We start from the raw sequence: 72,089 nt of genomic DNA on the forward strand, positions 1-72,089 counted from the left end.
TTTCAAATGGATGTAAAATGCGCCTTCCTGAATGGAGAACTAGAAGAAACGATGTATGTTGAGCAACCACCTGGATTTGTGAATGAGAAATATCGTGATCATTGCTATGTTCTAGGTAAAGCAGTATATGGTCTGAAGCAAGCACCGAGAGCCTGGTATGAAACTATAACTCGCTTTCTCAAAATGTCGAAATTTAAGCAAGGTTCGGTTGAACCAACCTTCTTTCGCAAGAAAGAAGACGAACATTTAATGCTAGTTCAAATTTATGTCGATGACATCATCTTCGGCACCACGAAACCTAATCTAACAGCTGAATTCAGGACGTTGATGGAGACTAGATTTGAAATGAGCGCAATTGGTTCAATTAACTTTTTCCTTGGACTGAATATTAGACAGGGACCAGAAGGCATATTTATTAACCAGGAAGCTTACACCAAGACCCTATTGGCAAAGTTTGGTATGATGGGAGACTCTAAGGTGAAAGTTCTCATGGCGTTTGGCACAAAGCTTACACCTTCTCTGGATAAACGAATGTCGATATGACCCTCTATCGTCAAATGATAGGATCGCTTATGTATCTAACAGCTAGTAGACCATATATTATGTTCTCTGTGTGTTATTATGCCAGGTTTCACGCTAATCCAAGAGAACCTCATATGATTGTTGTGAAGAATATTTTTCCGGTATCTGAAGCGAACCTCGTCTGTTAGTCTCTGGTATCCAGCAAAATCCGAATTCTTCGTTCAAGCCTTTTTTGATGCAGACCTTGGTGGATGTGGTCTGGACCGAAAGAGCACAACTGGTGGATGCCAATTTCTTGATGGCAAACTTGTAAGTTGGCAGTCAAAGAAGCAAACCTGTGTGTCTCTCTCAACAACCGAAGCTGAGTACATCGCAACAGCCTCCTGTACGTCACAAGTCATTTGGATTCAAAGCCAGCTTAGAGATTATGGATTGAATATGAAGAAAATTCCTCTTTACTGTGACTCAGAAAGTGTGATAAGAATATGTCACAATCCAATGCAACACTCTAAGACCAAACATATTGCACTGAGATACCATTTCATCAAAGACCATGTTGAAGATGGTAATGTGGGAGTTCATTTCGTTCGGTCCTCTGATCAACTGGCTGATATTTTCACTAAGGCATTACCAAAAGCAAGTTTTAATAGAATATTACAAGGTTTGGGAATGATGGAAGCTGAGTCGATACCGAAACCCCTTTCATCTCTCTGAAAATTAGACAAACAAAATATGGCGTCTGCTCGGTCTATTTCGGGTCCGTAATTTTTGGGAACCGAAATGAACTGAACGCTCGGTCTATTTCGGCTCCGAAATTTTAGGGAACCGAAATGAACCGAACGCTCGGTCTATTTCGCTTCCTATTCCAAGGTTAGGTTTCGGTTGTCAATCTTATATATTTTGTTCAGTATTTTTACTCATCTTTCCTTTATCTTTCTCTTTAACTGCAATATTTTATTTTCTGTTTTTATTCTTTTTGAGAAACTTCAAAAATACAAAAATATCTTTTATTTTCTGTTTTTATTCTTTTTCAGAAGATTCAACAATACAAAAATATCTTTTATTTTCTATTTTTATTCTTTTTCAGAAACTTCAAAAATACAAAAATATCTTTTATTTTTTGTTTTTATTCTTTTTCAGAAACTTTAAAAATTCAAAAATATCTTTTATTTTCTATTTTTATTCTTTTTCAGAAACTTCAAAAATACAAAAATATCTCTTATTCCTTTATTCTCGTATGGTTTCTTTTCTTTCTTAAGATCACCAACACCACATGCAAGGGAAGGTACAACTTCTATTATCCATGAACTAATTAGGTGTCCCTAGAAGCATGCTGATGTATGTAGACCGAAGCCTCCAAGACTCTGAGTGAAGCCTTAATGATTCAATTCATACTAATCGTTTCTTCCCAATCAGGCTGCTAAATTTACTCAAGTCATGAGCTACCTTACTCTTCTCATATGAGTTAAGAGTTTTCTGCTTTGTCATCCTTTTATAGTAGAGGTACTTTCGGTTCTTTCACCATCTCTTCTTATTTCTCCATCACGTTTCATTTCACCAATGTAATCCCTGAGACTCTCAGTTATTACCACTGAGGTTTATGGTCACACAAAATTTGAGTTTATGATCTTAGATGCGTTCACCACGTGCTGAGTGAAACCCAAAATCCAGCACCAACAATGAATTGACAGTGAATAATTTCTATTCAAGCTATTACTTGTTACCTTATGAAGTCTCTTTTTATTTTTAAGTGATCTTTATGAAATTGTCTGACACCAAGGCATTTCTCCCACAAGATCCAACTTAGTTTTTGTTTTTGAGACTTCTATTAAGTCTTGCAGGTTGGTTGAAGATAAGCCACCTTTTAGCCCAATAGTTGAAAAGAAGCCTTTCGATGTTTATTTACAGACACTTGATCATATTTTCTCGGGAAACCACACAAGCACTTCAAGTCTCTCTTGACTTCAAAGGAAGCGATTCGTGCCCGGAATCATCCGCTTTATGTCTTAAGACATCACTCACGTCCCATATACTCTTTGCTTTATTTCTTTATCTTTGACACACTCTTGCACGAAAACTGTTTTTATGATTTTGCATAACTCAAGGTGTTAGTCCTACTGGTTCGTTTACATTTTATGTTTGAGGAACTAACCGTACTGCTGTCTCTTTGATGTATGGAGCAAAAGTGGTCATGTTGCAACGAAAGAATGCTCTATGCTTAACAATGCCTGTGTTAGAAGTTGAAGCTTATTTTGAAAAGAGGATATGTGGATAAGAATTTGAACCGAGTCATTAGATAAGCATTAAATTGGGCGCGTGAAAATGGTTCCTAAACACACACGTGATGACGTCTATTTGGGGAAACCAAGCTGTCAAATCGCACTTTTTCAGGCGATGTTTCAGAAATCATATCATCATTACGGACAATTTTTTCTCTTTCCTGGCAATGGTATATAAAGGGTTTCTCACACCTCTTGTACCTCCCTATCTTCTTTGCTCTCTCTTGAATACAACAGGCGCTTCTTTGTTCTTCATCTTCCTTACCTCAACAATGGCGGAATCATCTTCTTTGCAAGAACAGACAGCTTCTTCAAACTTGCTTCCTATCAAACCGAACCAGAATCTGGTCATCCAACTTAATCCTTTTCTGTAAGATCACTACATGCTACATGTGGCAGAGGTGATCAAGTATTCACCATTGGTGATAGCCCTTACTCAAATCGAAACAGTGCCAATGTCCCTGTTATCACAAGTTTATACTACTGCTTCCTATGACAAGAACAAGCAACGCATCTACTTCGAGATCTTTAATCACAAGACCTCCATCTTTAAAGCTCGCTTCAGTTCTTTACTGGGGCTTGCTATCGATGCATCTGTTATTTCTCCTGAATTCATAACTACGAATCAGTTATTCTCGATGTTCAATGATATGGGTTATACTGATGTCCTCACTACCGTGACTAAATTCAAAAAGTCCTGCTTGTCACTGCAGTGGAATGGATTGCTAACTCTAATCAACAAGGGTTTGGCGGAATGCGTAGCTGGGTCGGATGGTACTAGCAAAGGTTTTATGACCATTCTCTATGGTCTTCATCATTGTATTAACCTGGACTATGGTTCTCTTATCTGGTCGCAACTCATGCAAAGTTTCAACTCCTCTACCAGACATTCAAAGATTTCATGTGGTCGATTCTGGACATAGTGACTCGACGGGCTATTGAGCATTTTCAAATTCTGGTTATGACTTATGTTATGCTTTCCTCTGTGGCCACTTTTCACACCAAGAAGATCATCTTCTCTGATGCAACCAAGTTTTACTTCAATGGTTTGATACCTGAAACTATGTACAGATGTGTGACAAGCGAAAGTAAGGTAATGGCTGAGTACTGGAAGCTACCTCCAACGGGTCCAAGACAACTAACTCCTGAAATGCAAAAAGCATTAGATGCTGTTGAGAAGCCTGCCAAACGAGGGAAAAAGGCAGATTCTAAGAACGTGGGAACCGAAGGTCCATCTGCTAAGTCGGTCAAATTTAGGAAGCGAAAAGTTGAAAAAGTTGCAGCTTCGGCTACAAAGAAAATTAAGAAGATGGCAAACCGTTGCAGGAATCCTTCTCCTTCTAACTCTGATCATGATGATGAGCAGTCAGTTGATGAAGAAGCAGAAGTTCAACATGACGATACTACAATAGGTAACACCCCTCCTCGTTCTCCAACTCCCACTAAACACAATAAAGACAAGGTTCCAACTCCTCCTCCATCTCCACCAAAGTCTACTGCTCCAGTTTCGGTTGCTCCTACACCTCCACCAGTTAGCATCATACTGATATCTACAACTCCACTCCCACCACCAATTATTTCTCAAGTCACTTCTACTTCTACCCCAATCACTACCACTTCACCTACCTCTCCGGTAATAGTCAACGTATCTAATACGGGGGCTAATACTGAGACTGAAACCCCTGTTACAGCCAAATCTCTTTCACCCTCACCCTCAAGTGATCCTGCTCCTACTCTTGGTGGTGATAATTTTGAGTTTGACTCAACATACTACAGTCCTTACCGACTTCCCTCTGATGATGATCATGAAGCTTCTATTCCAAAGCAACAACTGTAGGGTATTCACGATACGCTTGATCAACTGATTGCTTCTTCGGCGAAAACTAATGATGTGGTTATGAAGGCTTTTTTGGACACCGCTCTTGAGCAGTACACAAATTCTATTGATAAATCCGCCAAAGCGGTTGATGACTCCACGTCTCTCTGTAAGAAAGCAACAACCGATGTAGAAGAGCTTATTCAAGATTCTAGGGTCTTTCTTGATTCCCTAAAGGGTCATGCTGATTCGAATGCCGTCAAGGTGAATCTCACGGTTGGTTCCTTCTCCCACTCTCTTCAAGCAGAGACTGCAAAATTTGATTCAGTTAGGTCTGACATTCAAACTGAGAACCATTCTTTTATTAGCTTAGTTAATTCTCGCTTAGAGAATCTTCAGGCTAACTTGGAAATGGAACACAAATTAATGGATGATATGGCTCGCAAAAATACACAGATTGAAGTTCAACAAGTTCAGCTTTCTCAAGCAGATAATGAAATTGTTTCCTTAAGAACCGAGTGTGTCGTTCTAAAAAGTTGTGCCTCTGATGTTCTTAATCTTTTGAGTAAGTTTATTCATGCTCATGATCCAATTCTTACACTCACAATCAGGAATCATTTGACATCCAAACTTCTTCCGGCAGTTGAAATCCTAAGTCAGATGAAGGGTGTTACGGAGCCAATCGTTACTCTGCAACAATGGGGAGATGGTGTTGTGAAAATTGTAAAAACTCTTCCGATCCCTCCCAAACTTGTTGTCAAAACTGGACTAGGGATGGACTGATCAAAGAAGCAATTGAGTTTCCTAGCATGTATTGGCTGGAACCTGTTGTCTCTTTTGATTGTGACAACACGAGGGACTCTCAATTCAATATGCCTATAACCAGAAAGGCATTTGTATGTCACTGTTTTGATTCAACAATTGAAGTTCCCTCTCCTCATCCTCAGGTTGATCGTGATCTTATTGACTACTATCTTAAGTTCGGTCAACCTCAATATCTGACATGGAGTGCTCAGAAGATAACCACTGTCAAGGTGATGAAACCCTCACCTGCTGGAAAATTTTTCAAAATTCAGTTTCGAATAACCAAAGGATCGGGCAACTTAGTTCATACAATTTCTTTGGCGGATCTTCCTAACCTAAATCCTCACAATTGGATTTTACTGTTTAATATTTTGCTCACAAATTCGAAGGAGTATGAGCCAATCCTTGGTCATCTTAAGAGGATGCTAGCCTCTTATATTCTTGAAGTTGCAAAAATGGATCAAGAGGTGGCTCATGTTATGAGGAAGAGACCGACAATTAAGCCTACTGGAAAGCCTGGAGATGTTAACAAAATGAAGTTGGGTCAAATTGACCTACTAATCTTACTGTCATGTTCACGAGAGCCGGAGGTGAAAGGTTTTTGTTCGCTCTTGTTGATAAACACTTGTTCTCTACAGACTGCTTGGAGCATATTCTTGATATTATTCACCAGTGTAAGCAGAACAGAGAGTCAGACAAGAAGAATTTCACGGACATGCTTCGGTGGTATATTACTTTTCATCAAACTCTGCTGGCCATAATACCGAACGTGTTCAAGACTATCAAGAAATCTTGTGTTGCTCAACCGAACTAAGCTCTCGCCTCAATTACGCAAAGGGGAGATTGTTGAGTATTAAAGTTGCATCATTGGGCTTAATGTTTGGTTTATTTTGTATATCCGGTTTGGGCCTGTCCAACCGTGATTATTTTATTAGGGTTTAGTATTTAAGGTGCATGCATGCATCCTTCGAAGATAACACTTTTGATAATTGTTCTCATTGATTGTATTGAAAACCCTAACTCGCCTCTACAATGGAAGTTCTTGATCGAGCTCTGCTGAGGCATGACTACTCTGAATCATTAAGCAATATTTGATTCTATCTTGTGTTATTTTGTTTGCTTGTTAGTTTGTTAATTTGTTTTAATGATTAACATGTTGAAGATGTAATCGATCTAAGAGTTTCAACATTCATCACGGCCGCACACCCGTGTACGGTCGTACACCCGTTCACGGCTGGTGCTAGGTGGACCCCACCACCGACCAAACCCCCAGCCTATAAATACAGGACCCCCACCCTCATTTGAACACTCTTGGCTGAAAGCTCTCTCATTCTCTCTCTAGAACTTCTAACCGTACACCCTTCAAATCTTCAAAGGCCATACACCCTTCAAATCTTCAAAGGCCATACACCCTTCAAAAAGGAGTTCACGGTCGTACACCCCTGTCCAGCTGTACACCCCTGTTCACGGCCGTACACTCCTTCTAAGTGGTGAAAAACCTGTTCCTCGATTCAACCAAGTCCCGGTAACATTCCTTAACCGAAAGCAAGTGTTTTTCTAACACTTTATCTAACGAAATCGCTATCATCCCGGTGGGTACATGGAGGTTGTCATGAACGAAGCTCACAAGAGTAGATACTTCGTCCAACCAGGTTTAGATAATATGTATCTAGATCTCAAACAACTCTATTGGTGGCCAAACATGAAAGTAGAAATCGCTACCTTCGTGGGCAAGTGCCTGACTTGCACCAAGGTGAAGGTGGAATATCAGAAGCCATCAGGTTTACTTTAGAAGCCAAAAATACCTGAGTGGAAGTGGGAGAGGATTACTATGGATTTTATCACTAAATTACCCAAATCTCCCAGTGGGTGCGATACCATATGGGTAATTGTTGACCGATTGACCAAATTCGCCCACTTCCTGCCAATCAAAGAAACTTTCAAAATGGAAAGACATACATGAATCTACATCCAAGAGATAGTTCGTCTGCACGGTGTGCCTGTGTCCATTATCTCCGATCGGGATAGTAGATTCACCTCGAGATTTTGGCAGTCACTGTAGAAAGCTCTTGGAAGACATGTTGAGAGCATGTTGAGAGCATGTGTAATCGATTTTCGTAAGTCGTGGGACGTCCATTTACCCTTGGTTGAGTTCTCCTACAACAACAGTTATCATACCAATATCAAGGCTACTCCTTTTGAAGCCCTTTTATAGTCGTAAGTGCAGATCCCCTATGTGCTGGGCTGAGGTGGGTGACACACAGCTAGCCAAGGGACAAGTCCCAGACAACATTTTCACTGGTCTAGAAATCATCTGAGAGACTATCGAAAAGATCGTACAAATCCGGAAACGACTAAAAGCTTCACGTGACAGACAAAAGAGCTACGCCGATAGGAGACAAAAACTCTTGGAGTTCCAGGTTAGTGACCGTGTTCTATTGAATGTCTCACTTTGGAAGGGCATGATACACTTCGGAAAGCATGGAAAGCTAAATCCAAGATTCATTGGACCATTCGAGATCCTTGCTAGGATTGGTCCTGTAGCATACAAACTTCGTTTACCTCGAGAACTTAGCAACGTACATCCTGTCTTCCACGTCTCGATCATTAAAAAGTGTTTATCCGACGAAATTCTGTTATCCAAATTCCGTTAATAAAATTTGAATTTTTTATTAAGTTTCCGTCAAAACTTCATGGTTTAGGAAATCATCTAGTTTTATATAATTAAATTTATATAAGCGACTCGGAACCAAATCACGCGAAAACCAGAAGTCCTTGAAAAACAAACCCGTTTTCGGCCTAAGTGAGTATATGGCCGCACACCCGTGTACCGCTGCACACTCGTGTACGGCCGTACACCAATTCACAGTTGGTGCCAAGTGGACCCAACACCAACCATACCCCCAGCATATAAATACAGGACCCCCACCCTCATTTGAACACTTTTGGCTGAAAACTCTCTCATTCTCTCTCTAGAACTTCTGACCAAAAACCCTTCAAATCTTCAAAGGTCGTACACCCTTCAAAAAGGAGTTCACGACCGTACACCCCTGTCCGTCCGTACACCCCTGTTCACGGCCGTACACACCTTCTAAGTGGTGAAAAACCCGTTCCTCGATTCAACAAAGTCCCAGTAACATTCCTTAACCAAAAGCAAGTGTTTTTCTAGCACTTTATCTAACGAAATCGCTAATTTAAATACATATATGTGTTTATTTGATATTAGGATTCCGTTAAGTGCCACGTACAACAACCCGAGGAATCTTTGTTTCCAGCTTCACACAACAAAAATAAACTGTGAGTTCATACCCCTACGCTTTTATGTTTTTTTTAAACGTTTTCAAGGGGAATACAAGCCAAGCACAAAAGATTTTTGTGAACTAAAATAAAAAGGTTTTCAACGAGTTAAAACTTATGCAATTGATACAAGCCAACGTTTTCCATAAAGCATATGTAACGCCACGATTCTCAGGTATTGTTAATATGCGTTTTTGGATTAGGGCCTACTCGACGAGTTGATTTACCTACTCGTCGAGTAGCAGCGAGAAGGATCGCAGGTTAAGTGATCTAATCGACGAGTCTATATTGGGACTCGGCAAGTAGGAGCTGGCAAGTGAAACCCTAATTCCCGGCGTTTGCACCCCAAAGAACCCTTGAGAGCCTTATTCATGTGTGTGTGCCTTGTGTGTCTGTGTGTTTGAAGCTTGAAAGAGAGTCCTTGGAGGGAGAAGACTTGGAGGAGAAGGAGATTGAAGCAATTGGAGTGTGGGAATCAACACTCATCTCAGATATCAACTTCAAAAGGTACCCAAACTGTCATTCTCCTTATAGATCTCCTATATTGGGTGAGTTTTAGGGTTTTCATGGAATATTAAGTTGGTATGATGAGCTATGGGCTAGATCTGAAGTTATAACTTCAGATCTGGACTCTCTTTGGATTCTAGAAGCATAAAGTTGCAGCTTTAGTTGTGATTGAGGTCCCCTTTGTGCATAAAAACCCATCAATAGCTTAGATTTGCCATTTTGAGCCTCTAAAGCCATGCATGCAAGTAAAGTTTGCAACTTTACATGATAAGCATGCCCTAGAAGCTTGGATCTGTATGGAAAGAGGACTGAATGGACTTGGCGAGTGGCATGAAGATGGCCATTGAACTCGACGAGTTGGTTGAACAACTTGGCGAGTCCGTTGAAGATTGTCATGAGACTCGACGAGTTGAAGAACAACTCGGCGAGTCGAATGAGTTTTAACCAAGAATATGTTCGCGAGTATATCTGTCGAAGTCACAGGAAGGGAACTCGACGGGTGACCTTAAGGTCTGATTGGGATTCGAAGGAACTCGACGAGTCACCTCGATGACTCGGCGAGTTGTATTGTGCTTCAAGGGACTCGGCGAGTAGCTGGGTGTACTAGACGAGTTGAGGTCAACATGGACTGTTGACCTTGACTGAGGACTTTGACCTTGATCAGGGGTTGACTATTGGGTTATGGAGTACCTTATAAGGTTAAAGACTTATGCGTATATGGAACTATGGTTATAGGTGGTGGGGCCTGTGTCGAATGTTCCGAGAGTTGGAGTTTACCTTCCAAGTCGACATCTGCGAGGTGAGTTATCCTCACTATATCGATAGGGTCTACGGCACCAAGCCCGAACCTTTAGTTGTTATTGTTATGGTATGTTGCATGTGGTTATGATTTGTTAGTTTGGAATCGAGATAGACAGTATGTTATGCTTTTATGATCTGTAGGGATTGGTGTGTTAGTGACCTGCTAGGTCAGTACTCTCGTTACAGGAGAATTCTATGATTGTGATCAGTGAGATAGATATGTTTGATGTTTGTATATGCCAGTATATGATAGCTATGCACACATGGTTATTTGCTTGTTGGTTGGGTTGAGGCGGTCCTACTTTGTGCTGAAGGCCAACATACCTTACGAGCGGTTCGGGGAGACTGTAGGCCCACGTGGCGGACCAGTCATGCCGAAGGCTCAGGATAGATCCAGACAGACTGTAGGTCCGGTAGGGCAGTCCAGTCAGGCTGTTGGCCCAGTATGCAAGTTGATTGATTGATTATTACTATTATGGTATTGTCAGTGTGGTGTTGGTATTTTAGGAGTAGCTCACTAAGCCCTCGGGCTTACAGTTTTCAGTTTACTGTTTCAGGTACTTTAGGAGATGGTGGAAAGGTGAAGGTGTGACCGTATCGCTCCTCATCCTTATGTTATGATTTTTGGGACACTATAATGGAAAATGATTTGAAAACATTTTTTAAACAATCCTATGTGGTTTTTTATTTATGATTGAAAAAGTTTAAATTTTGTGTGAATTTTATGGATGTTACAAGTTGGTATCAGAGCCTTGGTTTGAGTGAATTGGAGGAACACTCATGTGAATCCAGTCTCAAATCAAGGATACTTTCGGAAATAAGTTTTAAAATGGTTTTCAAAATAAAGGATGGAGGATGCAGAGGGTACGATCAGCTGGAGCCTGTAAGCAAACCCCAAAATACCATGCAGTTATTTGATATTCTGATATGTTAGAACAACATGCTAGTGCTAGGCTAGGGATCTTCAGGAATCACATGATAGATTTGTCTAATTGCATGATGCATAATACGATAGGGTTTCTTGTATGTGGAATTGACATCATAACTGTAGATGTTTAGTGTATGCATCACGGTTGTGCATAATAAAGACCTTATAGCCTGAGAATGTTGATTCGGCCTTCGGGTAGGATCAGATATTCGAAAGTCTATTGGGTCCAGCGTTATGTGTAGCTAGCGTGCATTAGCACTGCAGGGGATGATGGAAGTTTCATGGATGTGAGAGTCGTGTTAAATGGTGAGTTTAGATGCAAGGTATTTGGTACTCCCCTAGAATGAGGGTTGAGCACTTTTCCTATGTTGATGAATTTGTTAGGGCATTGTGGTGATACTTGAGACAAATATGGGTAGGTGTGGAAGGTAGTATGGGCCCGTACTACTGAAAGCACAGGACCCATACGTGTGGCAAGGAGGTCACAACCCCTAGGGTTTTTGGGTTTTGGTCTCCCGACATTATGTTATTTATCTGATGACTCGTATATATTTCAGTATGGTGGTGACGAGACGTGTTGCTTCGGGATTCGGATCAGGATTAGGATCGGGGTCGGGAGACGAAGGGTTGGAGGTGCCGGTAGCACCCGAGCCCGTGGTTCAGATAGGGACAGAGGAGTTGGATGTCAGGATCTGGGATATCATGCACGATGAGCTTGCTGCTGCGTTCCGACCGCAACTGCCAGAGATGTTTGGGTCGATTAAGACCGCGATGATTGAGTATTTTGATGAGTGATATGCAGCTCTAGCAGAGACAGCTGCCGCTGCAGCCACTTCGGCTGTAACTGCGGCAGGGGTTGGAGGAGGAGCCGACAAGGCTTTCCAGTACCGGGACTTTGATAATATGAAGCCCCCGACGTTTGATGGTACACAGGATGCGATTAGGGCTATGAGGTGGTTATCTGATGTGGAGGGCTGTTTCTTCACATGCTCATGTCCTGCTGACCAAAAGGTCAGGTGTGCCCTGAACCTGCTGAGGCTTAGGGCAAAGGACTGGTGGAGGCTGACGATTGGGTCGTATACTGATGATCAGCGGGCTGCTGCTAATTGGGAGCAGTTCATAGATATGTTCTGCACCCGCTACGTTCCACGCGTTGAGCAGGAGCGACTTGCGCAGGAGTTTCTGACCTTGAGACAAGATGGGGAGTCTGTGATGGAGATTACCCATATGTTCACGGAGAGGGCTATGTTTTTCCCGGAGTTTGCTTCAGAGCAGTCTCAGATGACTCGTTATCTAAGTATGCTCAAGACTGATATTCGACAGTTCGTGTCTACACAATGATGTGATACACTCCTGGAGCTTCAGGAAGTCGCGAGGCGGCGTGAGTTGGAGATAGAGCTGCAGCTAAAGGAGCAGCGTCAGGAACCAACACAGTCTCAGCCGGCGCCTAAGCGGTCTAAGACCATTGATACACGGTCTGGGGGTCAGCAGAGCCGCACTTGTGGAAAGTGTGGCAGGGTTCATTCGAGAGTTTGTAGAGCAGGAGGTGCCACAAATATGGCAAGGAGGGGCACTATGCTAGGGAATGTCGTCAGTCCGCCCCTCCCGCAGATATGAGGATTTGTTACCATTGTCATCAGGTTGGTCATGTGAAGCCCAATTGTCTGCAGCTCGCCGCCAAGCCGGCGCAGGGTTCCACGCCAGCTGCTGCGAGGATTGGAGATGGGAGGCCAGTCAAGGTGGAGCCTCCGAAGGCTCAGGGTCGTGCCTTCCAGCACACGACCGAGGAGGCCAAGTCAGCACCAGATGTGGTTGTTGGTACGTTTCTATTCTTTGTCTCAGTTATTGTATTTGTGTTATGCTTATTCATTGTACCTGTGATTAGGTACGTTTTTAGTAAATTCTTTGCCCGCTTTGGTATTATTTGACTCGGGGGCAAGTCGGTCGTTTGTATCTCAGTCCTTCTTTAGAGGGTTCAGTGTGCCGATAGATGATCTTGAGTATCCGTTGCGAGTTTCGATCGCCAGCGAGCATGGGTTTTCTGTTTCTACGGTCTACCGGGGATGTGAGTTAGAGATTTTCAGGGTGTCCTTCCCTATAGATTTGATTCCTATCCCCATGGGTGATGTATGCGTGATTGTAGGGATGGATTGGCTTAGCCGTTTTGGCGCCATGATCGACTGTGAGGGACAACGGGTGGTGGTTCGAACCCCAAGTGGGGGAGAACTTGTAGTATATGGTGAGGGCACCGGGTTGGGATCAGGGTTTTGTTCAGCAGCCAGGGCTCGACAGTATATTCAGCACCGGTGTGCCGGTTATTTGGCGTATATGGTAGATATGTGGGTTAGAGAGCAGCTCTCGGTTTCTGAGGTCCCGGTGGTGAGGGAATTTGCTGATGTGTTTCCGGAGGAGTTACCCGGAGTGCCTCCGGAGAGACAGGTTGAGTTCAGGATCGACTTAGTGCCAGGTGCGGCCCCTATCGCCAAGGTGCCGTACCGACTGGCACCCCCTGAGATGCAGGAGCTATCATCTAAGTTGTAGGAGCTGTTGGGCAAGCAGTTTATTCGTCTGAGTAGTTCACCCTGGGGAGCACCGATCCTTTTCATCAAGAAGAAGGACAGTTTGTACAGGATGTGCATTGACTATAGGGAGCTGAACAAGTTAACGATGAAGAACCATTATCCACTCCCGAGGATAGATGATCTTTTTGATCAGCTGTAGGGTGCGTCTTGGTTTTCCAAGATTGATTTGAGATCAGGATATCACCAGGTCAGGGTGAGGGAGGAGGACGTGGAAAAGACTGCGTTTCAGACTCGTTATGGTCATTACTAGTTCGTGGTGATGCCGTTTGGGCTCACCAACGCGCCAGCGGTGTTCATGGATCTGATGAACCGAGTCTGCAGACCGATGCTCGATCGCTTGGTCATTGTGTTCATAGATGATATCTTGGTGTATTCCAAGACTCAAGAGCAACATGAGGAGCATCTTAGGGAGCTGCTAGGGGTTCTGAGGCGAGAACGGATATATGCTAAGTTCTCAAAATGCGAGTTTTGGATACGAGAGGTCCAATTCCTCGGACATCTCGTTAACCAGGACGGGATTTTGGTCGATCCGGCCAAGGTGGAGGCGGTAATGTAGTGGGAGACTCTGAAATCTCCCTCAGACATCAGGAGTTTCTTGGGTTTAGCAGGGTACTATCGGAGATTCATTCGTGATTTCTCCAAGATTGTCGTACCCCTCACTCGTCTAACGAGGAAGGGGGTGGATTTCAGGTGGGGCCCTGAGCAGCAGAGGGCATTTGAGACCCTCCGGTAGTGTTTATGCAAGGCGCCAGTGTTGACACTCCCCGAGGGAGTGGAGGATTTTGTGGTATTTTTTGATGCATCCATCATAGGCTTGGGGGCAGTCCTCATGCAGAGGGGACAAGTGGTAGCCTACGCGTCGCGGCAGCTGAAGCCGCATGAGACGAGATACCCTACTCACGATCTTGAGTTGGGAGCGGTGGTTTTCGCTCTCAAGATTTGGAGGCACTATCTGTACGGGGTCCGTCGTACTATATACACGGATCACAAGAGTTTGACACACATCATGGATCAGTCGACCCTGAACATGAGGCAGCGCAGGTGGCTGGATGTGGTTAAGGACTATGATTGCGAGAACCTTTACCATCCTGGTAAAGCGAATGTGGTTGCGGATGCTCTAAGCCGCAAGTCAGCAGGGTCCTCGACCCCAGCCAGGTGTATGAGGATAACAGTGGATTCCTCACTGGTGGGTTTGATCAGAGATGCTCAGATTGAGGGCAAGAGGCCAGAGAATCAGAAGTTGGAGAGGATTAAGGGTGAAAGCACCCGGTTTGTTCAGGATAGCCACAGATTGTTGACCCGTTACGGTCAGGTTTGGGTTCCGATGTCTGGAGGGGTCCGGCAGACAGTGATGGAGGAGGCTCATAAGTCTCGTTTTTCGATTCACTCGGGAGCCACCAAGATGTACCATGATTTGAGTTCGAGTTATTGGTGGCCTGGTATGTAGCGAGATATCGCTTGGTTTGTTGAGAGGTGCTTGACTTGTAGGATGGTCAAGGCCGAGCATTAGAGGCCGCATGGTAAGTTACAACCTCTGGAGATTCCCATGTGGAAATGGGAAAGGATCGCAATGGATTTCATCACGAAGTTGCCGAAGACGGCAAGGGGGTTCGATGCTATATGGGTCATCGTGGATCGATTGACCAAGAGTGCCCATTTCCTAGCCATACGGGAGAGTTCGTCAGCAGAAAAGTTGGCCGACCTGTACGTCAGAGAGATTGTCTCTCGCCATGGGGTTCCAGCTTCTATCGTTTCCGATCGAGATGTCAGGTTTACTTCCCGTTTTTGGCAGAAGTTCCATGAGGAACTGGGTACACGACTACATTTTAGTACGGCATTCCATTCGCAGACTAATGGGTAGAGTGAGCGGACCATTCAGACCCTCGAGGATATCTTGAGGGCGTGCGTTACTGATTTCGGTGGGAGTTGGGATTCCTAACTACCGCTTGTAGAGTTCGCCTACAACAACAACTATCATTCTAGTATTGACGCCCCGCCTTTCGAGCTGTTGTATGGGCGGAAGTGTAGAACCCCAGTCTGTTGGGTCGAGGTTGGGCACAGAGTGATGGGTCGGACAGAGGTAGTTCTGCAAACTACCGAAATGATACAGCAGATTAGACTGCGACTGCAGACCGCTCAGAGCCGGCAGAAAAGTTATGCCGACCGACACCGATCTGAGCTGGAATTTCAAGTGGTGACATGGTTCTTCTGAAGGTCTCACCCTGGAAGTGTGTGATCCGCTTCAGGAAGATGGGAAAATTGGGTCCCCGTTACATTGGGCCGTTCAGGATTATCGACAGGGTTGGCAGGGTGGCTTATAGGCTAGAGCTTCCAGAGGAGCTTAGCCGGATCCACAGCACATTTCATGTTTCGCAATTGCGAAAATGCATTATGGACCAGGAGGCAGTGGTATCGTTAGATGACATTCAGGTCAATGAGCGCCTGAACTATGTGGAAAGGCCTGTGGAAATTTTGGAAAGGAAGAAGAAGATTCTGCGGAAAAAGGAAATACCTTTGGTAAAGGTACAATGGGAACATCGGAAGGCATCCGAGTGCACATGGGAGCCGGAGGTGGAGATGCGCGAGCATTACCCTACATTGTTTATTCCAGCGGACTTCGAGGGCGAAGTCTAGTTCAAGTGGGGGAGAGTTGTAACGCCCCGATTCTCAGGTATTATTAATATGAGTTTTTGGATTAGGCCCTACTCGACGAGTTGGTTTACCCACTCGTCGAGTAGCAGCGAGAAGGATCGCGGGTTAAGTGACCTACTCGACGAGTCCATATTGGGATTCGGCGAGTAGGAGCTGGCAAGTGAAACCCTAATTCCCAGGGTTTGCACCCCTATTTACAGGGACCTTAGCCTCCCTTGGACCTCCTTACAGTTCCAAAGAACCCTTGAGAGCCTTATTCGTGTCTATGCCTTGTGTGTGTGTTTGAAGCTTGAAAGAGAGTCCTTGGAGGGAGAAGACTTGGAGGAGAAGGAGATTGAAGCAATTGGAGTGTGGGAATCAACACTCATCTCAGATATCAACTTCAAAAGGTACCCAAACTATCATTCTCCTTATAGATCTCCTTTATTGGGTGAGTTTTAGGGTTTTCATGGAATATCAAGTTGGTATGATGAGCTATGGGCTAGATCTGAAGTTGTAACTTCAGATCTGGACTCTCTTTGGATTCTAGAAGCATAATGTTGCAGCTTTAGTTGTGATTGAGGTCCCCTTTGTGCATAAAGACCCATCAATAGCTTAGATTTGCCATTTTGAGCCTTTAAAGCCATGCATGCAAGTAAAGTTTGCAACTTTACGTGATAAGCATGCCCTAGAAGCTTGGATCTGTGATTTGGAGCCGCTGCATGGCTCAAAATGGATCTGTATGGAAAGAGGACTAAATGGACTCGGCAAGTCACAGGGTCGACTCGGCGAGTCGTATGAAGATGGCCATTGAACTCGACGAGTTGGTTAAACAACTCGGCGAGTCCGATGAAGATTGTCATGAGACTCGACGAGTTGAAGAACAACTCAGCGAGTCGGATAAGTTTTAACCAAGAATATGTTCGCGAGTATATCCATCGAAGTCGCAGGAAGGGAACTCGACGGGTGACCTTAAGGTCTGATCGGGATTCGAAGGAACTCAACGAGTCACCTCAATGACTCGGCGAGTTGGATTGTGCTTCAAGGGACTCGGCGAGTAGCTGGGTGTACTAGGCGAGTTAAGGTCAACATGGACTGTTGACCTTGACTGAGGACATTGACCTTGATCAGGGGTTGACTATTGGGTTATGGAGTACCTTGTAAGGTTAAAGACTTATGCGTATATGGAACTATGGTTATAGGTGGTGGGGCCTGTGTCGAGTGATCCGAGAGTTGGAGTATACCTTCCAAGTCGTCATCTACGAGGTGAGTTATCCTCACTATATCGATAGGGTCTACGGCACCAAGCCCGACCCTTTAGTTGTTATTGTTATGGTATGTTGCATGTGGTTATGATTTGTTAGTTCGGAATCGAGATAGACAGTATGTTATGCTTTTATGATCTGTAGGGATTGGTGTGTTAGTGACCTGCTAGGTCGGTACTCTAGTTATAGGAGAATTCTATGATTGTGATCAGTAAGATAGATATGTTTGATGTTTGTATATGACAGTATATGATAGCTATGCACACATGGTTATTTGCTTGTTGGTTGGGTTGAGGCAGGCCTGCTTTGTGTTGAAGGCCAACATACCCTACGAGCGGTCCGGGGAGACTGTAGGCCCACGTGGCGGACCAGTCATGCCGAAGGCTCAGGATAGATCCAGACAGACTGTAGGTCCGGTAGGGCGGTCCAATCAGGCCGTTGGCCCAGTATGCAAGTTGATTGATTGATTATTACTGTTATGGTATTGTCAGTGTGGTGTTGGTATTTTGGGAGTAGCTCACTAAGCCCTCGGGCTTACAGTTTTCAGTTTACTGTTTCAGGTACTTCAGGAGATCGTGGAAAGGCGAAGGCGTGACCGTATCGCTCCTCATCCTTATGTTATGATTTTTGGGACACTCTGATGGAAAATCATTTGAAAACATTTTGTAAACAATGCTATGTGGTTTTTTATTTATGATTGAAAATGTTTAAATTTGATGTGAATTTTATGGATGTTACAGCATACATATATTTTAACCCTTTTGTAATATGCGGAGAATAAGGGACATTTTTCTAAACATAATTGCATAGTTTTCAGAACAATTCACGAACATAACATTTCAATCAAACTATAATGGGTATAGTTTGGGAAATTCAATACATAGCTTTTATCAATTCAGATTTCATACACGAGTAAACATATAAACTTTGACAGATTTAGTTTATGATATACATTACTACAAGAGTACAACATTTAATAATTATTTAAGTATAATTATTACCTTATACAGTATTCAACGGATTTAAATACAAGAGAACAATACAGAACTACACGTAAACTAGATTATACAAGATTGTGTGACTCTACTTCAAAACTATACCCTTTGGTGTACTGAATTAAATCCTATCATAGTATAACCAGAGTCTCCTGGAGGGAGAGTGTGATATTTGTGAATAGATCTATTCGGGACTGACAATCCTACACCTAAACTGCTAGCTACAGTTAGGCAGGCATGCCTGGGGTGATAAATTTCATTTAACCGACACTTGAAGAACGTCGAAAAGGTCACTAGGTCATATCAAGCATTGTTATACGACTCACAATAACTATAAACTAACCTTTGTTTATAGGATTTCATTCTTCATTAGTTTTATTTTCATTAATAGAACTTTCATACATTACACTGGAGGGTTTCTAGGGATACAATACATGGTTTTATTTTAAGTAATGAAACTACTATACATATTGGCGGTAGCCAGGGTTTTCAAACAGAACATACTTTACATACTGGTGGTAGCCAGGGTTTTCAAACGGAACATACATTACATTCTGGTAGTAGCCAGGGTTTTCAAACAGAATATACCATACATACTAGTAGTAACCAAACATACAAACTATAATGTCTTATACTACAAAGGACACAACATCAAACATTCATAGTTAGTTCTATAACCTCTTAGTTTATGTATTAGGGTTACGTATGAAGAATACTCGATAGGCCATGGAGTATGTGGTTTCTGCCTCATTTCATGTTCCTTGTTTGGTTGTGGGCTTAGGGCAGATCCACATAATCCACTATCTGTTCGATATTGGTTTATACGTCACTAGTATGAACTAAGTGGTGATAGAAGGAATTGGTATCATCCTACTTCTACTAAAGAAAATATTTGATTTTCTTGGAAACATGCGAACATTCTCACGGATTCATCAACAGATTTTCATTACAAAAACATCGCTTATGAACTCACCAGCTTTATGCTGATACTCTTTTCAAAACAGTTTGTATTCTCAGGACATCAGTAGACAGGTACTCTCGCCGGCTTTTGAGAAGACAGAGCATCTGGAGTCTCATCTTTATATTTTTGTTACTTTTGGTGTATGCAAACTATGTTTCAAAAAGATGTAAATATTCATATCTTAATGTAATGGTTGTGTTTACTTTGATTGCTATAATGCAATTGTTGTGATACTACATATGACACCCTCCACCCCCGAACGTTTCCGCCGTTCCGGTTTGGGGGTGTGACACAATTTCCGAGTCCTTCATCTCAAACTCTATAGATAACAACTTCATTAGTATAAAGATTCCTACATGTTTGGTTTGCCTACTACATGTCCTCAAAATATTAAACTACTCCATGCAGAAATTATAGTGATCCATATTGCATCTTATGTACCCATTCATATTCATAAAGCTTTCAAACTTAAAGTACTACCACCTTGGATCTTGTTGTAACCTATATAGATGTTTCTACAAATTACATGCAACTTACATACCATATGATCTTCATTAGTTGCTACAAAAACCTTACGGTTTTTCCAAGTAGATATCTTTATGAGGGTATACATGCAAAAAACATTTCTTCATATGTATCTAGTTGCTCTATGTGTAAATCTTTTGCAACCACAATACCAAGTACCAATCTAATTGTAGTCACCTTCACAAATAAAGAGAATATCTCACTATAATCAACTTTGGATTTCAGTTTGAAATCCATAACCACCAATTTTTCCTGTTATCTCTTTTTGCCATCAATTTCATATTTGAACATGAATACATACTTGTTCAACAATGTTTTCATCCTTACTTGGTAATTTGACTAAGGAGCTAGTCGATCAGTTCTATCAAATTAGCTCAACTCATCCTTCATTGGCTTTTTCCAATGTATGTACCTTTCATCTTCAAGTCATATGGAGAAGATTTTGGTTCCCCATTCACCGTCAACAGCAAGTAACTCACTAATGGAATAGATATTACTAGACGTTTTCTTTCTATAAAATATCTTTAAATGGTAGGGTTTCCTAAATCTACCTCATCTATAACTACAATTTTGAACTCCCATTATCCACTATCCTCCCACGATCTCCGGATCTACCATACTCAGATGTCATTCTCTATAACCCCCTCAAACACCATTTGATCCTTACCCATGGGTTTCTTCTGTCCTTCGATATCTTCTCCAAGCTTGTCATTATAAAATCATTTTCTTTAAACGTGACATTCCTATTTTTGTGGGCCCACCCACTCTAAGCATCCTATAACCCACCTTATTCTAAATCACACACATACACATACAAATATATATATATATATATATATATAGAGAGAGAGAGAGAGAGCTAGGTTCAAATGTGAATTTACATCTATTGTGCGGATAAAATCATTTTCTTTAAACATGACATTCCTATTTTTGTGGACCCTCCCACTCTAAGCATCCTATAACCCACTTTATTCTAAATCACACACACAAACACACAAATATATATATATATATATATATATATATATAATTATATATATATATATATATATATATAATTATATATATATATATATAATTATATATATATATATAATTATATATATATAAGAGAGAGAGAGAGAGAGCTAGGTTCAAATGTGGCTTTACATCTATTGTGCGGATGTGTGGACAGTGTTATTTTGTGAGAACGACAAAGAAAATATGTTGTTTGATAATATGAATACGTTCAATCTTACATAACTATTGTCATTATCACACGTTCTTAGTAATTAAATCGTCTATAAGGTTATTATATAACTTTCATTATTATTCTCATTCTGTCAGGATGTTTATTGAGTCGTATTCTGTAAGAATGAAAATGAGTGAAAAACAATGCATGAGAACAAAATTGAATAACAATTATTAAGAATGCATGAAAATGACGATAGTTTTGTCAGGTTGAACGTATTCTCATTACTAAACAACCTATTCTCTTAGTAATTGTCATAGAATTGCACTGTCCACACGTCCTCACAATAGTTGTCCATCCACAATATAACCTAGCCCTATATATATATATATATATATATATATATATATATATATATATATATATATATATATATATATATATAGGCAAAGCATTGAAAACCTAGTTATCAATCGTTATATAGGCAAAGCATACACATAAACCCAAGCAACAAAATCACTTTGGACCTCCGTTCTGTCAGCTACGGATTGACTGCGGATCGACAAATCAGCTAGATGATGGTTCGTTAGCCAACCACTTATAGATCAACTATAAATAAGCTACCTAATTGTTAGCCAACCAGTTGTTGGTTCGCCAGCTAGCTGATATGATCAACTAGCTATTAATTAGCCAGCTCAAGTCATGTTTAACAAGTGTTTAAATCCTGTTAATAGTACATAAGTACTTTATATTCTATCAATAGGCTTACAACTCAAGCTAACAATGAATATGCAATTAGAAGCTTTATACTGTACAACTGTACTTTATATTCTGAACAAGCAATTATACATGTATATAGCATTGTAGCAAGTATCAAAAATGGATTTTTACATCCAACAATACTAAATTATCATACGCAAATTACAGCTTCGACAATATTTCACAAAGAATGATATACTAAGCTTGCTACCTACCCTCTAAAGCAGTGATGGTCATATTGTTTACAGAGCAATCTTTTGCTTTATTTTCATCCGAAGTTGACTTCGACTCTGATTCCATTCTGGTAGTGATGATGAATGTTGGCCTATTTGGAGTGGGTAACGGTATGGCATCATTAAGAAGCATGGAGATCATATCAGATGTTGTTGGCCTATTGACTGCACTTTCTTGTACACATAGAAGGGCAACATGAACAGCCCTCAAGAATTGTTATACAACAAAATTATTTCCCAATGTAGGATCCTTCAATTCCAATGTATCCCCTTGTTGCCATAACTCCCATGCCTAAATCATTAGGAGATGATTATTAACATAATGTCTTTTTTTTTACTCTTTACCAATAAGTATAAGATGTTAAATGGTGAATTTGACTACACTTACATATCCAATAAGATTGAAAGTCCGGTCAACATGAACAAAGCTACTATTTCTTCTTCCACTGACGATTTCCAAGATCAAGACTCCAAAGCTCAAGATATCAGACTTGATAGAGAAAGTCCCGTTCATTGCATACTCAGGAGACATATAACCACTGATACAATATGATCGTTATGACATTTCAATAAATTGACCATGGAAGCATATAACTCAATTTTAAGATTTTGTTAGGCATATATTCGTATATTAACATCTTTTCTTCACCATGAATGCAACAACCAAGAAACTAAACAAGATTTGTATGCTGGAGTTTAGCAATGAGTACTAGTTCATTCTTGAATTCCACAAGCCCTTGCCCTGATGTTCTTGAAAGCCTTTTGATTGCAATTTCTCTCCCATCACTTAGTCTTCCCTGTTTTTATGATATCTCTTTTTGTCAGATTAAAAAAGATACAAATGTAAAACTAGAACACATGCATCTAATTAGTTTAAAGCAGCGTAACCTTGTAAACAGGTCCAAAACCACCTTGTTTGAGCTTATTCTCAACTGAGAAATCATCAGTGGCAGCCATGATAGAGGCAATGCTAAATAATAACAAGTCATTTCCTTTCCCACCATTGTTTTCAAGCTGATGTATATCCTTGAAGCTTTCAGAAATTGTCAACTCCATGAAATATTCATCTCTCTTCCATCTCTCATGTTCTACAATCAGAATCAATGACTTAACAAAATATACAACTATATCATACAAATAGAAGCTAGAATTATTATCATTGCTAATTTTATACCTTTCCGTTTACGCTTTGTTTTCTTTATATAACATAATATGCCAAAACATATGATTAATAGAGGAATGATAATGCCAATTAGTATCCATACCCAGTTCTTGCTCTTGTATGTTTTGTTACCTGTATATTGACTTGTTTATATTCTAAATGATCAAAAGGTAGCTAAAAATCATTGGAAATTAACATTATTACCTGTATTTGGAGTGATTTGATTTTGGTTGATCAGATACTTTAAAGTAGATATAACTAAAAGTATGAATTATCCTATCATTTTACATTTAGAAAAAATTGGACTTATAGGAGAAGATATTACAAAATCAAAAGTTAAATATATTTGTAAATTTAAATTAAATATCCTGATATTACAATAAAAACAACAAATGTGGAATATATTCCTCTAGATAAAGAAGAATTTAAAAATAAATACTAGAAATGATAGAACATGGATTAATTAGGAAATTGAAAAGTCCACATAGATCAACAGCTTTTATAGTAAGAAATCATTCTGAAATAAAAAGAGGAAAAGCTCGAATAGTTTATAATTATAAAAGACTATATGATAATACAAAAGATGATGGTCATAATATCCCCAATAAAGATTCTTTAAAAAACTTGATACAAAAGAAAAAAGTTTTTAGTAAGTTTGATTTAAAAGCCAGATATAATCTGTTACAGCTTGAAGAAAACATTAAATCATGGACAACATTTACATGTTCGGAAGGACAATACGAATGGAATGTTTTAAGCTTTGGGCTTAAAACGCTCCATCTATTTTTCAAAGATTTATGGACTGTATTTTTCTTAAATACAACTTTTGTTTAGTATATATTGATGATGTTTAAAAGGAAAATATCATTTCTTGGTTTAGAAATAGGAAATGAAAAAATTGAATTACAAAGTCATATATATATCTTCAATAATTTTAAACTTACCAGAAAATTTTGAAAATCTAAAACAGATACAAGTTTTTTGGGCTTGGTTAATTATGCCCGAAAATTTATTCCTAATCTTTTAAAGTTAGTTGGTCCATTATATAGTAAAGCAACAAAAAATTAATAGACATTTCAACCAAGAAGATATTAAATTAGTTAAAGTGATTAAAGAAGCAGTTAAAAATATTAAATCATTAGAACTACCATTAGTCACAGATTATATAATAATAGAAGTTGATGGATGCAAAGAAGGATGGGGAGTCGTTATCCTTTGTAAATCCGATAAATATAGCCCAAAGGATACAGAAAAGATATGCTCATATGCTAGTGGAAGCTTGAATAAGATAGGAATGAATTGGACTTCTATATACTATGAGATACAAGCTTTAATAAATGCCTTAGAAAATTTAAAATATTCTTACATAAAGAATTTAAAGTTAGAACAGATTGTGAAACTATAGTTCATTTTATTAAAAATGATCAAAGTAAGAAAATAAATACGACACGGTGGATAAATTTACAAAATTCAATACAAGGAAGTGGATATAAAATAAATTTCGAACACATAAAGGGAGAAAATAATGGAATAGCTGATATGCTATCCAAAAATATTAATAGACTATTTTCTACAGATGGCTAGTCAAAACAAAGGAAAGAACAAATTAATACAGCCTACACAGCAAAATAGGAGTTCCTCTTCCATAATCATTTTTTCAAAAGAAGAAAGAAATACAACATCAACAGAAAAAAATTGATGGATTCAACAATAAAAATAGAATATCCACACAAACCCATACAACAACACTTGATTCCTTATATGGGAATAGCGAGCACTATACATAATCATAATAACCTCTTGCAAGGATCTAGACCGCAAATGGACATTTCTCAAAACATTCAACATTCATATTATTGGACAGGATCTTCAAGAAACATACAATATACACAGAACAGAGAAGTTGTTATAGCATTTGGTAATTGCACTTTATCAATTTGCTTTGATAAGTGCAAAAAGTTTAAGCCCATGGGAGGAGTAAACTTGACAAAAGACCAACAATGCTGCTACATAACTTATGGCATATTCAGTTCCACAGGCTTCATCAATTTCAGTTCAAATTCTTAATGCTTTAAGTTTTTATTTTCATAAACAATCACTAATGACCCCTGAGAAACAAACGAAAAAATTCACACGATATTTTATTATCAAGGGCACAAAAGTTGGAATTTTCAATAATTGGGCAACAGTTTTAAAATATACATAGTGTGAAAATCCCCGTTACAAGGGACGTTGTAGCTTCCAGGAAGCTATAAATATACCTCGAGAACATTTTGGATTAAACAACTTATAAATAAAATAGAAAATCAATAATTACAATTTGAGCCTAAAATAAATACATTAGAAATTTTGTTTTAAGGTAGTTAAAACAATAGTTGAAAGTTAAAACTGGAAAATTCTAAAGAATATATTAAAGCTTTAGAAGTCGTTAAAAAATATGAACCAGAAGATAATAAAGAAGAAGTTACAGGATTTACTAGATATTCTGGCACAGAAAAAAAGTGATAAAACATATCATATAGAATATGAGATACAAACTTAAATAAATGTTTTAGAAAAATTTAAAATATTCTTACATAAAGAATTTACAGTTAGAACAGATTGTGAAGCTATAGTTCGTTTTATGAAAAATGATCAAAGTAAGAAAATAAATAGGACACGGTGGATAAATTTACAAAGTACAATACAAGGAAGTGGATAGAAAAATAATTTTTGAACACATGAAGGGAGACAATAATGGAATAGTTGATATGCTATCCAGAAATATTAACAGATTATTTTCTGCTTATGGCTAGTCAAAACAAAGGAAAGAACAAATTAATACAACTTACACATCAAAAGAGGAGTTCCTCTTCCATGAGCATTTCTTTAGAAGAAGAAAGAAATACAACATCAATAGAAAAATTGATGGATTCAGCAGTAAAAACAGAATATCCATACAAACCCATACAAAAGCACTCGATTCCTTATATGGGAATAGCGAGTACTACACATAATCATAACCTCTTGCAAGGATCTAGACCGCAAATGGGCATTTCCCAAAATATTCAACATTCACATTATTGGATAGAATCTTCAAAAAAATATTTGATATACACAGAACAGAGAAGCTGTTATAGCATTTGGTAATTCCATTATACCAATTTGCTTTGATGAGCGCAAAAAGTTTAGGCCCATGATAGGAGTAAACTTAACAGAAAACCAACAATATTTGCTAGATAACTTATGATATATTTACATAGTTCCACATGCTTCATCATTTAAAGTTCATATTATTAATGCTTTAAGTTTTTATTTTCATAAACAGTCACCAATGACCCCTGGGAAACAAACGAAAAAAATTCACACCCTATGTTATCATCAGGGGCACAAAAGTTGGAATTTTCAATAACTAGACAACAGTCTTAAAATATATACAGTGTCAAAATCCCCTTTATTAGGGATGGTGTAGCTTCTAGGAAGATATGAATATAACTCGAGAACATTTTGGGTTAAAAGATCACATTTGTGAAAAATTCTTTTGTCGTATAGAATTATTGATTCATGCTTTTAAGGTTGTGCCGTCGTTTCACATTTTATGTAACAATCAAGTTATTTAGGATCGAATATTATGTCCTGTAATTTGGTATCGTGTCAGTATGAAAGTGTAATTGTTACGCTACCCTATGCATATATGGGTTAGAACCTATTGTAAAATAATTGAGAATTCATAATAAAAATATTGTTGTTATCAAATTCCCTCATGTCTGTCTAAACAATCTCTTTCTGATTCTCTTAGCCTATCTCTTATATTCCTAGTTCCTTTCATACACTTAATATTATGTCCCTCATAAAATAAATAAATAAATAAATAATTCAAAAGCTGCTTCTACACATACCACTCTGGTTGCTTCTCCTAGCTTTGTAAGTTTACTCTTCTTTAATATTTAATTTCTTGTTCATATTTAGTTTATGGTTTAACGGTAAACCAGAAAACCTCCGATGTCACCGCTAATGCCTTTGTACATCCTACAAAATTAAATTATCATATACAAATTACAATACAATCAGTATTTTACAAAGAATGATATACTAATCGAGAGTAGCTACACTCATAAACTATCGACCCTCTACAACAGTGATTGTCATATTGTTTACAGAGCAATCTTTTGCTTTATTTTCCTCCGAAGTTGACTTCGACTCTGATTCCATTCTGGTAGTGATGATGAATGCTGGCCTATTTGGAGTGGGTAACGGTATGGCATCATTAAGAAGCATGGAGATCATATCAGATGTTGTTGGCCTATCGACTGCACTTTCTTGTACACATAGAAGGCCAACATGAACAGCCCTCAAGAATTGTTGTACAACAAAATTATTTCCCAATGTAGGATCCTTCAATTCCAATGTATCCCCTTGTTGCCATAACTCCCATGCCTAAATCATTAGGAGATGATTATTAACATAACGTCTTTTTTTTTACTCTTTACCAATAAGTATAACATGTTAAATGGTGAATTTGACTACACTTACATATCCAATAAGATTGAAAGTCCGGTCAAGATGAACAAAGCTGCTATTTCTTCTTCCACTGACGATTTCCAAGATCAAGACTCCAAAGCTAAAGATATCAGACTTGATAGAGAAAGCCCCTTCCATTGCATACTCAGGAGACATATAGCCACTGATACAACACGATTTATACGACATTTCAATGTATTGATCATGAAAGCATATAATTCAATGCTAAATTTGATATTGTAAGTTTGTAACTAAGACAACTTACTATGTTCCAACCACCCTATTAGTAATTGCCTCGGTCTCATTCTGATTGAATATTCTAGCCATACCAAAATCAGAAATCTTAGGGTTCATACTTTCATCTAAAAGAATGTTGCTAGCTTTTAGATCTCTATGAATAACTCTCATTCGTGAGTACTTATGCAGGTATAACAACCCTTGAGCAATTCCTTCAATTATCTCGAATCTTTTACCCCAATCCAACTCTGCCTTTCCATTTTCATCTACAAGCCAATGAAAGAAAAGAGTCTGTAACGAATAGAATATCACAAGTAAAACCATTGTATAGACTTATGTTACAAACACTTCATACCAAAGAGGAAGAAATCTAAGCTTTTGTTAGGCATATACTCGTATATTAACATCTTTTCTTCACCATGAATGCAACAACCAAGAACCCGAACAAGATTTGTATGTTGGAGTTTAGCAATGAGTACTAGTTCATTCTTGAATTCCACAAGCCCTTGCCCTGATGTTCTTGAAAGCCTTTTGATTGCAATTTCTCTCCCATCACTTAGTCTTCCCTGTTTTTATGATATCTCTTTTTGTCAGATTAAAAAAGATACAAATGTAAAAACATAACACATGCATTAAATTAGTTTAAAGCAACGTAACCTTGTAAACAGGTCCAAAACCACCTTGTCCGAGCTTATTCTCAACTGAGAAATCATCAGTGGCAGCCATGATAGAGGCAATGCTAAATAAAAACAAGTCATTTCCTTTCCCACCATTGTTTTCAAGCTGATGTATATCCTTGAAGCTTTCAGAAGCTGTCAACTCCAGGAAATACTCATCTCTCTTCCGTCTCTCATATTCTATGATCAGTGTCAATGACTTAACAAAATAGGCAACTATATCATACAAACAGAAGCTAGAATTATCATCATTGCTAATTTTATACCTTTCCGTTTACGCTTTCTCTTCTTTATATACCATAAAATGCCAAAACATAGGAAAAAAAGAGGAATGACAACGCCAATGAGTATCCGTTCCCAATTCTTGTTGTTTTCTGTTTTGTTACCTGCATATTGACTTGTTTAGATTCTAAAATGATCAAAAGGCAGCTAAAAAATCATTGGAAATTAACATTATTACCTGTATTTGGAGTGATTGGATTTTGGTTGATCACATATTTTAAAGTAGAATTATCACGAGGATTAACCAAAAAGTTATTGCTTCCAGTCCAAATAACACAGCCAGTTCCATTAATGTTACTACTATTAAACCCCACACAAGTACAATCATTCCAACACTTAACAAAACAATCACTAATACTTAAGCTCGAATTATCATCAATATCAGTTCTTGTCGTATCCTGAGCAAAATCTCCATTCTTTTCACTAAAATTATCACTCTCTCTCCTACACTGAGGCAAACTCGACCCCACACAACCATTACCAGAATCATACCCATAACAGAACTCAGGAGTCCAAACAGTAGAATTATCAATATCTGTAATTTGTCCTTTTGCCGTTAAAATCCACATGGGTAAAGCAGCAATATTATCGGCCTCATAGCTAAAGTATCGTGCTTCGTTGGTGTATACAGAAGAGAGATTATATCTAGATTGGCTACTTGGACTATTCAATGCAAACATATATTGAAATACTTGATTGTTTAGATTCCCACTACTCCAGTAGGGTTGTCCTCGTCTTCGAATCATCAATCTTTGAGATGTTTCTTCAATGGGCTCCCAGCTCATAGTAAAAGCTCCTGAAGAAGGTATATCATTGCTCATCCAAGAAGTCAAGGTCCAGTTCTTCCCTGTTGTGATATCATACCCAAGTTTCATACCAGGTAAAAGTACATTCGTTGGATGATCAAAACTCTGCCATAAAACCCTTTTGTCAGTTTCATCAATCAACCTAAAATTACCATTCTCTTCGAGAGTTGCAGTCACATTTGGGTTTGGACCGGTTTCAATATTCGTAATACTCATTAGAGTTCTCCCTCCCGCAATGACGATCAAGTCTCCAGTGTTGGCATCAATGGAGAGGGCATGGGCGCCTGAGGTAGATACAATTGGCGTGTTTCGATTCGCTACCCATACTTTCTTTAATTCAACATCGTCAGTATACCAAATCCCCAAGTACCTATACCCTTCACCGAAAAACCCTAACGTGAAATTTCCACGGATGGAAACAAGCTGGTCGGTAGAGTTAAGTTGGCCGCTAAGTTCGATCGTTGAAAATGAATCGGAAGCCGGACAAAATCTGATAGTGTAATCAGCACCGCGACACGTAAACGTACTCGTCTGATCTTCGAACACAGTGCTATAGGATCTTGGGCACGCTGATTTAAACAACTGAGCATATGCTGTTGGCTTACACGTCGAGCGTGTTGAAAATGAATTGACACAACAATACTCCGGCGAGCCAAACGCCTGGCACGCACTCCTACACGCACCTGCACTACCCAAAGTAAGCTCCGGTGGACAACGTTGATTCAAGTCATCAACACAACCTGTCTTCGCACAACTACGTAACCCAGAGCCAGAGCCAGAACCAGAACCAGAACCAGAACCGCCAGTAGCCTCCACAAGTATTGGGAGGTTGAAGCCATCAACAAGGCTGACATCATAAAAATCTTGGCCTTGGAATTGGTTGACACTGAATTCCGCAATTGTAACGGGTGGTGTGTATGAGGTTCCGTTACACTCTACTTTACCGGGGCCACAATCACCTGTGGCACACGACACGTTACCGGATCTATTGAAGTTGCAGCCGGTCCTACCCCAGAAGCGACCCACCCAACCAACCGGAGATTGAATGGCGCGTGAACTACCTTTTGTTAGCTCAAATCCGGTGATATTGAAATCAGGTGTCCCCGAGACTCCAGGCCAAATAGTGAAATCGCAGTCATTTACAAAAGTAAAAGTAGTCCCAGAAACTCCTGCAATTTTTTATAAAGTTGCATTGATAACTTATCTTATTGAGTGTGTATGTTTTCGATACAAAGGTACAGATTTACCATTAGAAAAGAAGAAGAAGAAAAGAAAGGCCAGAATTTGAGAAACCGCTACTACATGAAATTGTGAAGATGATGACCAGGGAGAAATCATGCTTGAAGCCAAAAAGTTCAACTTCACATAAGCTTCTCTACACAAATTCTAGTAATAAACGAAAATCCAATAAAGAAAAACAACAGTTAGAAGTAGCCAAGAAAGTAAATAACAATACAATCTGCGTATGAAGTGTTCTTCTGATTTCCTATTTTCTTTTCTAAAACAAAGGAAGATTCTAAATTTTCAATATTCACAATAGGTTGTTGTACTGTTTATCTCTTTTATTTTACCAATATCTACCTCAAATGTTTGTATGTCAAGCAAATAAAAGGGAGAATTATTAATAATATGAAAGAAAGTGATAATTACTTTAATTGAGATATTTTTACAAAACCCTATCAATTAAATCAAACTCCAAATCCGTTTACTGCTTAAATCGAACCCAAAATACAAACAATTACCTCCTGGACTCTTATGGTTGCAGGGTTGCTGCTGCAGAATTCAAACAAGGCTGCGAACTGCGAATTAGTAAAAGAAACAGAGATAAGCGGAGAGAGATCGACATTTTTGTTGATGAAGCTTCGTGTATCTTAAGCAAGGACCTCATACCTCGTAATAAGCCAACAAAAATAGTTATTATAATGGAAGAGCCGCAACTAAACATTGACTGGGGGCACAGATAGTGTTTGATTTTGGGACTTCCACTGTGGGCCCTCGGGAAAACAGCAGAGTCAGGTGCGGCATGTTTTCAATGATCTCAGGCTCCTTTGTATGTAGGCTGAAGCAATTGCGATAAATCTTCAATTGAAGTTCCCAGTTGTCTGGAACTATTCCTACCTCCATTAATATACCATTTGGGGAAGAGGAAGTAAACTCTGAAATTATTGGCTATTGGGTTGAATTCTGAGAAAAGATGCACCGGTAATGTTTATCAGTGCAGAAACTTCAATATCCTCAACAGTGGACAATGAAAATGGAGATGGAAAGCAAGGTTGATCGGTGCATCTTTTCTCAGAATTCAACCCAATAGCCAAAATTTATTCATACGATCCATTCCCGACCGACCCCATTTATTCATACGAATAATCCTATGAATAGTATAACCCCTATGGTGAAGTTCCAAAATTTAGATGAAATTTGTGTTGTCCGATTTAATCTCTCTGTGTATATATTTATACAATTTTAATTTATTTTTACTTGCTAATTATATTATATATATATATATATATATCTTAATTGCCAAAATTGGTTTGTGAGGCAAAACACTGTTCATTTCAAAATCAGTTTCAAACGTCAGATAGAAAAGAATGTAGATACCAAATAAAGTGGTGATCGCTCATTTACTATTAGGCCCAATTTCCAAAAACGCAATGTCATACGTTAGCCTCCCCACTTATATTTATTTTTATAACTTTTTTTTATGTTTTTTTTTTCCTATTTTATATTTTTAATTTTCCACTTAGACTTTTGACTTCTTCTTTACCGATTCTTCTTTTATTCTATTCATTATTTATTATTTAGTAAAACTCATTGTTAAAATTAGTAACATTTGTTTTCCATAAATTTTTTTTCTTTTAACTAACATTTATCTAAAAGCTTTTATTTTTTATAATTTTAAAGTTAAATTATTAGTATTTTACAAATTGTCATTTTGGTTCCTTATTAGGTTATAATGTTACACTTTTGGTCTTTATATTCGATAGAAACTTTGTTTTTATACTTTTCTGGTGTAATTTCCATAGAAGTTTTCCACCGCAACGCGCGCAATGACTAAATACTAGAGATTTCATACTTTCAATTTTTTTTTCATTTTCTACCCTTTACATTTATTTGTTTTTATATTTTGTATCCCTACTAAATTTGATGTATTTTTTTTTCATTTTCCACCCTTTACTTTTATTTGTTTTTATATTTTATACCCCTAAACTAATTTTTATGTAACAATTTTTATCCTCAATTTTTTTTCATTTTCCACCCTTTACTTTTATTTTTTTTTATATTTTGTACCCCTAAACTAATTTTGATGTAACAATTTTTATCCTTATAATTTTAAAATTTATATATATTTATATTCTTTCTCCTTAATTAATTTTTATTTAACAGTTTTCAACCCTTATAATTTTAAAGTTAATTTATTAGTATTTTATACATTATAATTTTGTCACTTACTATATTTTAAAGTTACATTTTGTCCCCTTATATAATTTTTTAATAATCTTTTTTTTTATTAATTTCTTAAAGATACACTTTCAAGTCAATTGTTTGTATCCATGTTTTATTTTGATATTTTTGTGCTCCATTTCGTTGTATATATGGTGTCAAACTGTGTTTTTTAACATAAAGGAGCTTCCGCAGCAACGCGCGGATGGTCCAGACCCTAGTTATAATTTAAATATAATATTTAATATTCATAATATTTTTTATATATTAAATTATATTAATTAATTATAAATATAAAGTTTTTATTTTGTTCATCAAATTCTTATAAAAAGTTAAATGCATATTGAAATTTTAAAAAATGATAATATATTTTACAAAAGCTTATAAATATGTTATAAATATAATCTTATTTATTTAATATTATTATAATGAAAAAAATATAGATTATATTTTTGTTAAAACCAAATTAGTAGAAACATTATTTACCCTATTTTTTGGGTAAATAATAGGAGTGTGTTGGAGATGGTCTTAATACTTGAAAATGGAGATGAAAAGCCAGATGTTATGGAAATGTGGAAGAATCCTCTCTTCTCTCTAATAAACGAAGAGTTTTTTTTCCACTTGTCACACTCTTATTCAATTTGTCAAATGTCATTTTTATTGTTATTTTAAATAAATTTTTTTCGACATATCATTTTATGAGTTTTTTCTAATTATTAAATTCCACATAATATTTTAATATAATAAATGCAATAAATATAGTAATAAATGGATATTGATTTCACTAATAGATTTACCTTTTAATTTCAAAATTCCCAAAATTAAAACTTATTAGTTTCTTTTCTTTATTTAAATTATTTGCTTAAATTTTAAAGATAAAAAATATTTCCATTATAATAAATCATTATTTTTTTTATTTTCCTAAAAATTTAAAGTTCTCAAATATTTGACATTTATGTTTAACTTTTCTTTTTAAATTAACTCATGTAATACATGGGTCTCACAACTAGTCCTTATAAAAATAAAAGAATTCTTACCTGCTATGTGTCTTTTCCCTCTTTCATTGTTTACAAAGGTTAAATGATTTTTATACCCTCCTCCATTATTCTTTGTACACGTTCCATTCCAAACCTAAAATACCATTTTCACATCTTAAAGGCTATCATTGATTCTTTGCAATTGTAACTGATCATCACATTAATCTACAAGTAATCATCGATTTCTACGGAGTAATCTTCTTCGATTGGTCTAAACGTAACTATATCACTCCATACTTTTCTCAATTTTTGAATTTTCATTTCCTAGATCTTTTGTTTTCTCTCTTAATCTCGCCAAGCCCTAACATATGCACTGAATTTCAATTCCGCCTCCGCCACCATCGGACCGCCAGTCACATTAACGACCATAAAAATGTTGCCACGCCACCTCTCTCTCTCTCTCTCACTCACTCACTCACACACACGCATACACACCTCAAGAGTCGATGCTTTGATTTGATGAATACAATATCTTCCCTAAAGTCGATCATTCTAAGGTATTCTTTTTGTGATTTTATTCAATTCTTGAACAAATTTAAGTTTTAGTGTTAATCACTTATTGGATTTTGTTCGATTTTAATTTGACCTAATTTGATTTTTGGTCTGTGTTTTCTTCTCTGTTAGCAATAGATATTATCAACAATAGATATTATCTCTAATCTATATACCAAATGCTTTTGTTTGACAACGTGCCCATTGGTGTTTCAATTTTGACTAATTGACATGTTATTATTGATTCTAATGATCTATTTTGCATTTATTTGACATGAGTATACTTAAATAACATTTAGAAAGATTTTAAACAAAATGCTATTTTGAATACATTAGTTTTTCTTGAAAATCGGATAACATTCAACAAGCAATTCCAATCCATATATAAATAGTTTATCAAAACTATAATAATACCTATACATTTTAAATCATTTATACCCATTTCCGTATTTTACATTTTGTATATATTTAAAATTTGAATTTTGAATACATATTAATTACTTAAAAATCGAATATTCATTATTATCTTCAATAAATCTTTTATACCCATTTCCGTATTTTACTATTGTAGATAAATAACTCTATACTTTGCTTAATTACGTGTATTTCCATACTAGATGGGCTAACTAATGAATTTCCATTCATTTTTGTTGAGTGCTAAATCATAGGCCTAAAAAGAAGTTTGTGAGCAAGAATTTGAGATAATTTTTATTGCTTCTGTCTAAATGCTTTGATAAAGTATCGGTATTTGTATCAAGTGGAATTTTTAATAAATATCCTTTTTGTCCCGTATGTTTATTAAGTGATTGTTTAGATTTTATTTTTATATGATGTTATTTTTATGCATCACACAGTATTTATTAACTTTATAAGTATTATGATAGTTATAAAACCTTTTTAGTTAAAATTTGTTACAATTTACATGAAAGTTGTCGATATTGTATATAAGTTTGTTCTCTAGGCAATGTTTACTAATCGGAGGATATTACCTTCTCTTTTATACATGTTTTGATGAATTTACTATTTTGATTTTTATTTAAAATTTTATGATACTTTATGTGATTTCGCTAATTTGATTTGGAAGATGATAAAGTAAGAACATAGCAAGGTTTGAAACCAATGTACTTCATAATTGAAGAACAGACGAATTGGAAAAAGGAAAAGTAAAAGTAATTTTAAATAGTTGGTGTTTACTTTTTTTTAAAGGAAAACACTAAATTTCAAGATTTTTATTTCATTAATAGGACCTAATTAAAACATTAGGTATGATATAATAAAAAATGTTAATCAATTTTGTTCATGATATTTATTACTACTAAATGAATTTGTTTCATTTTCTTGGTAATGATCCTTGCAGCTTCATATCTAACAATATATATCTTTTACCCTTGAGAATGGATCTCGAAGACGTACAATGAATTATGTCAATACTAGAAATGACACCACCCAAAAATATTGACAATTAAGTATATATTTTTTTATCTTTTGTAATAAGTGGATTTCTTGGTCGATAAAATTTGTATAACACAAATTTCTTACAAAAATTAATAGAGTCCATACTCCAAATTAATTGCATCATCATGTTAACATTTATGGTTTCTAATTCACAAAACTATACATAACCAAATAATTTATATAAAACTATAAAATTTAAGAAATTATTTATTATTAGTTTAATAAAATTTTATAAATCTTTTACTCGTGGTTTCCACGGGTTGTAACCTAGTTAATCTAATAAATAAAAAGGAAAAATAAATTGTTATATTTAATTTTATAGTTATTTTTTATTGTTTTTTTTATTTTACTAAATTCTATATAGTAATAATTATAATAAATATAATAATAAATAAATATCAATTTAATTTAATTTTGTTTTAATTTTAAAATTTATAAATTGAAGCCCAATTAAATTCTGTGGGTATCACACTTATTTTGAAATTAAAAGAAAGAAAGAAAGAAAGAAAAAACTCTTCAAACAAATAACAATTTGATTAATTTTTTAAGAAATTAGTGATTACATGATTAATTGAAAGTTGAGGTTCAAATTATATTTTTCATAAAATATATAAAGTGAGAGGTTCAAAATTCAATTTTTTTTATAGAATATATAAATTACAAAAAATATTATAATATGAATACAAATTAGCAATTTTAAAAAGTAATAATAAAAACTTATAAAATCTTGAGTTATACATTCAAAATTTTCACTTAAAAAGATCTACGTTCTTTTTCATTTTGAGTGACAAAATAGAAATTTAATTAAATATGATACATGTTGTTTTAAGAGTTAAAATTTATCTAAAGTGTGATTTAAGATGGCTAAAATGTAAAATTGTATTTCAATAATATAATATGGGAAAATAGCTAAGAAAGGTAATGAATTTTTTTTCATATTTAGTTTTTTTTTTTTTGGTAAACAATTGGTCATCAAACTTGTTAAATGTGTTCAAATATTACAATTATCACCTCAAATAGTTTGTGACAATCGTAACACTTGAACTCATTTAATTAATTTAATGGTTAATCATATATAAAATACAAAAGTTGTCCAAATATGAATAAAATTAAAAATTCATTACCCTTTTAAGTCATTTTTCCATGAGAAAATGAATGAAATGTCCACTAATTTTAAAACCAAACTTCGAACTCATATCATGGGTTTTGAAATTGTTTTCGTTATCAAAATTTGTTTCAAATTTTTTATAAATTGAATTTCGAAATCTATTTTTAACGCCTGTTTTCCAGATATGTTTATTTATTTCTTTTGAGGAAAACAAGAAAGAGAGTTTACTTTTGGGAAGGAGTTGACTTCGGGACATGACCAATGCTAGTCGCGGTGTCCAGTGAGATGCTTTTTTGATTTTGATGCAGGGCTTACAGCTTAATTCCAGTCCAGATCGGTTGGGGTGGCTCTGGGATACGTCTAATCATTTTACAGTCTCTTCAGCTAGGTCTTATTTTGATAATGGGATGTCTTATTTTGATAATGGGATGTTGTCTACAGGTGGTGGTGAAACTTATTGGAATAATTGGGTTTCAATTAAGTTGAATATTTTTATATAGAGATTAAGATTAAATGGCCTTCCGACTCGAGCAAATCTTTCTTATAAGGGAATTTTATTGGATTCGATCTTATGTCCAGTTTGCTCTGCTAAAATTGAGTCTATTGATCACCTGTTTGTTGGTTGTAGTGAGTTGATTGATCTTTGGACTAGAGTTGCTATCTGGTGGGGTGTTCATGTTCCTCAATACCTTTCCATATATTCGTTATTGTTTTGGTCTAATTCGTTCTCTTGGAGAAGTGGTCAACGGAAAGTTTTTGACGCGGTGATTATGACGACCTTATGGTGCATTTGGAATTTTCGTAATTCCAATCTTTTTGGGATGGTGTTGCCTATGAAATCAGTAATTTTTTATGACGTGGTCAAAAACTCTTATTTTTTGGTTTTTAATAGGTATAGCAAAGCTAATATATGATGGATTAATTGGCTTCATAATCCTGTCTGTGCTTGTAAGTTGTTGTAATGTTCTTTTTCTAGCTACTTGCTAGTTTTTTAATAAAATTCATGCCGATCAAAAAAAAAAGCTAGTCGCAGTGTGTGCCAGCTCTATAAGTCGCGACTCGACTATATGTAAAATAAAAAAATAGTAAAAATCTACCTAATAAATAAGAATGATTTTGCCACATGTCATTCTCTCATTCAATTGGTCACATGTCATTTTGTCATAATTTTGAAATATATTTATTTTCCATTTGTCATTTACTTCATTTTTTATTTCCAATATATCATAATTTAGTTTCTATAAATTAAACCTATCATAATGATTATTAATTTCAAATTTTAAAATTTGAATTTCAAATAAATTCATAGTTTATACTTTTGTGTTTAACATTTTGTTATAATTTACCCGTTTAGTACATGGATCTAATAACTAAACACATAATTATAATTTATTTATTTTTTGCATTTTTTTCTTCCATTTTCAGTTATTTCATAATTTTAATTTAGATAATTTCTCATTTAATCTTTTCTATTTAACATTTTGTTTTAATCAACCCGTATAATATACGGGTTTCACAACTAGTACAACAATAGATAACGGTGAGGTTTTTTATAAATACAAGCTAAAACTCGCTTGCAACTATAAACAAAAAACAAAATGAACAAATAATAACTTTCTCCAACCTTTGAAAAAAAAAATAGAAACAAATACATTAAATAATCGTTTGGTTCATTTTTTTTTTCTTTTTTTGTTTTGTCATCCCACTTTGTCTCATTCTTGTTTTTCTTGAGGACAAATAAAGGTTCGGCTTATGGGATTTTGATAACCTGAATTTTGTATTAATTTTTAGCATACATTTGATTTTCATTTATCATTTTTTTAATATTATTTTTGTATTAGATTGTTAGATTTGTTGTTTTGAATATTCTTACTAGTTTATGCTAATTTTGTGTAGATTTGTAGGAGTGAGATGATATTTTAGAGCATCGATAGAAGTCACATGGATGACATTGCAACCACGATCGAAGTCTCGTAGCAAACTTCATAAGCAAGAGCAAAAACAAAACGATATAAAGAGATTTTTGGATTTTTGACAGCATTGCATGACTTTCTTCAACTATGGAAAAAACATTGTCCTATTGATCTGAAATGTTATAGGTGTCTTTCCAGCTCTGTCTTCGATCCGACCGAAAACAATTTGATTTTCCGCATAACTTTTGGTCTGGTTTTTGGCCTCGTGAGCATCATGGCAGAAGGCTGTCCAACAATAAATTATGGCAACCCGAAAAAAAATATTATTTTCAGCGTCTTTAAACCTAGCAGCAAAATGAAGAGTTGTAACAGTCCATTTTAGTTTTAAAATGTTATGTTATTTAAAAGCCTAAATGGCTGATTTTTGGCGACCCATGCCTCAACTAAAAAAAAGCCCATATGGTCTTCTTGTGTGGCAGGGGAAGGAAAACATAGCAAAGGATCATAGAAAAGAAGGGAAACAGCCGACAAGCCCAATGAGAGGATTCCATTTTTTTTTGTCTCTATTTCTTTACTTTTTTTGTTTTTGGAACATTATCACGAATTTATTATATTATTATCATGATTTTTAATCATTTTTTTAGCCTTTTGAAAAACACTCATATAATTTTATATTTCATTTTGTATAAATTGAATGCATCAATTTGATATGAACTTATCAATGTGGATTTGATCCCTATTATAGTTACTATAATTCATTTTTTTATGTCTAGTTATTAAGGTTTTTATTATTTGGTGGTCTCGACAACCACTAATTCCTTTGTTTAGATTGAGATTAGAAACATGTAATTAGCTTTGAAACAACATGACTCACATAAAAATGATGCTAAAATTGAGATCAACCATTGTTGTATTATGGAACTCTTCAGAATAATCCTTAATTGAATCCTCGTAACATGATTTTCGGATTTTGAATTTTCTCCCCAAACCCTAGATAGCTCACTAGAGTTGTTGGGCACTTTCTAGCATCAATTCCTTCTAAAACGCCTAACACCTTGAATTCACTTTTATTTACTTCAGGCTCATGCAATTGTCATGGAAAATATCACAATAGTATCATCAAGTTCTATAAGTGACAATGTAAGCTTCTCGTTCTACCTTATTGGGGGCATGTTTAAGACCGTAATGATTTGTGAAAAATACAAACTTTATTATATCCTTTTGAAAACCAGTGACAAGTCTAAAATAGAAAATCATGTGGTTTTCTACCGAATTCAATCATGTGGGTTAAAGAGAAAACTAAGTTCAATCCAATCAGATCAACCAGAAAATAATCAATTTAACATACATAAAAATTGGTGGTGAAAGAACCAAGCCTAAATCAGTCTTTCCTTAAAAAAAATTAACTAAAACAAACTTATACTTGGAGTAAATCGGTCAACACCATGCCTAAATAAGTATCTCGTGTGGCAATGTGAAAGAGAAAATATATATATATATATATATATATATATATATATATATATATTATAATGGAAACCCGTCCACCACTTTGTTCTTGGAGTCGATATGAGACTTTTTCATATCACTAAATATGATATTTCTTATATTGTGTATTGTTTATACTTTTTTTCTTCCTTTTTTTACAAAATACGTTAAAGTAGGTTATACAAAATATTTAAGATAGTTCTTAAATATTTTGTGTATATAACTTATTGTAAAAAAAATTTAATTTAAGTGGGTTAAGTGACCCACCTTGGCACACTATAGCCTCACCACTATTGAAAAGTAACCTTGAGGTAATGTCCTATAGACATACCCATCTGAAGTGTGTTAAAAATGATAAACTAATCAACCGAGTAAGTAAAATTAGCAAAACACACGGATCTAAATAATTTATGGTTGGCTCAATTCAATGTCTGAAGAGTACAAAGAGAGAGTCCGGATGTGTTAAGAGAATGTTTCAACCGACACTCTGACCTAAGTAATTACCCTATTTATAGGGTACATCATACGTACAAAAAATAAATGACTAAACATGACATATCGAAACTACAATGCTTTGTAAATAGATAAAATGTCGAAAGTACTTCTGCTTTCAACACTTACAGACACATAGTGAAAGACACAGCTCTCGACTATCACTATCTACTTTTGACCCTACAATCTCCCCCTTAGTTAGAACATTTGAAACATCAAACTATCATCTTCAGTGTCTGTACAAGCTCCATGTGAATCTTTCTTCATTATCATTCTTTTTGCAATTGTTGATTCTGTTGGGTTTTAAGCATAACATCATTCCTATGGTGTACATGCAACCCTAATTTCTTTGATCTAGGTTTTTCTAACTTGAACATACAACATTGAATACCAAAGAGAATAACCCTATGACTAGCATACATATTTCGAAATTGACATATAATTAGGGTTAGAAACTTTACCTCTCTTGTTATATAGCAATAACAAGTTTAATCCTTCTTGATCTTGACTTTTGAAAGCCTAGTACCCCAAGTGTTGCACCTCTAATGGAGTCACAAACACTCAATGCAAGAAGATGACTTAGGAGAGAGGTGAAATCGGCTAGGGCAACTCAAAGAAGACGTAGGGCCGAATTCCATATGCCAAGGGATTTATTTATAGTTGAGGCTATTAGGGTTTTATGGTGGAAACCCTAATTTCCTTGCTTAGGGCTTAAGCAATCCATGGAGCCCTTCTAGAAAGCCCCTTGGACGAAATCCTTATGGGCTTCCCATAGATTTCGTCCAATCTCTTCTATTATGAGTCCATAGGCCAACCAACAACTAACAGTTAATTGCAATATCAGTCCGCTTTATTTAATCAGTCTCTTTTGATCACCAAATTAATTTCCGATCAATACTAATTAAATATTATGATTTCCAAATAATATATTAATCTTGTAATAGATTAATAAAACCATTTTAAGTACCAATTTATTATTCATATAATAAATTTTACTCTCTCTTAGACTCTCCTCTTGTCATCCTATCAAGTTGCATGAGTGAATGCAACCCAAAAGGACCATGCTCATAATCAAATCAAGTACATACCAAAAATAGTTACGGGCTTAGACACCTAATCCAACAGTCTCCCACTTGGATAAGTCTAATAATTGTTATTGCATACGACTTCAAAATCTAATTAGCAATCGTAGCTTTCAAAAGCCGCTGTCGAAATCTGATCTTATCAGCAACGCGTCCTTTAGATAAGGGATCATATATTCCTACATTATCAAGATATTGTATAGACATAAGACATGGATTATAATCATTCTCTCTGTCTATGTTTTGTTTCCCAATTTCCGATTTATGATGACTGACAACAGACTACAATTGAACACATCAACTTAGTCCAGGCTTGGCCAAGCGCTTTGGGGCCCACGTATATCGCTTTTATCCGACATTAGGTAAAAGGAACAGATAAATTTTGACTCATATGTTTGTACTATTTACTCATCAAATTACACACAACAATATGTTTTATAACATCAAGTTACTAATGCGTTTACGTATTATCAATGTGCAACCGACTCACAAACAACAACTCATATCTCTATGTTTCAAGAATATAAGATATTATCGTCTCACAATCACTCGTGATAAAATCCATGAAGTGATTGAAGTGAGTGTGGGTTTAATCCAATACTCGAATGTTATTCCAGGAGCACTCATGAATACTGCAGCAAGCTTGTGCTATGTCTAAACACTTAGACAATCTATAGTCGGATTCATGACAGTCTTACCTCATTACCTACTTCCAAAGTATGATTGACTGTGGATGTTTGAATAACCTAGTTATTCGGGATGGCCTCAACAAAAGAATAATCAAATCCATTATGGCCTCAACACTTTGAGTATAAATTAAAAAAAAAAACCTTTTATTAGTCACCATATTGATTACACATTATTCATTGTATAATGTTTCAAGTATTCAACTTAATACTTGAATTGAAACAATAGTCATCCCATGCTCCAAGCATGCACACTATGTTTACCTATGGTCCTTACTTTGTGAAATAGATCAATTGAACACATTTCCAATTAATGCTCATTTCACAATTCGCAATCCTTATCACAAGTGTAAGAATACCAAATTCTTACCACTATTAGAATATGTTAGATTCCATCATTTTATGCAATGATCCTTTTGTAACGTCATAACACCAAAGTCACAAAGACTTTGCCAATAAGATTACAAAGCGCTTTATTGGAGATTGTTACAAGACAACTCCACAGATATGAAGTCTCACATTCAAAGTACATTCCTTTGAACATCCTTCTTGCATACAAGTTTCTAATCTACATAAATCCTTAATATCCAATTCCCATTATGGAAACATTTCCATATTTTCCATATGACAACACATTCTGAATAGAATCCTGTCTATTTATAATAATGTCAATATGGTCCATCCATTTCTATACTTTCAACTGCCCACAAGTGACCAATCCTTGGCGAACCTTAGATATAATCATCATGTTGTTTAACTAACATGATGATTATATCCTTATTAGCATAACACTTATGCTCTCACTAGCTTTGACATGTATTTAGAAATCAGCTGGACTTATTGACTTCCTTACCAAAGTTCATATTTCTGATACGTGATGCTTCGATAAGCCCGTACACCTTACATTAGAAAGGTCATATGTGTGTCTAACAATTTCATAACTTACAACAATAAGTCTTAAATGTTAAACTAATTGCCAAATCTCACAATTTGAACTTTGAAGAGGGATGCCATAATCATAATCGAATTTGAGAATGTAATTTACACAATCACTATCTCCTTAAAATCTTCCTAGTAAAAGCGTTTCCTCACAATCATTTTCATGAAATGGAGAGAAACCTTGTCACTTAGATTTTATGGTGTATGTGTTCCTATCCATGTGAATTTGTTATAACCATAATCATAAGACAATGTTTGTGACAAATCCAAACTCATATGGACTGAACTTGTTGAATCTTAATTTCTTACCACCTGACAGTACAAGGGACTACCATGTCTTCCAAGTTGTTTAGTAGCTCACCTATACAATCAATGTACTTTCATTGATTAAGGTGCTTTCCCTTATGCAGACAAAAGAGAACTCATAGAACTCACATGCATAGTTAACTGGATTGAGCAACGAAATAAGAATGTGTCGACATGATAGGTTACAAACCTCATGTTGTGTACTAGTGTAAAACAATAGGTTTATTATTGATTAGTTCTTGAAGCTATTCAAGACCATTAAAAATCCCACTGACCTCTTGACATATAAGATTCTCTTGTCAAGAAACATTTCTTGACAAACAAATATTCAAGAGTTAGTGCGGGTTCTTATCAAGACAAACACTTGACATAATTGGTCTTAGTTGATCTTTGTCTTAACCAAGACATCACAACTTACCAATTTCAAATGTGCAAGAATAAGAAGACAATTTCTAGTCCACATTTGATGAGTGTGTTATAAACCTTCTTTAAGATGTGTCACTCAAGTTACAAACTCTAAGATTCGATTTTGGAACAAAGTATGATTCACCTTTTGATTTAACAATTTCAAAAATTTCTGATTCCTCTTCTTATCCATACTAGTGCGCTAAGGTGTCCTTAGAGGATCAATTGTGACACGATTTCATAATTACTAAGTTAATCATAAAACATGATACTTAAGTACTCCCCCTTCTTTTCAGATTGGAGAAACTTTTATCTTTCTACCTAATTTATTCTTCCTATTCGTTCTATCATACATTGAAACATTTCAATGATTCAGAATTACACTTAATCTTATAAGCATAACCATATTTACTAAACTTTTATCAAATCAAGACGAATATTCTTATCGTTCTTTGTGGTGGACTTGACCTACTTCACAACAATGCGTATTAGATCCTTTAGTCCTTCACTTGACTCACATACTTATGTGAACAAGGAATTAGTCTTAATTTCCCATATATGAAGGTTATCATTCTTCATACAATACCAGTTGTATGATTCCAAGTTTTTGTCCAATTGAAACTTGGGTGATGAGAATCATTCCTTATTTGGTAAATTTCTGACACTACCATAAATAACGTAATAAGAATCACATCCATTTTCAATATTGCTAACAATAGAAACATACAAACATCAATTTTTACAAAAGTCATTGCAAGGATATATATATATATATATATATATGTATAATACAAAAATAAAAAATTTATTTATAAAACCGCCGAAAAACTTGTCCTTACAACGAAATTACAAATGAAAACTATGTTACTAAATATTTCTAAGAAATCTATCCTAACTCTTAAACGGCATCTCAAAAATCTGATCTTCGAACCATGCGATCGAAATCTATTTCTTCATGATCAGACTCAGCTCTCTCTTCCTTTAAGCTTCCTTTCTTTTCTTCGATCCTATAAAACATCAAAATACAATCTTATCACATCATGTATTAAGAATCTACAAATAGGAACTTAATAGAGTTAAATAGTGGATTTACCTGAAGCAGAGCCATACATCTTGACTCTCCCATCTTCGCGATCCTCCAGGTAGATACAGTAGTTTCGCATCCAATGCCCCTTCTCTTGGCAGTAGAAAAAACGGACTCTTTCGGAATAGCACATAGGACAATCTCAAATTCAGCCTTTCTCTTTACCATCCGGTCAAACGGTTTGACCTTAGCCAATCCCTTTCCATTAGGATGAGAAGATTTTTCTAGACTTCCAATGTCGCCATCGTCAATATCCATGGAAGTTTGGGAGGCTGACCTACCAGTCAAAGTTGATTTACCTGTGTGCCAAATCATTGTTGATTTAGTGCAATAAGAAAATAGGTTAGATCAATGAGGGTCGCGTCATGGTCCATCATATAGTAATCTTTAATGAACTCACTATATGAGTCAGGAAGTGATTGAAGAACCAAGTCAATAGCCAGCTTCCTTGAGACATCGACACCCAACATTCCCAGCCAGTCAATATGTAACTTCATCTCCAAGACCTGAGTACATATAGACTTTCCAACTTCGTGATTGCTTTCCAATAGGGCTTGAGTGACCTTGAACTTTTCAAGTCTACGAACATGTGGGTTAGGGAGAATTATTGGAGGAGGCGGAGTAAGTGAAGAATGATTTCCATTTCCACAATCCAATCATGGAACATCATCTTCATGTGGAAAGCTTTTTCCAAAGGATTAGGGAAGACCATAATTGTTAGATTTTGACATCTACAAAACGGGAGAAATTCAATTTAGTTGATTCAATCCTTAATATAACACCCAAAAGAAATATTAAGGCTAGGACCCAATACAATATTCTACAACTCGGAAGAGGGATGCCGTAATCCAGCTGTAGAATATTTGAAGGTAGGTAAACGACGATTTACCAGTTTTCCACCACGAAAAACGAAAATGATAATTAGGTTTTAAATGAATTGAAACTCATATCTTTTGAGATTCATTGAACTTTTCAATGGTATGTTTAATCTGATTATGCCCTTCAAGTTTGTGACTGGGATACCGAGGATCACAAACAAGGTGTGAATAACTATGAAAATTAGCTTGGTACTCTCGAAGACATATATCACCTAATCAACGTGCTTGTTAACCACACATACTCTATTGATCTATGATAATCTACGAGCTACCCATTTCCATCCTTCATTGGTCCCATATTAGTGTGTCGGTTAACCACACACGCTCCACTAACGACCAACAAGGTGCAATGTGCAATTTCATTGATTAGCACCAAATTCACATTTTTTCTAAAGTAACTAAGATTTGGGAATTTATAAAAGTGTTTAGTTACTTCGTGTTTCATTATACTTATAATGGAAGCTTGTTTCATATAATACCCGTTCGGCTAACGACCCTCCACTAGTCAAGGGTGCGATGGGTAAGAGTGGATACCCAATGACGGTCATTTTACAAGCCGCTTCCTTAAACATCCCTTGTAGACCAGCTTCGTGAATGAGACCTACTTACGGTAAGACTGACCTTTTACTTATACATATATAATATATTAGACTTTTAATTTTATATAGTATAAGGTTGTATTACACATTTTAAAATACTAAGTGGTTTAATATATTAATAAATTAGACTTTTAATTTGATTAATCTTAAACCATATTATTATGGATTTATTAATTCTCTTTTTTAATTAAACTCTTAATTAATTTAATAAAATCCATAAGGGTGTAATTTGAACTTTTCAAAAACACTAGGGTTTTAGAATTTAATATTTCAAAATTAATACCTTTTAATTAAATTTTTAAATTCCAAAGCTTGAGGACAAATTTTGAAACCTTTCAAAATATTAGAGTTTAATTATTTAAATTTCAAAAACTAAAACTTTTAAGTTCAAATTTAAACTATAAAACCTAAAGGGTGTAATTTGAAACTTTTCAAACTTACTAGGTTAAATATTTGAAACAAAATAATCCTATATTATCCATATTTAACCAAATCCATCAATTTTGATAAGGATATCCATACCAATCTTAAAAAATTGAATTTAGTCAAGAAAAACGAGTTTTGGTAATTATCCCAATCAAAATCTGGCCAAAAAATCAAAAATCTCGGCACCAGCACACCCAACTCGTCGAGTCCACTATGGAACTTGTCGAGTTCATGCAACTCGTCGAGTCCATACATGGACTCGGCGAGTCAACCAGTTAGACAACAAAAAATTTCAATTTTCTGATCTTTGGCAGTTCACTTTTGCATTTATTCAATACAAAAACGACCTAGGCTCTGATACCACTATTGGGTTTTGAGCCTAACATCATTCCTATGATGTACACTCAACCCTAATTGCTTTGATCTAGGTTTTTCTAACTTGAACATACAACATTGAATACCAAAGCAAATAACCCTATGACTAACATACATATTTCGAAATTGACATATAATTAGGGTTAGAAACTTTACCTCTCTTGTTATGTAGCAATAACAAGTTTAATCCTTCTTGATCTTGACTTCTGAAAACCTAGTGCCCCAAGTGTTGCACCTCTAATGGAGTCACAAACACCTAATGCAAGAAGATGACTTAGAACTTAGGAGAGAGGTGAAATCAGCTAGGGCAACTGAATGAAGACATAGGGCCGAATTCCACATGCCAAGGGGTTTATTTATAGTTGAGGCTATTAGGGTTTTATGATAAAAACCCTAATTTCCTTGTTTAGGGCTTAAGCAATCCATGGAGCCCTTCTAGAAAGCCCCTTGGACGAAATCCTTATGGGCTTCCCATACATTTCGTCTAATCTCTTCTATTAGGAGTCCATAGCCTAACCAGCAACTAATAGTTAATTGCAATATCAGTCCCCTTTATTTAATCAGTCTCTTTTGATCACCAAATTAATTCCAAATTAATTTCCGATCAATACTAATTAAATAATATGATTTCCAAATAATATATTAATCTTGTAATATATTAATAAAACCATTTTAAGTACCAATTAATTATTCATATAATAAATTTTACTCTCTCTCCTCTCGTCATCCTATCAAGTTGCATGAGTAAAGGAAACCCAAAAGGACCATGGTCATAATCAAATCAAGTACATACCAAAAATAGTTATGGGCTTAGACACCTAATCCAACATATTCGAATTATGAGATTTGTGTAATGAGAATTTGTGTATCTTTTAAAGATCAATAACTTGGAACAAGAACTTTTTAAATTCCCTTTCTTATTCTTTCCCCGGAATACCACACCAAATAGTTGATGGATGATCTCACCATCATCAAATTTGTCAATATTCATTCTTCCTTTTAGCAACGATTGTGACACTTTTGAAGTCTTGTTGATAGTTAAGGCAATATCAATATCAGTGATAGCCAAATAGTCGTAATAACTATCAATAAACATCTTGATATGAGCGAACCAAAGAAAGAAAACATCCTTATTCATCTCTATTAATTTTGACACATCAACACTGCTCAAAATTTTTCTCACCCTACCAAGATCGTTTCAGTTAATCAAAGGAAAATTTGCCACTATAAACTCGAATACTGTGTTATTTTCCCTCAGAACAACATAACAAAATTTTTGTAGCAATCCTTCGAACAATGTATCATGCACAATCGTCATTACTTTCACAATCTTCACCAGGGACCATACTTCATCCTCACTCTTTCCTAAAACCGCATGAAAACAAATCTTCAACTTCTTGAATTCGTCTTTCTCATTGAAATTATCTACAATCTTGAATTGTGGAGATATGAATAGATTGTGATTGATTGGAAAATCAAGCTGATTAAAAACCGAATTATCTATATCATAGCTCTTCTTTGGTGCTTTCCTGAATTCTTCATTTTTGCCAAGAACTGTTATCTCTATTGTTTCATAGGACCAATGTTTTTTTTTGTGATTTCCCTTGTTTAATTCTAGTGGATCATTTGCTCTTTGCCTCAAAATACTATTTATTTGCCTCTGTTTCTCCAAATTGATAGCTTGTAATCTCTTATTTTCTTCATCAGACTATATAACTTCAATGGCTTTTCCTTTGTCTTTCGGATCATTATTGGAAGTTGTTTTAACAAGAGCAGAACTCGAGCCTCCTGCACCTTTATCAATCGAAATCCCTTTCAATTGGACTTTTAGCTGATCAAAATTTGTTGTTGTAGAGATTGTTGTTGATGATACAATTATAGGCTTCATTGTGTAATAACCCGTTATTTCAAGTCAATGTAAGTCAAACTTGTTCAAATAAAAGTCTAAACTACAATCGTATACAAGTGAATTCACATCATAACTATGATACAATAAGAACTTTGAATTCCATAAGGGCATGTTTATATAAGTTATTGTATGAGCATACTTTGAAAATCATACTTATATAAGTTATATACACTTATATATTGAAAACCATGCATATATATGTTTATATAGGTTGATATGTTTATATATACTAAATACTATGATGAAATAGAATAAAACGAGTCAACATAAGTCAAAAGGTTAAGTTAAAATCCAAATTTAACACCTTACATATGAGATTTTTGTAACACCGTAAATTTTCAAACAAAATTTTCATTTTAAAAATCACGTATTCTCATGACATAGTTCACAAAACCCCAAATGACAATGTTTTCAAAAACACATATTCAGAAAATGTTTTAAACACAATCCAGGATCCACAAAATGTAACTTCACCTTGTGTGTACAATCAAGTCGGCGCCTTCCCGTGATCATGGGAAGTACCTTAAACATATAACACATAACATGGTATGCACGAAGCTTAGTGAGTTCCCTAAATAACACATATATATCATTAGCCTTTCATGACTATGCTCAAATAAGATCATCCGGTCAATGTGTCTTAGTGGGACCCTCCGGTCCCACAACTCGGGTGGACCCTCTGGTCCTAACTCAGTAAGCTCAGGATAATAAACAACATAAATCACAAAGATATAATGCAGGATATCATAATACTTAATATAAGCACATAAGACCCTACGGTCACACAAAGGTTACCACTCTAGGTAAGTATAGTGAGAAGACTCACCTCGTAAGCAAGCAATGAACGGAATACCCCTCGAACAGTCTAAACTCCGCCTACATGTAATAAGCATCTCTAATTAACACTTAAAGATCACAACTCTAAATAAGCTCATGTTAGTCCCTCTTTAACTCTTGGTATGGGTAAAAGACCATTTTACCCCTCCATGACCTCCATCCCTCAAGTTTGACCAAACCCTAAAGTCAACAGAAGTCAACACTCGAGTCAACCGTCCATGTTGACCCAACTCGTCGAGTGCATCTATGCAACTCGTCGAGTCCCTTTAGTTCCTCAAAACCCTCATGAAGGTCCAACTCAAATCATCGAGTTAACCCCGTCAACTCGCCAAGTTATAGTGTGTTCAGACTCATCGGGATAAACTTCAACTGACTCGTCAAGTCAGCCCATCGACTCGCCGAGTCCCTTAAGTCGAATTCTCATTCGGACGTTTTAAGGCAGAACTGATACCCCATACTCTAGATCTATCTTCCTAAGGCTCGAATATCACGTAAAGATGCAAGCTTTACATGCATGCATGGCATATTAGTCTCATAATGCCAATACAAGCTCCAACAAGGGCTGGATACACAAGATCTTGCCTCCAGCTCAATAAAGCTCGAGTCTTTAGACTAACAAGGCTCCCTACTATGAGGTTTCAACCTCAAGTCATGCTCAAATGACTTAATGACACAAGATGGATGGGAGAAAACCCTAAAAACTCCCTAAACCAATATCTCATAAGGAAATGATCACGTTAGCATCTTTTTACCACGAACGGAAGCAAATCTCTGAGGAATCTCTGGATCCAAAAGCCTCCTCTTGATCCAAGCTTTGATGCTCTCCCTTTCTCCTCCAAAAGATCAAAAAAATGCCCAAGATTAACTCTCTTTTCTCTCTTAGCTCACTTTAATCGATTATGGTTTCACATAGGGGAGTTGGGTGGCTGGTGAGGTGGAAATGAGGGCTTAAGGCCCTTTAAATAGGACACAAACCCGAAGATTTAAGGTTTCCTCACATAGCTCCAACTCGACGAGTCGGCACTCTGAATCGTCGAGTTGGTCATTAAACCCACGTGGCCAATCCGACTCTACTCAACGAGTCGGGCATAAAATTCGTTGAGTCACTCATTCAATCCCAAAAATGAATCTAAAAATATTATACCTGAGAGTCGGGATGTTACAATTTTTGTTTTGGGAATCTAGGATCAATGGTGTTTTTGGTTTTAAGCATCTTGGACCACATAAGGTTTTCGGTTTGGAGCATTTTGGAACAACTTGTGTTTTTTGTTTTGATTCCTCCACTAAGACCGAAATCTATCATATATGGGACAACCAAAGTGATTTCGGTCATGCTAGGACCGAAATCAACATTCTAGTGGCTGAAATCCCCCTTAAATATCTAGATATTTTACTTGATTTCACTTCCCAATTTGATAATTCCATTTACCAATGTAAACATCACCTCAACCTCCTATCTTTTCCTTCCAATTTAAGATACAAAATGGGATCATTTAACACTTCCGGTAAACACTTTTCACTTCATATTCTCTCAAATATCAAAGCCTCATTCTCCTTTTAATTCAAAGAACAAGTTTACCCAGGAAGCTTTGGCTCTTCAACATAATCCCTTAAGGATTATAGTAAATATTTTCTTCATTTACCTTGTGTTTATACCATATTCTTAAAAAGTTTAACTAACACACACCACAAATCATGTCTTTAATACTATTTAGGATATGAGTTTATATATGTGTTCTAACCCGAGGATCATCACTACCACATCGTACCCAATCAAGAGCACACACTCGAGGTGAGTTCATACCCCTACATTTTCATGTTTTTCATTGCTTTAGAGGGGAATACAAGTAAAACACAATAAATCTTGTGTTAATATCTAAAGATTTCAAATATTGTCAATCGTTATCGTGACTGAAATTATGTATATATAAGATTCAACAGGCTTAGAATTGGTGATTTTGCTTTATTTTTTGTTCCTTGTTTGGTTGTGGGCTTAGGGTAGAATCATTTATTCGACTGCCTTTTTAATCATAATTATATAAGTATAAAACTATTTAAACATGTTAAACAAAAACAATATTTTTGCAATAATGAAAACAATATTTTTGCAATCTATTTTTAGTACCATTTAGACATAAATGTTAAATTTCACGAAATATCTTTATCACAGATTTACAATTTAAACTTGCAAAGTCATTAATAATACAAAGGCTTTCATTTTAGTAGAACACACACATATAAACTATAATAGGTATAGTTTATGGAACTTGCATATCATTTACCAAGTTCAAGATACAATACAGAAAGAACATATAAACTATAATAGGTATAGTTTATGGATCGTATGCACTATAATACCAAGTTCAGAATACATTACGGAAAACAAACATATAAACTATAATAAATATAGTTTATGAGATATACATACAGTTATTTATTACAAAAGGACTTTTCATTATTCTACACGTAACCGTCAACATAGCTTTGTGAGACACACTTCACATACTTATATAAGTACCAACGAAAGTCCTGAAATTATAACCAGAGTTTCCTGGTGGGAGAGCGTGACACTTGTGTATAGATGTATATGGGAATGACAATCCCACACCTTAATTGTTAGCTATAGTTAGGTCGGTAGGCATGGGGTGACAAATGTTGTACCGATTTCGACACCTGAAGAACATCGTATTCAGGCCATCTTAGGTCATCAAGGATGGTTATAATAACTCACAATTGGGTATTGAACAATACGATTAGTGTACGAATACATAAACAACTTCACATAGTTTTATTAAATAATAAAACTACAATACAGTATTTTACAGTACAGTTGGTGGATCCAGGCACATACACTCACATAATTTCATACAAGTACAACTATAGTATACTAATTTCTTAATACAGAGAAACTTACTGTGACATCCCCAATTTCACGGCCAGAAAAGACCGATTTGTTTATGCTTTGTTTTTAAAATCAGAGTAATCTTTTAAAGAAAACAGTTGCAGAATTTGTTCCCAAAACAAAAATATGATAAGAATTTATCAAAGCATTTCTTTAAAGAAATGTATTTTTATTATATAACAAAATCTCGGGATGTCATGTTCCGATACAGACCAAGAGCATAAACAGAACAAAGTAGACCACACAACAGTTATTCACAACTACTGGCCTATAATCCAAAATCTCTCGTTATGTCAGCCAACTTATGCTCTCGTGCCATAACCTGTAATACAAAGAAAGCTGAGTGGGTCATCCTTGGGAGCCTGGTGAGCATATAGGGTTTTCGACCCAAAATAATATAATTATTATATTCAACCATCAAACAATCAACCAAATTACCCATCCCCATTATCTTCTTTATTTCTTAGGATTTTACCCTAAGAATTCAACTACCCGTCATTCATTCATTCCTAAGGTTTGACCTAAGGAATTGGCACAAAATCTATTGCTACATAAGGCGCATCTACCAACATCATTCTTTAAGCGCATCTTCCAAGATTACGTCATACACTATGAGGCGCGACTGCCAGGTTTATGACATTCTCTTTTAGGCACATCTGCCGACATTATCCTATACACACATCTGCTAGTATTATGACGTTCTCTATTTGGTGCATCTACCAATATTATTCTTAAGCACATCTGCTAGTATTATGACATTCTCTAATTAGTGCATCTACCAATATTATTCTTAAGCGCATCTGATAGTATTATGACATTCTCTAATTGGTGCATCTACCAATATTATTCTTAAGCACATCTGCTAGTATTATGACATTCTCTAATTGGTGCATCTGCCAATATCATTCTTAATCATCTTACATACCTCATCATTTACCTCATGATTTTATCACATACCAACTATCTCATCTATCCATGTTCTACCCAACATATTAGTAGATATAAAATACATATACAGTTTAACTCATTTAAAAACCATATAAACATCCATTCCACACTTATCTCAAATAAACAACAGTATATAAACACATAGCATGTATTTCATAGCAAATACTTCATATTTATGGGTTAAAAGAGAGTGACTACACTCTCACCCAAAACATATACTTAATACATTCAGACAATACTTGTATTAAAATTGTGTGTATGAAAGGGACTATACACTCACTCCAAATAAACAACAATATATATACACATAACACATATTTCAAAGCAAATACTTCATATTTATGTGTTAGAAGAAAGTAACCACACACTCACTTGATCAGAAGATGATCGGACAACACTACGGCTTGTAGAAGTAGTATTCTTCGGTGAAACCGGGAGATATTCACAAAAACCGGGCTTCTCGCGGGCAGAGCTTCGGCTCGAGAATTTCACTTCTCGGGATCTTCGGGGCTTCGTAACTTGCTTCAGGGCTCGGGATTAATACCGATGCTTCGGGGTATTTCTTGCACGAAAATCAAGGAAAAAACGAGAGAGAAGGAAAGAAAATTGGCAAAGAACTCGGTTGCCCTTGCACCCTTTATATAGGGTCTGAATCCTCAGATTATGTTGGGTGTACCGAGGCATTATGCTGGGCGTAATCCGAATCAGACCGGTGACTCCTCCTCCTTCGGATAATATCCGAATTCATAATTAAATAAATATATTTTAATTATTTAAAAAGTTCTGAAATTCATATCTTCCTCATACGAGCTCCGTTTTTGACGTTCTTTATATCCACACGTAGGTGAGACTATACTCTACAACTTTCATTTAGACTCCGTCGGCTAATTTTGATTTATTTTTATTATTTATTTTTAGTAGGCCGGGACAGCAAAACTCTGTATACATTCATAACTTCTTCATCTGACGTCCATTTTCGTCTGTCTTTTTACCGTTGCACTACTATTAATGAGATCTTCGACTCTCGTTTAGATTGTTTCGGCTAGACATCACTTGATCTCAAATCGAGTATTCGGGCTGCATACCACTAAGATGAAACACTACGAATTTTGTTTAGATCACTAAGGCTAAAAATCGCTCCAACGTAAATTCACTTTTTACGTCATTTAGTGTCATGCCGATTCTGTCACGAAACTTCGACAGGTCATAACTTCTTCGTTATAACTCGGATTTCGGCGTTCTTTATATGTACGGAATCCTTGTAACATATACTACAACTTAGTTAAGATTATTCATCCTAAATAATCTTCTATCAAAAAGTCATTTTTGACGCTTATCGTCTCTAATTGATTAGCCTGATCTACGGGCGTTACACTTACATTTCAGGGAAACATCCATTTTATGGTTTTATATGGATTAAAACTACATCATACTATTTCAGAGTACAACAACATTTACACGTTTTGATCTTAGGGTATTAAGGCTACAATACATTTACGTCCGAAAATATAGAATTTTCTGGAAGAACATACTTACATTTTCAAGGAACAAATGACAGATTTCAATTAAAAACATGCTTATGAACTCACCAACTTAATTGTTGACACCCTTTTCAAAACTACTTGTATTCTCAGGAAATCAGTAAACAGGTATTCACAGGTTTTGAGAAGACGGAGCTTCATAGTGTCACGTCTTTTAGTTTTTTCTATACATTTTGGTGTCAACTATACATTGATTCAACAAAAATGTAAAACTGTACATTATTAATATCATGATTGTTGTACTTTGATTACTATTATGCAATTGTTGTGATACTGTACATGACGTCATCCTCCCCCGAATGTTTCCGTCGTTCCGATTTGGAGGTGTGACACATTAGGATTGTTGTTGGAATTTGAGTAGACATAATCTTCCCAAAAACTACTCATGTGTCTTCACTAGAAGCTTTGGAAAATCCAACTCCTCTTTCTCCCCCTTGCAAAACTTACGCAGCACGTTGTGTAACATCTGTATTCGTGGAGGAACTTTCATTTAATGTATGTATGTATGTATGTATGTATGTATGTATGTATGTATGTATGTATATATATATATATATATATATATATATATATTGGATCTTAAGCGGCACCACATCGTGATGAAGGAATCCCACGACGTGCTAATGGTTGATGCATCACAGGATTTAAATGGCCGCCACGGTGTGGCAACCTATGTCCACGGTATGGCAGTTGTTTAATGAGAAACCCTAATATCCAGGGTTTGCGTCATATTTAAAGGAATGTGATGGCTAGGGTTGTTCACCCTCAGCCTCCATCACACTCTCTCATCCTCTATTTTTTCTCTCTAAGCTTTTTGTGTTGATTTTTGAGGATTGAAGAACAAGGAGATGACTTCTAGGCTTGGATTCAGTAAGCAACTATTGTCACCATCTTATTATGCACCTTCTGGACTCTTATAAGTCCCCAAGTTCCAATTATTTTGGTTTATTGTGCATAGATCTAGGTTTCTATGCCTTAATCTTCATGTCCTTGATTATTGGGTGATAAGATCTCATAAAGTTTACAACTTTATGAATCTCCAGGTCATTTTGGACCTTAGATGCTCTGGATCTAGAATAGCATTGAGTTTTAGCATCATGCATGGAAGATTTGGCCAAAACCCTCATTTTGACCTAATAGAGTCCAAGACATCCATGTCTAGAAAGTAAGGATTTTTATGTTGTTGTTTGATGCTAGAAACGTTCTGGAAATAGGGATCAAGTAGTCTTCAAGAGAAAGTGCTTAATGGGCTAAACTGTAATGTCCCTAAATCATGAAATATGTTTTTTTTTGTTTTTAAACTAATAAATCTTTAAGACATATCTTTCCCATAAAACCATGGTAACCAAGTTTTAGCTAAACATCATCAAATAAGAGTAATTCACAGAATACAGAAACATGTGGTGTGTAATTTACAATCATTTCGAGCCCTTCCATTTGAAAACCGAAGTACTTGAAACATAAATTGAAAATCGTAAGCACAAAGCTTAGAGAGTTCCCCAAAATACCACATAACATACAGCCACAAAATATCATGCAACATATATATAGTTTTCATGGGCTCCCCTCATGGTCTTTATCTGGCATGTCATGGGCTCCCCCCATGGTCTTTACCTGAATTGCCATTGGCTCCCCCATGGTCTTCCAAGAAAGTATCACATAGACAACTAGCATTTCACATAACACGTAATGGGCTGGCATTGGTGCCTTCGACCCATGGATATAGTGAGAAGATTCACCTCGATTTGCTGCAAATCAGATAACACTCGGCTATCGAACTGGAAATCCCACACTAACAACAAATTAATCCCAATTAATAATGATGCCATAATCAATTAATTGTGGTCTCAACTCATAAGTCCCGACTCCTAGGGTAAAAGACCATTTTACCCTTTCCTTAATGAGCCTAACCCAAACTTGGAACAAGGCCTACTGATGGCCCAAAAACACAACTCAAGGCCCAGTCAAAGTCATGAGGCCCAACCAGAGCCCAAACAACTAATTCATAGCCCAACGAAACAATTCAGCCCAACCGAAGCCCATGCCAAGAGAGTCCAAGTCCAAAAAGCCTAATTCCCATATAATCTGACGTACGCACGGCGTACATCGTTGGTCCAAAAATGGGCATCATAGACAGAATGTTTGGCGTTCTCCAGTGGCCACCCAAAATCATTCCAATGACTTAATCCTTTAAGCCAAACGTCCAAAACCTCAGAATAGCTAAATATAAGTGACTTGATCCATAAAGTTGAAGGCTTTAAGCCTTTGCATGGCTTAATGAAACCCAACACCAAAGATGAACTCCAAAGGTCAAAATCAACCCAAAATGTCTTAAAAACTTCTTACTACCTTAAGACCTCAGTCTAAACTTCAAGATCTAATTTAAAGGGGCTTCTCAAGTAATAAAGTTCCTGACTTTATGACTTAGCATGAATTAATGGGACCCAAATCAGAACCCTAAGTCCCAAGCTTCACCAAAAGACTACCAAATCATACATGGAAGGTTTATACTCATCAAGATCCAAACTTTATGACTCCATAACCCCAACAAGGACCAAATATAAAGCTCAAAGGTTCTGAAGTAACTTCTACTTACAAGAACCACCTTAAAGAGACCAAAACCATAACAAAATATCGCTTAGCTAGATCTACATGAAAGAGTTGTCAAGGTTGAGACTTTATACCTCTAGAAGATAGATATAGGTACATAAGGCCTAGATCCAAAAGCTATAAATCAAACAATGACTCTTCAAGAAGCTCCTTCTTCCTCCTCGAGCACCAAAAATACACATAAATCACTTTGAATAGGGTTAGAGAGAATGGAGGCTAAAGAAAATGAGGGTTGGAGGTGAGTTAAGGTCGTTAAATAGGGTCCAAGACCCTAAATTAGGATTTTCATCTGACTTAGGAACGCCCAACATTCCAAACGTTCCCCAAAAGTGTCTGCGACCATTTTATCCATGAACGCCCCACGTTCCCTCCTGGTATGCCCTGCGTACTCAGTTTAGTCCAAAACTCTTCTAACTTCAAATGATCATAACTTTTGCATCCCTTATTCGTTTTCGACGTTCTTTATATCCAAAGAAAGGTAACGAGAAGCCCTACACTCCTATCAAATTATCTTTTCTTGGAAACCAATCAAACATAAATCTAAAATTCATAAAAGGCCCGAACCAACGCCTTTACTGATACCCTTGGGCTCTAAAATACAAACTAAATACTCGGATCATCCAAATTACATCATCCACCTCCAAATGAGCCCAAACCTCAATTCTTCAAGGGTTCTAAGTCTACTAAAACCCACCCCTTGATCATCACCCCGTAATGGGAAACGATTCGAAACAAGGCGTTACAACTCTCCCCCACTTAAATTAGGTTTCATCCTCGAAATCATTCCTGACCATCCCCGACATGTCAAACAACCTGAGAAACATGGCCATGACCCCGAGCATACCATAGCCTTCCCAAGGCAACCGAAACCAAAGTAGGGCTCTCCAACTCGAAGACGAACTGTAACACTTAGATTTTTCACCCAATTTTTTTATTTATTTTTAAAACATTTATTTAACAGAATACGTCGCAGAAGACTTATTATGTTTATTTAAAAAACATCACCAATGTTACATTCATGTCGAAACAAACCCATTAAAATTTGAAGTTCACAAAAACATAATGATGAAAATCCAACATGTTCAAATGGTATCATAACTAAATATACTAAATAAACTACCCAATGGTTCCCATCCTCACCAAGGCATCATGTCAAGCTACCTGTTCCAATACACAAAACCAATAAGAAAAGAACAAGTGTTAGCATAAGCTAAGTGAGTCAATGTAGTACAGTGTTAAGAGAACACACATATCATAGATGGATTCATACCAAACATCCACACACAGTCAAAGACTCACAAGCAAGACATATCACACCACATAACAAACACGGGTTTAGCTCAATTTATTTTGGTTCTTCTTTTAGAGATTCTTTTATTAGTTACTTTCCTCAACGCTGTTGTAACTAATTCTGTTTTATCGATTCGCCTCTTAAATATTAGTATATAACAGTTTGTTTCTCCACTTTACATTAATAATTACTCACCGCTCACCATCGTTGTAATTATTAAAGTAATAACTCCTAGTTAGGGTCTATTTATTCACCTCAAAACCCCCAAAGTAAGACCCCGTTCACTACTAACGTGACTGACACGACCGAATGCACTAAGTGAGACACGACTCTTACCCATAACCATTGCTCTCGGTGTGCTACGTTCGCTACTCCAACTTTGCACATACATATACATGCATTGTCGTTAAGGATTGGTACGAGCGATGCTAATTCCAACAAGTTACACCTCCCAATGCCACTATATCAATTATCAAATTATCAAACACAATAAAATTACATAAATTAATCAATTACTAACCATTAATTTCTGATTTCAAACAATGTATCAGAGCATCAATCATAATCCAAATTAAAGAAATTAATCAATTATAGTTTACAAACATGATATGAAGAAGTTGAAGACTGTTGTCAAGGGTCGGATCTAGCGTTGTTATTATCGGTGGCGGTGGAGGAGACCAAAGGGGAATGTAACATCTGGATTTCCAGGTATCATAAATTTAAGTATTTATTTTTGAGTTATAAAAGGGGACTCAACGAGTTGATGCCTAAACTCATCGAGTAGGGTCGTGATAGATGACTCAGATTAATGAAGGGACTCGACGAGTCCGCACTGTGGATAGAAACCCTAAATCCTTGGACCTGAGACCTATTTAAAGGCCCTTATGGCTTTCATTTGCGGCCACCCTTCCCTGTGAGAGACCCGTATCGATCCAGAAAGTTAAGAGTGAAAGAGGAAGCCATTTTCATCATCTTGGTGCATTTTTGCAAGGAAAGAGAAGGTTGTTCAAGCTAAATCAACCAGAGGAGCTCAGATATACTTCTATTCCATTCTAGGCTGCTGTTTAAGGTTCGAATCTATACCTGTTTTGTATGATTATTAGACCTCCTAAAATTAGGGTTTCTTTACCCCACTTTTAGTGTAAGATTGTGAGTATATGAGGTCCCCTTGAGGCTTAGACTTCATATCTAGACCTTGAGAGGTCCAGAGAGTCCCATGAGTCAAGCTTTATGCAGTCACATAAGAAGATTGAGCCTAAGACACCATTATAAGGGTTATTTTATCATTTAGAGCTAGATGTGTGGTGCATGGACATAAAGATTGCACCTTTACATGACTTTTGGGTGCTAGAAAGCCAGGTCTATATGTTAGAGAAACAAATCTGACCTCAGAAGGTCAAATGAGTGTTTCCATGGTCGAGTCCATAAAAGGACTTGACGAGTCGGATCGAGTTGCCCCGCGATTTAGAGGTAACCCGTCGAGTGGAAGGTTAACTCGACGAGTCGAGTGAGGCCTTAGGAGGATTCAGAGGACACGCATGGACTCGCCGAGTCACCCGAGTGCACTCGATGAGTCTGATCAGAGTTGGACCGTTGGCTGGAGTTTACTACCATTGACCTAAGGGTTTTGGCCAAACTGATTCATGAGAGGCCATGGAGGGGTAGAATCGTCTTCTACCAATTTCTTAGAAATGAGAACATATGAGAGTATTAATTTGATATATTATCATTTTGATAGGAGGAGGCTAGATCGGGGATTTGAGCACGAGAGTTTACTAGACATCTTGCGAGGCGAGTCTTCTCACTATACATTACCTAGAGTGGTATCTATGTGTGGACCGGGGGGTCTTTCGTGTTATATGCTTGCTTGAGATTATGTGCTTTGTGATTTATGTATGTTATGTGTTATTAGACCGGACCGGAGGGTCCAATGATTTAAGAGGCAAGAGGGTCCTCAACCAGACCGAACCAGAGGGTCCAACGAGCTAGACCGTACCGGAGGGTCCAACGAGCTATGGGACTGGAGGGTCCCTCTGAGACAGATTGACCAGAGGGTCTTATCGAGTTATAGCCTCAAGTGGCTTATGTGTTGTTTGTGGTATTTTGGGGAAACTCACTAAGCAATTATGTTTACCGTGTTATGTGATATGTGTTTTAGGTACTAGCGAGGATCGCGGGAAGGCGTCGGCATGATTTGTACACACTGCTTGAGGATTTTGTATTTGAGATTCTAGGATATGTTTTACTGTGATAACCTTGATACACTGGAATTTGAGTTTAATTATATGAGATGTGTTATGTTTGGACAAATGAAAAATTGTTTTAAATCTTCACGTTGTTACAAGTTGGTATCAGAGCCTTGGTTTGAAGGATTCGGATGCACCTTCGGGCATATCTGAACTCAAGCTGAGGATTTGAGAGAAATTTTCATAAAAGAAACAATTTTTCTAAAAGAGTAAAATATTTTTTTTGAGAAAAGCGGAACGGAGTAGTGTGTACGATCAGCCAGCACCCGAACGGTGATTTCACAAAATACCCTTACATTATGTGCTATGAGATATTATGTGATATACTATGCATGCTAGAGTAGGCTAGGTATTCATATCTAGGACTAGAGTGGCCTGATTTGTGATGCCTTAGCCTAGGAGATTACTGCTACTATAAGTTACTTGGAGAGTGAGTAGGTAGCAGCGAGGAGCTTATGAGTGGCTTACTGAAGGGTAGCCTATGTTCAACGAGTTATAGTGTACTTGTGATCTGGGATCCTAGGAGGAGGACTTGGGGTGAATACTGATGCGGTGTGGAAGGTAGTATAGGGCTCGTACTACTGGAAACACCAGATTAGTGAGCAGCCCAAGTAAGAATCCTTAGGGTACCAAGGAACAAGTTGGGTTGAGTATCGAGTATGAGTATACTCGAGTGAGAGTCTGATTTCTTCTATGTTGTGTTTCAGAGACATCATGGTTGGGACATGCCACACACAAGAGAGCAGCGGCGTGAGGGACGAGGAGATTCGTCGGATGATTCATGATGAGGTGGCCATGGCGATCCGAGAGGCCATTCCGGAGATGTTTGGGTCTATCAAGACCACACTGATTGAGACATTCAATGAAAGATATGTTGTTGTTACTGAGGTGGTTGCTGCTGCAGCCAATGCAGCTGTCGCTGCCGCGAGGCCACTGGGGGTGACTCGTTGCTGTACCGAGAGTATAGCAACACGAAGCCACCAGAGTTTGATGGGACTCATGATCCAATAGCCGCAATGAGGTGCATCTCTGACATTGAGGGATGCTTCTACACCTGTTCTTGTCCGGAGCATCTGAGGGTATGGTTCGCGCTGAACCAGCTTCGCTCGGGAGCAAAGGACTGGTGAAGTTTGTGACGGCCGATTTCACTCCGCAGAGATTACAGCGGTGATCTGGGAGAGGTTCATCACCATGTTCCAAGATGAGTATGTTCCCCAGGTGAAGAGGTAACAATTGGCCCAAGAGTTCTTGGCCCTCAAGCAGGGGACGGAGTCTGTGACTGTGATTACACGAATGTTTCACGAGACGGCGTTGTTTTACCATGAGCACGTGTCTACCGAGTAGGCACGTATGAGTCGATATCTGAGCATTATGAGGAGGGACATTCGCGATTTCGTGGCAAAATCGTCATACCGGACATTTGCCGAACTCCATGCAAATGCCCGGAAGAGGGAGATTGAGCTAGAGACTCAGGACAGCGAGGAGGCCAAGTCTCAGAGGAGGGACAGGCGACCGGTTCAGTCACAGCCAACAGCCAAGCGGGCAAAGCCTGCTGATGCGAGATCTGGGGGACAGAAGGGCCGCACCTGTAGGAAGTGCGGCAAGAGCCATGAGGGGGTGTATAGGGCAGGGGTGTGCTACAAGTGGGGCAAGGAGGGGCATTTCGCGAGGGATTGCCCCAAGGGGTTTGCACTTTGCTTTCACTACAACCATACTGGCCATAGGAAGGCTGAGTGCCCACAGCTACTTCAGGGATCAGCACAGGGATGTACACCTGCTACAGCTAGAGCTACCGAGGCCCAGCCAGTGAAGGCCGAGGCACCGAAGGAAGTAAAACAACCATCATAACAGTTGAATACATAGTAAAGGAAGTAAAACAACACGCATATATATAATTGAAAAGTTACATTTTTGAATGATACTTGTTTCAAATCAAATTACAATATGATGACAAAATGAGTTTTAAACCGACGCCTTAGCGTCACATCTCCAAAAGCTGAAATTTACCTGTATTACTGAATCCCTGAGAAATACAAGTAGATTTGAAAGAGTAGATCAACATTTAAGCTGGTGAGTTCATAAGTATTTAATGTCAATGTTTGTATAAATTTGAATGAAATTGTTTGTAGATGTTTGAAAACTCCTAGAAAATCCTATATTTCCTACTAGTATAAAAGTAGTCTTCCACCAAGACCCGACTGTTTTGAATGTTTGCTTCTTGAAATCCAATAATTTTCCATAAGTGTGTGGTAGTTCAAAGGTTTCAAAACTGTAATGCAATGGTGTTTTTCATGCCTAGAATAGTAGATTTATGTATGTATAAAATCACTAAGGCATTTAATAACCCCGTAAATCAACGTGTTTTAAATACTCCATGTGAGTTTTATAACCATGCTATTGACCCAGACTGCCTGTAACAACGTTCTTCAGGCGTTGGAATGTTATGATGTTTGTCACCCCAGACCTGCCGGTCTAACTTTAGCTAACAGGTTAGGTGTGGGATTGTCAATCCCGTATAGATCTATACACAAGTATCACGCTCTCCCTACAAGAGATTATAGTATATAATACAAGACTTTAACTGCATACTTGAAAGTACGTGAAGTTGAATGTCTCACAAAACTTAGTATCAAAGAGATTTACATATGAAAAGTCCATTTGTTCTTGTATATGAAAGTATTTCCTTGATATAGTACTTATAGTATGTAAAATCTCATGAATATCTAGTAAACTATATCTATTATAGTTTTTCCAAATGTGTGATTCCTTTTTATGATAAACCCTAGTGTAATGTCAACTTTGTATGCAAAGTATAGCATTTGTAATAACATTATTGAACATATATACTCAAAATATAAATAAAGTGTTTGATATTTATACAACAACATGTTTCATTCCAAAAAGACAAAGTGTTATCGTGATATGTTGTATGAGAACGTTTTCGTATGATAGTTATAAATCACATATGATTTATTATATAACAAAAAGTATAGCAAAAGATTGATGTTTTTCACACGAGGATAATCGTATGTGTACTTGTATTCCCCTTAAAAGTGTATAAAAGCATTTACAAAACATTTGAAAATGTAGTTATAGGGGTATGAACTCACTTGATAGATCGAAGAAGGTGAGACGAAAACCGAGCAGAACATCGACTTGAGACAGTTGATTTCTCAGGAATCTCGAGAGTGTAAAACCTTCCTTCAGAACTTGGATGTGAAGACCGGGGCTTCGGGATGGCTTCAAGGGTTTAAACGCAGAGCTTCGGCACGAGAAAGAGAAGAAACGAGCACCTAAACCTAAAACCATCGGTTTCTATTTATAGCCCTATTTTTGGGCGCCACATCGTGGTATTCTTCACCACGTCGTGGTGTTGATCCTATCCTCTACCATGGACGAGACGTCTACTGACAACCCTGGCACCCATCAGTCATAGTACCATGTCGTGGCCTTCTGTTCCACGTTGTGGCCAGCCTGACAGCCTCGGATTTTGTGTCTCGAACTTGTAAAATCCGTACCATCTGCGTACGAGCTCCATTTTCGACGTTCTATATATGCACGTGTAGGTGAGACTATGCTCTACAACTCTCGTTTAGATTTCATCGGCTAATTTTGACTTTATTTTTAATTAATTATATTTAATAGGCCAGGACACGAAAACTCTGTCATAAATCCATAACTTCTTCATCCGACGTCCGTTTTCATCAGACTTTTTACCGTTGCACTACTATTGTTGAGATCTTCGATTCTCATTTAGATTGTTTGGCCAAAAGTCTCTCGATCTCTATTTCGAGTTTTTAGTTGTCTACTGCTATATTCGGAACTTGGAAAAATCATAACTTCCCCATACGAAGTCAGATTTGAACGTTATTTTCACGCACGTTTACGGTTTAATGATATATACAATTTTCATTTAGATACCTAAGGATAAAACTTATTGTATTAAAACTTTGCGTTTTACGTTTAACCGTATTGATGGTTTTGCTGTGTATCTTAGGTTGGTCATAACTTCTTCGTTATAACTCGGATTTTAGTGTTCTTTATATTTCTGAAACCCTTGACACGATACCTATCATTTATGAAATCCAGTAGAGACTTTTGAGCATTTTATTTTTGACAATAATATCATTATATCAAAAGAGATTACAATTGTTGACTTTTTAGGTCATTACATTGATTCGAAATATCGGGTTGTCACATCATCCCCCTGTTAGAGGGAATTTCATCCCGAAATTAAATGTAAGGTAAATGTTTGTGGATTAGGGAAAGAGATGCGGGTAATTTTGTTTCATCTGATCTTCGCGCTCCCAAGTATATTCAGGTCCCCGGTTTGCATTCCAGCGGACCTTCACAATAGGTATCCAACTTTGTTCTTTTAATGTAACACCGTGAAAATTTACAACCAATTTAAACTTTTCAAAAACAACTTATATTCATTAAGTTATTACAAAAAGGTTTTCCATTCTTTTATTATCAGAGTATCCTAGAACATCAACATAAAACTGAGGAGCGGTACGATCACGCCTTCGCCTTGCCACGGTCTCCTGAAGTACCTGAAACAATACACTGAAACTGTAAGCCCGGAAGCTTAGTGAGTTACCCTAAAAATACCAACCACAATACCATACACACATCATATCATGTCATAAACAGAACAACCATGCATATCGAGTCTACAGTGTGACTGGTCCGTCTTCACCAGCCCTTCAGTCCACCCGGTCCACTCTCTCTCTGAGTCTGCAGTATGACTGGTTCGCCCGCACCGGGCCTTCAGTCCACTTGGTCCACTCCCTGAGTCTACAGTGTGATTGGTCCGGCTGCACCGAGCCTTCAGTCTGTCTGGTCCATTCTCTGATCCTTGGCACGTCTGGTCTGCCCTCTTGGGACCTTCAGCCTATCCGGATCGCTCGTCAGGCCTTCGATCTAATCGGTCCGCCCTGGGTATATTGGCCTACAGCACAAAGTAGGACCCACCTCAACCCAACCCCAGTTCAACAACCATGTGCACATAAACATATAATCATATAGCAATTCACAACTAATCAACCGATCTAGCAGATCACATAACATAGCAACATCCTAACCAGGATACCGACCTAACCGGTCACTAACATAACATCATCCTATATACCAGGATACCGACCTTAATCAGGTCTCTAACATATACCATCCTAACTACCAGGATGCAGACATAGCAACGCAATAACATAACAAACAACTACCCGGATTCCCATCCGATAAAGGGTCGGCCTTGGTGCCTTAGACCCTGTCGATATAGTGAGGATAACTCACCTGCAACTGCCGACTTGAAGAAATAAAACCACGCTGCTCCGACCACCAGCACGAACTCCACCACTGATCATTACCAAATAACCAAAACCAATAAACACCAATAATTACCAAAATACTGTTGGAAGTCAAACTGATCAACCCTTGGTCCAAGTCAAAGTCCTTAGTCAAAGTCAACCTTCCTGGTTGACCCTACTCGCCGAGTAAACCCGTTGACTCGTCAAGTTCCTATGCTCAGAAACTCCCAAGCCACAACTCAACTCGCCGAGTCGCCCCAAGACTCGTCGAGCCCAACAAGCTCTGAGTCCCTTCTTGCTCAACTCACCGAGTGATCCCTCGACTCACCGATTCACAGCTCAACCAGAAAAGTTTAGGACTTCACGACCAGACTCGCCGAGTCCAAGGCAATCTTCAATAGACTCGCCGAGGTGTTCTTCCAACTCGCCGAGTCCATGCACATAATCATACAACTCGTCGAGCACACCTATGTGACTCGCCGAGTCTCTTTAGTTCTCATTCCATACAAAGGCTTTTCAAGCCATGCAGGGACTCCAATCCATAGATCCATTCTTCTACAGCATAACCCTCACATAAAGTTGCAAACTTTACGTGAAAGCAAGGAGATATAAGCCCAAAACACTTCTAGGGCTAGGGTTAAAGACAAAGGGCTTCACCAATAACTCTTAAACAGGAACTTTATGACCTTTTGGGCCATCACAAGTCTAGATTTGAAGTAGCAACTTCAGATCTAAGCCTCAATCTCGAGATGGCTCCCAAACAAGCTAATGAATCCCAAATCAACCACCATTCATGAATTAATAATGAAATAGCTTAAGGAGGAGGTTCCTTACCCCTAAAATGTGCCCAAAAAGAAGTAAATTCCAGATCTACCCAAGCCCCTTTATGATGGCCTCCAAATCCCCAGTCTTCTTACACCAAATTTCTCTTCCAAGCTCTAATTCTTCATCAATGGAGTCATACACACGAGATGAGGGTTTCTGGATCTCAAATGGGTAAAAAAGAGGCTGAAGGTGGTTATAATGTGCTTTATATAGGGCACAATCCCCAGATTAGGGTTTTCTCCCTTCAGCACCAACTCGCCGAGTCCAGCCGCCGACTCGCCGAGTTGGTCACTTAACACGTGACCAGAACCGCGACTCGACTCGCCGAGACTACCCATCGACTCGCCGAGTCGACCTTCCTTATTTACACTAAGAACCCTAAACTTGCACTTCTAAACTCAGGGTGTTACATTTAATTTCCCTATCCATGACCTCAATTGGTTCCTCTATGAAGTGGAGACTCTCGTTTATTTCGATTTCGTCTAGAAGGACGACGAGGGTCTCATCGGACAAAAAATTCTTCAAGTTTAACACATGAAAGGTAGGATGTACGTTATTGAGTTCCTACGGTAGTCAAAGTTTGTATGCTACTGGATCGATCCTTGCAAGGATCTTGAATGGTCCGATATACATTGGGTTTAGTTTCCCATGTTTTCCGAAACGTATTAACCCTTTCTAGGGCGAGTCCTTCAATAGCACTCGGTCCCCAACCTGAAATTCTAAGGGTTTCCGTTTTTTGTCCGCATAACTCTTTTGTCTGTCTCTTGAAGCCTTTAGTCGTTCCTGAATTTGAACAATCTTCTCAGTTGTTTCTCTTATAATTTTCGGGCTTGTGAGAGCGTTGTCGGGTACTTGTCCCTTGGCTAGTTGCGTGTCACCCACTTCGTCCCAACATAGTGGTGATCTACACTTGCGGCCATTGAGGGCTTCGAATGGAGAAACTTTAATGCTAGAGTGATAGCTATTGTTGTATGAGAATTTGACTAGTGGTAAATGGGTATCCCATGCTTTACCAAAATCAATTACACAAGCTCTTAGCATATCTTCCAAGGTTTGTATGGTCCTCTCACTTTGACCGTCGGTTTGTGGATGGTAAGCGGTACTCATGTCTAGCCTAGTTCCTAGGGAAGTTTGTGACGACTGCCAGAACCTTGAAGTGAATCTACTATCTCTATCAGAGATAATGGATATAGGAACACCATACAGTTGTATGATCTCCCTAATGTAGGTTCTAGTTGGTTTCTCCATCTTGTCCGTTCCTTTGACAGGCAGGAAGTGTGTTGACTTTGTTAACCTGTCTACGATCACCCAAATGGTATCGATACCACTCGTCGACTTGGGCAACTTGGTTATGAAGTCCATTGTGATCGTCTCTAACTTCCCTTCAGGTATCTCTGGTTGTTGTAGTAAGCCTACAGGCTTTTGCTCTGAAGTTCATGATAAGACTTATCCCTAGGTCATCCACTATTACCTCATGTATACAAGTCTCATATAATTTAGATTAACAAAACGTTTGGATGGGTGGCTCTGCCCCAATCCACACCCCGACAAGGAACAGGAGACAGGGCGGAATCACACATCCTAAATCTTGTTAAGTATAAATTATATACCACTCTTACGTTTACACTTAGCAGTGATAGACTTAACCTAATGACTTCTTAGTCTCTATTCTTAAACTTGACCTGCGGTACAAGTGGTCTTTCTCGGAGATTTACTGGTTATATTTCGGGTGGTTACTGACTTCCGAGACTTCTTTGGTGTTTTTCGCTTCAAGGTTATTAGTTATTGGATAGGTTAGAAGGGTGGGGTACCCTTCGCATGGGTACTTCTGAAGTTCTGAAGTGAGAAGTGATATAAGGGTTGGGGTTATGGATTGGAGGAATTTTATCTGACGGCTGATTAAGCAAAAAGTTCTTTTGCATAGCATGAAAAGTTTTACATGGTAAGGACCAAGCCAGACCAAGTCGGATGAGGATGTCGGAACTTCTCGACAAACTTGATATTAAGTCATTCAGGAAGAGATGATTACTAGGATGATGAACAATCCTAAGTACATAAGTTTTCAGTGCCTTCAGTTTTATTTTGTTATATTGGTACGAACCCCTTTTTGATTTGAACATGGCGAGTACTAATAATGCGAGGGTTCTGGCAATTTGAAATTATGAACTTTCATGAAATGATCCCTGCTAGGTCTCTCTATAACCGCTTGGTGTACACAAGTCATGTATAATTAAGATTGGTAAGACAGTTGACTGAGCAATCCCGCCCTAAATCCACAACCAAACAAGGAACAGGAAACGAGGTGGGACCACTCAGTCTAAGTCTACAAATCTTAATTATAAATGACCCTAATGTATACACTAAACCATCATAGCTTATCTGTTAGGGTTCTGAGTTTTATATGAGCGTTGTGATTTGTGTCGAACGAGAGAGTAATTTATAAATACCATTAAGTATTGGGGTTTGGAAGCGTACCAAAAAAAATATAGGAAGGTGCTTTAATGCATCCCCGCGATCTGGGGTCAAACTCCCCTTCTCCCCCGTCATTCCTCTCTATTGGTCAGTCCCTCTTGAAATGACCTATTTCACCACATAGGTAGCATATTAGACTGATTCCAACATTTGTGGTTGAAGTGATGAACTCGACCGGAGGCCTACAGATGCGGGAGGTATGCCCCTTCATGTTGCATCAGTTGTAATGCAACATTCGGCAGACTCCATGATGATGGTAGTTACACTTGCTGCAATGTGGGAGGTTTCCTAAGTATGGTGTGGCTGGTGTTGAGATAGCAGGGCTGATATGGGGTATTGACTGTCCCAGTTTGTTGCCCTTCGGTAGGTCCTTGAGTTGAACATCTTCCTTTCTCATTCTCGAACTTTCGTTTCAGGATATTAGGTTTAAGGTTCGGAGTATCCTTACAATTAGGCACTCGTTGCTCAATTTGGTTATCATCATGATCGGAAATGCCAATAAAATTTTCGCTAACATTTGTGCTATTAGCATTAAGATGGGCCATGACAGCTGATACGGCTGCTATGACTGCAGCTTGAAACGTAGCCGCATCTATCTTAAGGATTGGTGTTTTGACGGTGGGTTGGTTACGTTTCGTCGGAGGCATGATTCTGTTATAAGATGAGAACACGAGCTCATGCATAACAATGGTTGGTTCTAGATGTATTCTAATCATTTATATGAATATAAAATTTTCGTTTCTTTATACTAATGTCAAAGGTTCAACCTACATCCCTATGATGCAGTCCTAGTAAAGCGTAGAAGTAAGTTTCTAGAATGGTTATCAGAAGAGTGTTATCCGAACTGAGTTACTTTTGGCTGGTGGATATCATGTTCCAACTTTCAAAAAGATCTAAAAGTAATTCATAATAGAGTCTACATAAAATAGACTTATGAATTCGAGAAGTAATCACTCTCGATTGAGATTTCATGGTCCAATTTATTGTTATTAGGTGTGACAGGAAAAGATGATAAGTTCAAAACCTAATGTGAGTAATGTAAATATTAACTCACTAGGTTGACTCGATTTACTAGTTATTAGAGCGACAAAAAGACACTCAAACACATCGCATGTAACACACATGGTTTTCCTTTGTTCTTAGTTCTATTCCGGGCGGTAATGATTTGTTCTCTCTTGGTATCTATATAGTGTCCTTCTTCTTCGTAGGTATATTGAATTTTTGTGCCGTCTTACTTCCGATTCTAACACTGGTCC

General features: G+C 37.0%; 1 protein-coding gene and 1 pseudogene across 2 annotated transcripts; both read right to left on the minus strand.

Moving 5' to 3' along the window:
• Nucleotides 1–22,050: 22,050 nt before the first annotated feature.
• LOC145060127 (G-type lectin S-receptor-like serine/threonine-protein kinase At1g11410) lies at nucleotides 22,051–24,891 on the minus strand (annotated as a pseudogene).
• Nucleotides 24,892–27,244: 2,353 nt separating this feature from the next.
• On the minus strand, nucleotides 27,245–32,019 carry LOC145056759 (G-type lectin S-receptor-like serine/threonine-protein kinase At1g67520). 2 transcript variants are annotated; one of them, XM_079004475.1, is made up of 10 exons: nucleotides 31,631–32,019; nucleotides 31,483–31,539; nucleotides 30,988–31,126; nucleotides 29,113–30,909; nucleotides 28,919–29,038; nucleotides 28,633–28,832; nucleotides 28,331–28,541; nucleotides 28,004–28,241; nucleotides 27,751–27,901; nucleotides 27,245–27,654 (listed from the first exon to the last, which is right to left on the minus strand). In XM_079004475.1, the coding sequence occupies exons 3-10, from the start codon at nucleotides 31,076–31,078 to the stop codon at nucleotides 27,337–27,339; spliced, it is 3,126 nt and encodes a 1,041-aa protein (XP_078860601.1). In that variant the 5' UTR covers nucleotides 31,079–31,126; nucleotides 31,483–31,539; nucleotides 31,631–32,019; the 3' UTR covers nucleotides 27,245–27,336. The 2 variants fall into 2 exon arrangements, with proteins under 2 accessions (XP_078860601.1, XP_078860602.1); XM_079004476.1 differs by lacking the exon at nucleotides 31,631–32,019 and having other exon boundaries at nucleotides 31,483–31,618.
• Nucleotides 32,020–72,089: the final 40,070 nt, after the last annotated feature.

This window comes from Lactuca serriola, chromosome 6 (genome assembly GCF_051521515.1).
Source record: "Lactuca serriola cultivar US96UC23 chromosome 6, Lser_US96UC23_V15, whole genome shotgun sequence".
Taxonomy (NCBI): domain Eukaryota; kingdom Viridiplantae; phylum Streptophyta; class Magnoliopsida; order Asterales; family Asteraceae; genus Lactuca; species Lactuca serriola.

Excerpts from the sequence above, each read along its gene's own strand:
- LOC145056759 (XM_079004475.1), bottom strand. The coding sequence starts at position 31,078 with ATGATTTCTCCCTGGTCATCATCTTCACAATTTCATGTAGTAGCGGTT. Across the intron at positions 28,833-28,918 it reads GAGAAAGCGTAAACGGAAAG|AATATGAGAGACGGAAGAGA; the intron begins GTATAAAATTAG and ends CACTGATCATAG. Across the intron at positions 28,242-28,330 it reads CTTAGATTTCTTCCTCTTTG|ATGAAAATGGAAAGGCAGAG; the intron begins GTATGAAGTGTT and ends ATTGGCTTGTAG.